The sequence below is a fragment of the Electrophorus electricus genome, chromosome 5 (assembly GCF_013358815.1).
Source record: "Electrophorus electricus isolate fEleEle1 chromosome 5, fEleEle1.pri, whole genome shotgun sequence".
NCBI lineage: Eukaryota > Metazoa > Chordata > Actinopteri > Gymnotiformes > Gymnotidae > Electrophorus > Electrophorus electricus.
In genome coordinates this window covers 29,993,946-30,054,893 of record NC_049539.1, presented here as the reverse complement: position 1 = coordinate 30,054,893, position 60,948 = coordinate 29,993,946, and the positions used below count along the sequence as shown (strand labels likewise).

The window sequence follows — 60,948 nt, the reverse complement described above, 5'->3', positions numbered from 1 at the left end:
AAGGAATAGATGTGTGAGGTCAATAATCAGGTGATTGTGAGAGGAGCAGGTGTGTTGTGCAGTCCTGAGCAGGAGTGGGCGTGTCCCTCCTGCTGGACGCCTGGCCTACCGTGAAAACAGGTGATAAACCGTGATAAACATGTTCAAAGTCACTTAAATCATCTTTCTTTCCCATTCTGATGCTCAGTTTCAACTTCAGCATGTCATGTCTACATGCCCAAAGGCATTGATTTGCTGTCATCTGATTGGCTAATTAGATATTTGCATTAATGAGCAGTTGATCAGGTGTGCCTAATATAGTGGCTGGTGAGTGTATATTGACAGAATCACTTATGTTCATCTAGGCAGCAAGTGCTTAATTGCATGTAGAAGAGTGTATAACACAAATTGCACTGATCATATAAAACGTGTATGATAATCAGTATTACTACACTTAACAGTAGGCAGATATTTGGTGTGTTTTTGTGGAAAGTACAGGCAGCTGTTGTACCTGCTGAGGTATTTGTTTGTTAAATGTGACATACTGACTTGATCATGATTCATGATGATGACACAGAAACACTGAAACACAAGGCATACCAAACTTAATGCTACGGTACTGACCAAACTTAAACAGTAGTCAGATCAGAACTGACCCAACAGTTTTATTGGCAAGTGGAGGCAGATGCATGTGTGGAGAAAAGCGAGATTTATTAGGTGCAAATCCAAATTCATGGTCGTTAGGGTCAGTAGTCCAGGGTCAGTTTACCAATATGAAGAGTACAAGGATACATGATAAATAAAGGTCTAGGATAAACAAAGGCTAGGAAACACAAACCAAAAGCACACGAAGGCAAACAGGGGAAGCAGCTATAACAAAGATGCTAGGAAGAACTTGGAGAAACATACATCCAGCCAGATACAGGTTTTCAGATAATCAGACATTCAATGAACAGCAGAGACACCTGGAACCAGACAGGGTTTAAATGTATGAACTAATTAACTCAAAACCAGACACAGGTGAAAGGAATAACAGCCATGGAAAACACTACCAAGGAATGGAACAACTAGGAAGTAAAGAAAAACAGACATGAGGGTAGCCATTCGTTACACAATGAATCACAATCAGATCAGAACTGATCACAGTGCCACATGGATACTGGCCTGGATAAAAAGCTTTAGACACAATATATTAATATATAAATGATATATCTGGTCCAGAAGGTTTTCACAGGGAATTAAAAGAACTGCTGATTTCACATCAGATATTAACAAGAAACAAGTCAAGACATAAGTCAAGACAAACTGTCCTGGCTCCCAAATGGTGTAACAAACTTCCACTGGCTGTCCAGACAGGAGAGTCCCTTGCAGTCTTCAAACGCAGACTGAAGACCCATCTGTTTGTGGAATATTTAAATGATTATTCATCTGGCACCTGTTGGATAACCAAACCTTTAGCATGTAGTTTGATATTGTTTGTTACTGTACTTATCATGTCTGATATAGAGCTTGTATGTGTTTTGTACATCTAAGCATCAGTAGTGATCCCTGTGCTTCTACAATATTCTAGTTCATTGGTATCTTGGACTCTAACCTTCTGTACTGGGTAGGATGTAGTCTATGAGTAAATGACAAAGCACTTTTGTAAATCACTCTGCATAAGAGCATCTGCTAAATGCTGTAAATGTTCATGGCATAAGACAGTTAGTTTAAACTAAAATACTGCATAAACCTCTTAGCAAATTCTCTTAACTATAGCATATACATACATAACCTTTGTCTCTCAGCGGCTCCCTAGAAAGGTGCACCAGCTGGTGGCACTGTTTTATTGGCAAGCTTCTCTCTCTCAGCCCATAACAGGTAGTGGATTCTCTCTTCAAGAAATAAAACAGTAGTGACACTATGGAAGCAACGCCACAGTAAAGAACATGAGAAAAGGTGTATGTGCCACCTAGTGGTTATAAATGTTAATAATACTACACATAAATATATAAACAAGCAAAAACTAACAGTAACTAATTGATAAGTGAAATGACAGTCTTGTAACCAAATGTTTCTAAATGTAAAACTTCACATCTTGTCTAATCAGAAATAGGCAGATAGTGTGGGGGAAAAGCCACAAAAGAGCCACGCTAAATTAGTAGTCTGTCTGAAATGTGTATAAGATTTAAGACTATTTGTTTGAATGCTAATGCACAGGTCATAGCCCACATACTTCTCTTATGGTAGATATGATGACCACAGAGGTGTGTGCATTAGGTTTCAATTTAAATTGAACATCACATACCGTGACTCAGCTCTCCACTGCACTGTAGCCTTATGGGTCCATTACCATAGAGATTAACAGCCAGTCATGATACATCATGAAAATATAAACAACCATAGAAGCATCACTAATATTTATCAGTTCTATGCATGCGAGAGCACAAGGTAAGTGTGCTAAAGACCAGCTTGGAAACATTATAGAAGTGCAGAGAAAAACTTCACATAGACAGCTACAAACAGAGGGGGTTAAATACAGAGACATTACAGAGAACTACTCACAGGTGAAAGGAGTAGACAGGGTATTGGGAATACACAGGAGCATTATGGGGAATGTAGTCTTTGGGAGGCAGGTTGAAGGCTTCAGATGTTAAAAGTCTAATTAGCATCAGCAATATTGCATCAGTAAACACACCTGAAGCTACTATTACTGCAGCCAACTATGACTAACATTAGTAAACATGAATGACCTGGTGAAAGGATCAAATGATGTGTTTACACACACAAACACAGATCATATATAATATCACATATTATATATACACACACACAGTGAAAAATATTTATATGTAAGAGAGAGAGAAGAGGAAAGAGAGAGAGAGAGGAAAAAGAGGGAGGGGGATGTTAACCGCATGTTTCAGATGTTTCAGTCTGTGCAGGTTTCCAAGGTTGACCCCGATACCGACTCCTGCCCTCTAATGCCTCGCGCTCCCCCGGTAGCAGCGGCCCCTGCAGTGCCCGTCCCACCAGTTCAACCACCGGCTGAAGAGGAACAAGGGGCTGTGGGAGGAGCTGCAGCATCAGAGCCGAGGCAAGAGCCGAGGCAACTCAGGCCGAGGCCAAAGCAAGACGCTCCGACGACGGTGGTGCAAGCCTATTCCAAAGTCTTGTTAATATATTATAGTATATAATATTAACATAGTATATGTTAATATATTATAGTATATAATATTAACATAGTATATATGTTAATATATTATAGTATATAATATTAACATAGTATATATGTTAATATATTATAGTATATAATATATATACATTGTTAATATATTTTTGTACATATATAGAATATATATTTTTCTGTGCACCCCTGTTTTCTTTTTCCTCAGTTTGGACAGAGCACTCTCAACCATTTCACTGCGAGTTATACTGTGTATGACTATGTATGTGACAAATAAACCAAACTTGAAACTTGACACTTGAAAGTCTCTCCCCCAGCCTGCACGCGGCAGCTCTCGATAGTCAGCCATGGGCGTGCAACCATGGCATTCCCAATACGAGTTAACACTGCCATCATGGCTGGCTGGCTGCAGACAAGGGCTGGAGAAGAATGTGGCAGAATACTGTGGCAGACTCACAGAAGTCCACACTACCCACTGCGGAATAGAAAGACCAAACAGGATGGCAGCGGGACCGACTGAGGTCTCAGCATGGGAAGCCCACCTCCGCAAAAGCTTCATGAACAGTCTGCGAGACGAAATCAGAAAAGAGGTATGCAGGCTATGCGTCAGGAAACGGCCCCCATGAACACTATTGAGCAGTACACCATCCACTCTGAAAAACAGCTGAGAACCGTATAAGACAAAAAAACGAACGAGGAAAGAGAATGAGGCACATCAAGCAGCCCTCACAATGTATCAAGCTGTTGCAGGACAAAGAGGCAGAGGCCATGGATGAGGACGAGGCCATGAAGAGGAAGAGGAAGAGGAAGAGGAAGAGGAAGAGGGGGCTATGAGCAGGACGACGGTGAAAGAGATGACCGATGCTACACGTGTGGAAAGAAAGGACACTCCTCAAGAGACTGTAAAACACAGAAGCAGAGGGGCTGTGACGAGGAAGCAGACTGACGGGCAGAGTCTGGGATGGGTCAACCGCAGCTAGAGATAAGAGCACACACACATCATGCACACCACACCCTCCCCGCACACACACACCACACTCTCTCTCCCTCATCCCTGAAGTATATCGATCCTCCTTACTCTTGCTTGCCACAACTGCCCCTAACAGTGCAGGGTATACGTATGTCATTCCTGGTGGACTCTGTAATTCAGGCTAGGGAATTATCTGGGAAAACATCGACTACTGTAGGGGCCACTGGACACACTACCCTAGAACATTACTCACACCCTCTCCCTTGCCAAACTGAAAGGGGTTGAAATTTCACCCATGCATTCTTAATGTCCACAGTGTGTCCAGTAAATCTGTTAGGATGAGATTTGATGCGCAAACTATACATCGTAATCGAGTCCAGACCAGAGGGCCTAAAGGTAATTGAGTCAACAGCACAAAAAATGTACTCTGATAAAATTGAACCACTGTACTCATACCAGTGACTGACTGCACAGGAACTGACTGTGCAGATGTCAGATATCCTCAAACAAAGTGAACAAAAAGGGGTAGAAGTAATGAAACTATAAAACCTGCACTGTACCGTGTTTGTGTCCATAGGGCCTGATCATGAGTATGAAAAGGAATGGTTGGGCAAGGAGCTCCCAGGAGAGGCCATTTGCCTCGATTATGTGTACTGGAGAAAGGGGAAGTGCGCAGCCTCAGTGATGCTAGCTGAAGGCCCGCCTACTCTCCAAAAGGAGCGTTTTTGCCGTGGCACTCTCACATTCTCAAGTGTCAATCACAAAACCGAGAGGCCTCGAATGGGAAAATTTGGGGCCCTGGGTAATCGTTAGTGTTTGTCAGTCTATATAAACCTCCGTCAGTGCGTACCTCACTGTTGGTCGTGGTTTGTTAGCATCTGAGTATAATGTTAATGTCCATGTTTGTGTAGCCCTTGTTAGTGTTTGTATAGCGTGTGTTTACATTACAATCTTAATCATTAACGTTTAGTGTGTATATATTCGCTGTTACAGTTATTTGTGAGTGCCACCATTGTCCTAAATGTTCTATGTCCTAAATGTTTCACAACGTCGAGAGAGTCTCTGCATCCTGCTCCACACCCTGCGGCACTCGGGCACTCGTTACACCATCCCTTTATGACCAGCGTGAACCCATCTACTGATGGATACTTCCAGCAGGATAAAGCACTTATCATGACCCACAAATCATCTCAAACTTGAAAATGACAAAGTATTCACTGAACTCAAATGTCCTCCACAGTCACCAGATCTCAATCCAATAGAGCACCTTTTGGATGTGATGTGACAGGAGATTCATATATATATATATATATATATATATATATATATATATATATATATATATATATATATATATATATATATATATATATATATATATGTTTATAATGAGTAACTGCAGTATATTGTAGTAAGAAATGTAGATATACTCAAAATTGTAGTAAAGTACACACAGTTTCCAGAGAAACAGGACGTTTCTGACAGAGGTCCTTCATCATCTGTGCAAACAAAGTGTTTCTGAATTAGTAGGAGGTGTAGGCAGTTTATATATGAAAAAGTATCTCTCTCTCTCTACATATATATATTTAGATACTTGAACATGTTTAGTAACATTGTGGTAACAACTTTATAATGCAACATTGTTCCTACATACACCTTTACAATGCACCATTAAGAGCTGTGTTCAGTGCACACAGGTCTTTTTCCTGGAACAGGTGTGTGGTCTTTACTCAGTAGTTTCATGCATAAGAGGGTCTCCTTCTATACAGGGACGTTTGCTCTTGAAGAAAAGATGCTTTAATCTGTTTCACACCAACAGAAACACAGAAAAACACAGAGAAAGCTACACTGGATAGACTTTTGAGGGATGTAGTAAAAGAAAGAACATGAGTGGTATTTGTAAGAGGAAACATTCCACTGTGTTTGAGGTTCAGTGTTGAGCACTTGGCTGGTAGACTGAAGGTCTATACCAAAGTCTGGTCTATGCTTCCTGTTTGTTCTCCTATACCTTGATGACACTTTTAAATGCTCTTGGTGTTCTCTTCTTCATGAGACAGTCACCTATGATGCTTTTCCATTATACATTTTCACAAATGCAGAGCACTTGTAAGGTGAGGAACTAAAGTTCTGAAAGAAAACTATTTACTGAGGGTGCATCTAAAATTGTGTGTTTTGAAAATGAATTAAAATATAGACTAACACCCTTCCAAAATTATACTGGTTTTAGAAACCAGCTGGTGTAAATGTCTAAAGCGACATGGGAGGAACTGTAGATTCACAGATCCAGCCTGCCTCGTACGAGCAACGCATGTCATTCCACATTTTCTGAGAGACAACTTCATTGACAGCACAGTCTTCATCTTTGTGAGCACCATTAGGTTCCCCTTTCCTCCAGTATCTGGAATTAACACACAACACACAGAATACAACACACAGATTCCAACACAGATTACAACACAGATTACAGCTCACAGATTTCAACACACTGCATTTAATTTGTTTTAACCACAAGATGGCACCAGTGCATAACAGCATCCTTGAGGTTGTTTTCAGTGAGTTAATCCACCCTGCATGCCATTGAAAAATGACCACAGGATGTTGGAAAATAAAGTGTATGGGTGTAGTCTACACTCACAAATGTGTGAAAAAGGCACGTTGTATTACTCACTCAGTGGTTAGTGGTGACCCATCCACCCACTTCCAGATCCCCTCTGTTTGTGCATCACTGAGACCAATCCAGGCATCTATGTTTACCTCCTTTATGAACTCCTGGAGGGAAGGAAAATATAATTAGAATAAGGAGATTTGTGCTGATAGTGTACACATATAATCTATATTACTCAGTCTATAGAATGTAGTTGAATAAGGAGATTTGTGCTGATAGTGTACACATATAATCTAGATTACTCAATCTATAGAATGTAGCTGAAATAGGAGATTTGTGCTGATAGTGTACACATATAATCTAGATTACTCAATATATAGAATGTAGTTGAATAAGGAGATTTGTGCTGATAATGTATACATATAATCTAGATTACTCAGTCTATAGAATGTAGTAGAATAAGGATATTTGTGCTGATAGTCTAAACATATAATCTAGATTACTCAGTCTATAGAATGTAGTTGAATAAGGAGATTTGTGCTGATAATGTATACATATAATCTAGATTACTCAGTCTATAGAATGTAGTTGAATAAGGATATTTGTGCTGATAGTCTAAACATATAATCTAGATTACTCAGTCTATAGAATGTAGTTGAATAAGGATATTTGTGCTGATAGTGTACACATATAATCTAGATTACTCAATATATAGAATGTAGTTGAATAAGGAGATTTGTGCTGATAGTGTACACATATAATCTAGATTACTCAATATATAGAATGTAGTTGAATAAGGAGATTTGTGCTGATAATGTATACATATAATCTAGATTACTCAGTCTATAGAATGTAGTTGAATAAGGAGATTTCTATCAGATCTGAGGGTCTTCTCTCCACTCCCCTCACCTGTTCCTCTCTGCTGTTTATGATCACCAGATCTGCTCCCATCTCTCTACAGTACTGCCAGCTCTCAGCCCAGTTCTTTCTCTCATTAGAAAAGTAGTAATAGCTGCTTCCAAATTTCCTCCAACCTTTAAAACACATCTCTTCAAAAAGAAAGACAGTGAAGAGTGGTGTGACTGTAAACTGTCTTTTAGCAAATAATGCATTTTCATCAGTAAGTGTATATTTTCCATTGTGGTAGTACTAATATTGTTCATCCTCACCCAGTTTTTGCTGAATTGCATCTCTTTCCATAGTGAGGTTATCATAACTGCTCTGTAATTGGTCTCTCTCTAAAGTCAAATTATTGTTAATGTCCAGTAACTGGTCTTTCTCCTTAGTCATGTTGTCATAGCTACTCTGTAACTGGTCTCTTTCCTTAGTCATGTTGTCATAGCTACTCTGTAACTGGTCTCTCTCCTTAGTCATGTTGTCATAGTCTCTCTGTAACTGGTCTCTGCCTGCATCGTGTTTTATCCACAGGCCGATGATAACAGCCAGCAGGAGAACACACAGCAGCCCCAAACACACTGCAGCTGGTTTTCCAGAGCACGCCTGCCTCCCCTCAGACGCAGCCTCACAGCCTGGGAGAGTTACAACAGCAACACAGTTAGACTTCCTCTACTGCTTTTCAGATTCTACTGCAATGGTACAGTACTATTCAAAAGTCTGGACACACCTACTCTTTGTTTATTTTTAATATTTTCTCCTTTAAAACAAAACAGGGAAGGTATCAAACAAATGAAATAACACATATGTGATTATGCTATGATAAATATTGTCTATTGTAGAGTTTGCATCATTTGAAGTAACTTTCCTATACTTTGATGACAGCTCTGCATGCTCTTGGTGTTCTCTTAACCAGCTTCATGAGACAGCAACCTACGATGCTTTTACATCAGTCTTCAAGATGTTCTCACATATGCAGAGCACTTGTACGGTGAGGATCTAATCTAATCTAATCTAATCATTTGAACTAATCATTTGAATCTAAAATTGTGTTTTAAAAATGATTTTGTATATATGCTAACACCTTTCCCAAATTCTATTGTTCTTGAAAACAAATTTAAGCATAATCCATTAGATTAAAATGCCTTTATTACTATTAAAAACACACATCTGTCAAGTGTGTCCAAACTTTTGACTGCTACTTTATGTGCGAGAAACCTCAAGTAATACTATCTATTTTCTTCTTAACCCATAACTTCTGTCTATTAGAAGCCTGAAATGTTGCTTTATTTTTTTAAAACATCATGTTCCAGCTGTCTGCTTTGCAGATGTATTTCAGTCTACATCTGACAAAATCTAAAACATTCCTTTAATGATGATTTAAGTGTTGTAGTAGTTCTTTGATGATTTAAGTGTTTTAATAGTTTTATTTACTTTTGGCTAAAGGATTTTGTTCTTTTGTTTGAGTGGAACATATGTACAGTCTGTTTCCACAAAGAGAGTTCTTAAGACAGGTGTGGACTACATTTTTTAACACTGTTCACTCTTAAAAACATTTTAAAAAATGATTTTTGTTTCTGCTGCAGCAAAACCAAACATTTCAACCATTCATTCCTTATTTATTTTAATTAAATCCAGTCATTTTTTAAAAGATGTACTTTATTTTACTGGGAATTAAAGAAATTAGGCAACTAAAAAATTTGTTAATTTTCTCTTTGGTTACAGAGGGATATAGATCCTAAATAATTCTCACTTTGTTCTGCCTTTGATTCTGTGGTTGATCTGAACATTTACCTCGTTTCTGTACTTCAGTGTCCAGGCAGAATCTCTCATGTACTCTTGGCAGGTTATTGTAGTTGTCTATGTTTGTATAGTTGCTCTCAAGGTTTTCATATTCGTTATCCTCCTCCATGGCACTGGTGGCTGTTAGATGTGGGTTCCAAGACTTCTGTGGGAAGATTCGTTATGATCATATCATGTGACAATGAATTAATTTTTTGTAATTTTTTTATGAAAATGAGGGAACAACATTGGTCTGTGTGCCTCAACCACATCTAGGACCTCTATATGTCCTCAACCATATCTATGTCCTCTATATGTCCACGACCATATCTATGTCCATTACCACATCTACCAGCACCTGGCCCGCCTGGTACTGGGTGGGCACTGGGAATTGTCATGCTCTGTTTGTGTTTACGTTTATACAGCGCCTGGAGGTTCATGTTCATTGGACGGACGCGTCGGGAGCCGCATCCCTTGGGAGGGGGTGCTGTCACGGAACGTTCGCCTCCTGCGAGTCACAGGGTTTGGCCTGCCACCTGAAGTGGGAGGATATTTGTTTGTATAGAAACCAGTGTCCTTGTCTACTGGGTGCTGGTCATTGTTGATGTAGCGTTGTCATTGTTAAAGGTAGTCATGTTCATTGCTCTGTTCAATGTTAACCATTAAGTGTTCACGTTTACTGCTTGTGTTATATGTGAGTGCCGCTATGTTTTATGTACTTAAATGTTCGGATATGTCAAAAGAGTCTGTGCGTCCTGCTCCACACCCTTCGGCAGTCAGGCCAGCACATTACATACAACTCTGTGATTTCTTTTTCTCCTCTCTCCTCGGACGAAATTCTTCAGCTACATCCCAGCAATCCAACTACATTCCCGCTGGATCCGATTCCTTCCACTCTGTTCCAGACAGTCGCAAGAGATCAGCTTCCTTTCATCTCTGTTACCATCAACAACTCCTTACCTTCTGGATATGTGCCAACTGCACTCAAAACCGCCAGGGCGGTACCAATCCTCAAGAAGGCCACACTTGACGGCTCCAACGTTACCAACTACAGATCGGTCTCACTTCTCTCTTTCCTCTCAAAAGCCCTCAAACAAGCAGTTTACAATCAATTGTCTCTTTTCCTCACCCAGAACCAGCTGCATGATCCCAATCAGTCTGGCTACACACGGGCACATTCTGCAGAAACAGCCCTCATAGCAGTGACGGAGAAACTTCATGCCGCTAAAGCTGCCAAACTGTCATCTGTTTTGATTCTTCTAGACCTTTCTGCAGCCTTTGACACAGCATTCTTCTCTCTATTCTCTCCAGGCTCGGTGTGACTGGCTCTGCATGGAGATGGTTTCAGTCCAATCTGGAGGGACAGTCCTATCAGGTGACATGTAGAGGATCCACTTCCAAACCATGTAGACTTTCCACTGGTGTTCCACAGGGCTCATTATTAGGCCCCCTTCTCTTCTTTTTGTATACTCGTTCTCTTAATGATGTAATAAATTCTCATGGTTTCTCCTACCACTGCTATGCCGATGACCTTCAATTATTTCTTTTTCCACCCTCTGACACGCAGGTCTCGAGACGTATCTCAGCATGCTTGACTGACATTGCGACATGGATGACAGCCCACCACTTGAAGCTCAACCCCAGTAAAACTGAGCTTCTATTCAGCCCTGGTACTCCCAACCTTTACCATGACCTCACAGTTTCCTTCGAGAACTCCCTGGTATCACCATCTGAAGCTGCCCATAGCCTGGGCATAACTGGACAACTAGTTCTAGTTCTCCACTCGTGTCAAATCTAACCCGGTCTTGCAAATTTCTCTTTTGTAACATACGAAGGATTTGGCCCTTTCTCTCACAGGAAGCTACCCAGGTGCTTGTGCAGTCTCTTGTTATCTCAAAGCTAGACTACTGCAACTCGCTACTTGCTTGTTTTCCTCTAAGAGCCATCAGACCTCTACAACTTGACAAGAATGCAGCAGCATGACTGCTCTTCAATCTTCTGAAATTCACACGTTACTCCACTGCTGCGCTCCCTTCATTGGCTCGCAATAGCTGCACGCATCAGATTTAAAACCTTGATGCTTGCCTACAAAGCCAAAAATGGACCAGGCCCTTCATAAATGAGGACAATGGTCAAAGCCTGATCCATACATCAAGTACTTCAAACCTCAAGTACCGCTTAGCTTGAAATACCTTGCTTCAGGACTCATGGACGACAAGCAGTGATATTATTTTCTGTCCTGGCTCCAAGATGGTGGAATGAACTCCCACTTGCTGTGAGGACAGCAGAGTCCCTTGCAGTCTTCAAACACAGACTGAAGACCCATCTATTTGCAGAATATTTAAAGGACAACTGACCCCGTTCCTATATTGACTGAGTAAATTAGGACTTATTGTAGGGTATTGTTTACTATGTTGTGTAACAAACTCTAGCACTTATTGTTTATTGCACTTATCATTATTTAAGATAGACCTATTGTATTTTGTACTTCTAGGCATCAGCATTGATTCCTGTACTTATACAGTATTCTAGTTAATTGGTATGTTGGACTCTAACCTACTGTACTGTTCTAGGATATATTCTGAGGAAAAGACAAAGCACTTTTGTAAGTCGCTCTGGATAAGAGTGTCTGATAAATGCCATAAATGTAAATGTAAATTTAAATGTAATTCTGTCAATATACACTCACCAGCCACTACATTAGGCACACCTGATCAACTGCTCATTAATGCAAATATCTAATTAGCCAATCAGATGACAGCAAATCAATACATTTGGGCATGTACACATGACATGAAGTTCAAACTGAGCATCAGAATGGGGAAGAAAAGTGATTTAAGTGTCTTTGAACATGGCATGTTTATTTGTGTTAGACAGGCTGGTCTGTGTATTTCAGAAACTGCTGATCTACTGGGATTTTCAACCATCTCCAGGCTTTACAGAGAATGGTCAGAAGAAGAGAAATTATCCAGTGAGCAACAGTTGAAACATAAAAGCATGGATCCTTCCTGCCCTATCAACAGTTCAGGCTGATAGTGGTGGTGTAATGGGGTGGGGGATATTTTCTTGGCACACTTTGGGCCCCTTAATACCAATTAAGCATCCTTTAAACACCACAGCCTACCTGAGTATTGCTGCTGACCATGTCCATCCCTTTATGACCACAGTGTACCGTCCACTCATGGATACTTCCAGTAGGATAAAGCACCGTGTCATAAAGTGCAAATCATCTCAGACTGCTTCTTGAACATTAGAGTGAGTTCCCTGTACTCAAATGTCCTCCTCAGATCTCAGTCCAACAGACACCATTAGGATGTAGTGAAACAGCAGACTCACATCATGGATGTCCAGCTGATACATTGGAATTGGAGGGTTTAGATGACCAAGGCCTCCATTTAATCCTCAGTTGCTTGAATTGCATTAGTCATAATTGTAAGCTACTTAAAAGTGGATAAAAGTGCTCATTGCCATAAATGTAAATGTTTTGTAGAGTGCAGTACTGAGGATTCTTTGGTTATTACACATAGTAAAATCTGTAAATGTTTTCTAGAGTGCAGTACTACGGACTGAGTGGTTATTACACATAGTAAAATGTGTAAATGTTTTGTAGGGTGCAGTCCTGAGGACTGTGTGGTTATAACACATAGTAAAATGTGTAAATGTTCAATTTCTTTTCCTTTTTGTTTCTTTCTTCTTTATTAGCCAAGTTTGCTACTTTTATCCACAACGAATCATGTGTGTTAATTCTGGCTTGGTTGCATTGTTATGATTGTTATTACAGTGATACTAGTAAACTCAATACTCCTCCTGGTCATTGGTAGAATCTTAGTGATTGTAGTGAATGTTTTTCTTATCTCTGCTTATTCAATTAACATCCCTTAGTTATTATGTCTATGAGTCAAGAGTGATATTATAATGTTTGGTAGACAAGAAATAATCATGTATTGAACTCACGACTTCCATGAGTGGAGACTAAATTATTAATAATTTATAAATCAATTAAAATTAATAAGTGTTCCCTGTTAATCAGGATGGTACCCCAATTAACCTTATCAACTGTAACTGACAATTTATTAAAAGTGTTAAAACCACTACAGTGTTATAGAAAATTTATTGTGGAGTATGCATTTTAATTAGCACCAGGTTGTGCTCTCATAGGTACAATGCCAGGAACTCCTCTATCCTGCGCTTGACAAGCTCCGGGGATGTAACGCTAACCCTAACCCTAAACAACGTTGAACACGCAGAACTGAGAAGTCAAACAATATAAAGGTAAAGTAGACGATGGGTTAGGGATTGTAGAAAAAAAGTCCAACGACTCTAAACAACAGTCAGACGCACAAACTAAATAGGGCAAAAAATTAAGAACCTAAAACACATACTGGAGAGCGCGCTGTCTGGAAATTAAACAGCAACTAGGCCTGTCTGCAGAATGTGCCCCAAGTATGTTTTCAGAAATTATGACATTAGTTACAGGAAAACTGACTCCAAGAATTATGCATACATGGTCCTAATTTAGTTTTTGGTTGATGCTACAGCAACTTTTTCATCAACTAGCAGCAATCAATGAAGGTCCTGTTTCAGGTGCAATTATTAATTCTGTGGGAGTAAGTGAGTGCCAGTTTTGTTTCCAAAAACAATCAGCTGCCTGTAATCTGTTTGAGTGATCCAGATATTGCCTTTTCTGCCTGACTATATTGCCTGACTATACACAACCTTTTCATCTATACACTCATGAACATTCAGGGACTGCCATCAATATGTGTACCAAGCAACACAATGGGCAGCTCAGGCCTGTGGTATACCTGTCCAAAACCTTAGATGCAGTAGTGCGAGGCTTAATTGCCTGACTATGAGCTGTGGCAGCAGCAGCTATTACGATCACGGATGCAGAAACAGTTGTTTTATCACATCCTTAACTTTCTAGACTTCACATCAGGTGTTAGTGATTCTCAATATATTATCAACACATCACATGATGGCACAAAGGCGAAGAGGCTACAAAAATATTTTGACATGCACAAGTAATTTAACTATTAAAGCCTCAGTCAACAACATAATACTTACATCAAATGCTATCCTTGCCTGAGTTCTTAGCTGAAACATATGACTGTTCAAGAGAAGTTGTGGAACAATCTGCAAACAGATTGGATCTTGACCTTTAGAATTATGGGACAAAGTGTTAATGGTTGATGGTTCCTGTTCTAAACCAGTGATGTTATTTCTTCATGGTTATACTGTTTGACATCTACCCAACAATTTTTTAGAAGCCCAGGCACTTCCCTAAAATTCACCACAAGCAGCTGAACTTGTCAGTTTAATTAGAGCATGTTCTCCGTACACAGATAACCCACTAACAATCTATACAGATAGTTGCTACACATTTGGTGTTGCACATGACGTTGGTTGAATTTGGTCACAAAGAGGCTTTCACACAGCTGATGATGAGCACAATTCCCATTACAAACTTATTTCTGATCTTTTGTGTGCGTGTAATCTGCCAACAAAATTGGTTATAGTAAAAATTAAGAGACACGAGTCCCCAGGGTCCAGTCAGGAGGCCACTAGGAATTTATTGGCTGATGAAGTAGACAAACTTGAACCAAAAGAGGGGACAGTGAGGCCATTGAGCGGTCCATCGGACTGTACTGACACCTTCCTCTCACATACTGTAGCCACTGACCCGTGCTGGTTTGATAATATTAACAGCAGACACTATTGATGATTAATTGTTAATATTAATATCGGATTAAATAAAGCAATGCAACAGAGAAGCAGCAGTGCAGCATGATATGCAAATGATTGAATGCAACAACAAAATTGTCTCCTTTTGAACATTTGATGGTGTGCCCGTTCTCAGCACCGTGGGTCAGAGGAAAACCAGGCCCAAAGATTGATGTCAACATGGACACGATTGTGACAGAGTACACAGTCACTCAGATCAACAAATCAACAAGCAGACAAGCTAATGTAGCTGCCTCTCTTCCACCTCCCACAGGTCAACCAACACACCTGCAGATGAGGTGCTAATCAAACATTTGCTCCCTAGGAAACCAGGTGAGGAGTTGTGTGGACCACCATGTCCTGTGACAGATGAAATGCCTTAATGGATACATGTTAGTCATGTAAAAGATGTATAGAACAGGCTCCTTTTAGAACAGGCTGTGAATTAGTGTGTGTTTGTGTGTGTGTATGATTGTGTTTGTGTGTGTGTGTGTTTGTGTGTGTGTGTATGTATGTTTTTGTGTGTGTATGTGTGTGTGTGTGTTTGTGTGTATGTTTTTGTGTGTGTGTGTTCCATTTTCTCTTGGTTCCACTTTTCTTTCTATCTCTCTTGTTCTTTTTATAGGCTTTGTTGAACCAGCCATTGCCGTATGCGTGGGGAGATGGTCACTTCCTGGTCATAGGTGGTGTTGACTGCTCATTGAGAGAACCGAATGACGACACAACCTTAATGGGGTATTTTACAACCTGCTACCCAAACAACTGATCATCACTGTCGATCCCTCGGACTTCGTGCTATGAACAAGTCGTCTGAGCATTTAGCATTTAGCTGACGTTTGTTACATCTGAGAAATGACAATTATATGGACAATGAAAGTTGTGTCATGAGCAATGCTGTATTCATTTAAAGTGTTGTTATGTCTGCCTGTGTGTCTGCCTTCTGTGTTCCACACACAGAAGACCAAAGATAATCTATAACACTATAGGCAATACGCTGAGTACCACACACACACCCACACACACCCACACACACCCACACTATGACTATTCATTGAACATATACAAATCTCTATACAGTTGCTACCCAAAAGAACCTGTGCACTTTGCCTGCACACACACACACACACACACACACACACACACACACACACACACACACACACACACACACACACACACACACACACAAATCCCACCCACTCCTGCTGGAACTCCAACATGCTTCTCCTGCTTCTGCTCTGTGCTGATGGGAACATGGTGGGTGGAGCAGGGTGGGGCCACCTAGGAGTTCCCACTGGCACAGAGATGCTGGGGGCTCTGTTGAGCCAGCAGGCCCTTAGAAAGTGGCAGAGAGGGGCACTGAGCAGCTGCAGCCAAGCAGCTCAACACCAGTGTACAGGGGCCCCTCTGCTGAGCACACGTAAAGGGATGGAGAAGGGGCCCCTTCACAGCCGCACACATACATACACAACTGCATATTTATATTTGTACATCCTCAGTGTGGATTAATTGAATTGGATCGATGTCGGACATTGCAGACCATGCCACTGTGGTAAATGGAGATATTTAACATTGGTCACAATTGCATTATGGATATTCTAATGAACATTTTGAAGGTTCATGAGATGGCACTGTAAACACACATCTTAAACCCAAGATTAAAAATTTTTAATCATCATCTTTTGGCCTAAAGTTACTGTCATCTTTTTCTGTGACCTCTTTAACTGTAGACGTAAGTTTAATTAACCTCACTGGTCTCCAAATCGCATCTTCTTTTACAGTTAAAGATCTTGGAGTGATTATTGATCCCAGTCTCTCATTCAAAGCTCATGTAAATAATATTTTTAGGACAGCCTTTCTCAGGAGCATTGCAAAGATTAGAAACACACTCTCCTCACATGATACAGAAAAGCTAGTTCATGCATTTATCACTTCAGGATTGGACTACTGTAATGCATTACTAGCTGGCTTGTATCATTAAGTGCCCAAACAAGTTCCAGCTAGTTCAAAATACAGCAGCAAGAGTGATTCAAAGAACTAGAAAATTTGATCACATCACTCCTATCTTATCTGTTACACTGGCTCCCAGCTAAAATTTGCATTGATTATAATATACTTCTAATGACCTAAAAAGCACTGAATTGTCTTGCCCCACAGTTCATGAACTCCTAGTGCATTACAACCAACCACATCTGCTTAGATCAAAAGGTGCAGGCTCTACTAGTACCAAGAATAAGAAAATATACTGCAGGGGGCAGAGCCTTTTCCTATAAAGCTCCGACACTATGGAATAACCATCTTGAAAATGTTCGAGACTCAGACACAGTCTCAGTGTAACAGCCTGAGTGCCACAGAGCGAGGAGTAGGACGCAAAGGCTCCGTGAATGTACACAAACATTTATTGGAAAAGAGGGAAGATAACGGTACTCACATATAACATAACCGATAAACACGAACATGGTGAAAACGAACATAACATTAACTTTGTGAATAACACTTAAACAACACAAACTTGAACAAAGGCAAACATGGACAATGACCAACAATACTGCACACACCAGTCTGGGTTTAAATACATAGACATAATGAGACTTAACCCGGTGCAGGTGTGTGCAGGCGTGGTTACAAACAAGATACACAAACAAGACCCTCCTACGCGGCGGACCAAACCACGTGACTCGTGGGAGGAGAGCTTTCCGTGACACTCAATAATTAAGACTAGGTTGAAATCAGTATAGTCAGGCATTTTATTTACTACTTACCATCTTAGGTAAAGGTGTATTTCTGAGGCTCCATGGCCATTGAGATTTATAGTAAACAGGAATGCTATGAAGCTGTCACATCACCTCTCTTTTGTCACTCAAGTTTATTGACTAATTGCTGATGTTCGAGAGTGCCCACATGTCTGTGTTTGTCCCAGTTAACCTTTTCAACTGTGATTGACAACTTACTAAAGTGTTAAAACCAAAACATAATCATGATATCTTCAGTGGGTGTGTTGATGTCAGTCCTCATCAGCGGAGAGCTACTACCTTCTGTGTCATGCGTTCTAGCCTGAACTTCATCTCCCAGCATTCGCCAGTTGCCAGCTCTGCTGTCAGCCCAGTGCCTCCAATCTTCACACTCGCACCATATTTGCATCCCCGGACTACTGATTGTTCTCACCTTTTGCTCATTACTTTCTTGTGTATTTATACTCATTTATTTCTAACTCATTTACTCACACCTGCAAGCATCTGTCTCTGTCCTGGTTCATGAAAGACTTCGCCACTGTGCAGACAGCAGATGTGGATGCCCTTTCCTCTGGTATCGCTGACCAAGTCAGGTTACTGAAACAACACCAACTAATGTTCAGGGGATTTACTTAGTCTGTCTCTGCTCTGAGCCAGTAACAACATGACCAGCAGAAACAGCTACAGTTGATGGTGGAAAATATGACAGCTGTCCATTACCCTGTTGTCTCTAAGCTCCCCACAACAGTTCAGGTACTTCAAACAGTTACTACTGTGACGGAGCAGACTGGAACTCTCTTCCAAGGAAGCTAATAGCTCATCACCTGTGCTATCTGTATGAGGTCTTCTCGGTCCTCTTTAATTTCTGAGCCGTCCCATTTCAGAGTATATTTTATTGTCTGTCATTTTTGACCCTAGTTTCTGATGTTTCACTATGTTTTTGGATTTGCCCTTTTAGATTTTGTCTGCTTATTTGCATTCTGGCTGTTAATAAATATGCATTTGGATCCTACACTCCGAGAATGTGTGTTCCAAACCCATTAACATACTAGACTTCCATATTTTTCATGATGGCCTCTGTCAGATACAGTTTTAATCAATGCAATTTTGACTATGCATTGAACATATACAGATCTCTATACAGTTGCTACCCAAAAGAACCTGTGCACTTTGCCTGCACACACACACACACACACACACACACCAACTTTATTTGTGGCACCTTAAGAGTATCAGCTGTAGTCCACTTAGCGCATCAATATATTAAATGCTATTTAACATCAGTTGTGGGTTACCTTTTGTAAGATTGTTCTAGACATAAATAATAATAATAATAATAATAATTGTCACGGTACGGCCCCTCCCTACAAACATCTCCCTGTGTGTGTGTGTGTGTGTGTGTGTGTGTGTTCATCTGTATGGCCACGCCCTCCCTGTGTTTCACACCTGCTCCTTATTGTGTATCATTAATTTGTATGTATATAAGTCCTGTGTCTACGTATAGGTGTGTTGATGTTTGAACCAGGTTAGTTTGCTAACCACGTTGTCGTCTTTGTGTTAAATAAAACGTTTGTTGTGTTAGACACGGCTCATCCCTGCATCCTGCTTTGCCTCCGCACATCACAATAATAATAAGTTCACTTTATATGGCACCTTTCACAGACACAAGATCACTTTACAATGAGAGCGGAAAAAAATGAATAAATAAGTAAATACATAAAATTGACACAAACTGACAACGCATTAATTAACAACTACGGATAAGAAAAGAGGTTTTGAAAAGTGTTCGGAAAAGAGGTGTGTGTTAAATTGGGATTTGAAGGAGTAGAGTGTGGAGCAGAGACGGAGAGATTGAGGTAAAGTGTTCCATAGTTTTGGGACCATGACACTAAAGGATCTGCCTCCTGCAGGCAACAGTCTAAACTTTGGGATGGAGAGGAGACCTGCATTAGAGGACTGAAGTGTATGGGTGGGGCAGAAATGGTGTAAGAGTTGAGCTAGGTAGGGAGGTGATAGACCGTGCAGAGCTTTATATGTAAGGAGGAGGATTTTGAACTGAATGTGTTCAGGGACAGGGAGCCATTGGTGTACTGCTGTAGACTAGGGGTGATGTGGACTGATTTCCTTATATGATGGAGGATTTTGTGGCTGAGATTTGGACATATTGAAGTGAGTGGATGTTTTTTTTTTAGGGATGCCAATGAGGAGAGAGTTACAGTAATCAAGACGGTGTCATGATATGTTCGTTAAAGTGGACATGCCCTCCCTGTGTCTCACACCTGCTCCTCATTGTGTGATTAGCATACATGTGTAAAAGTCTATAATTTATGCATTTGTGTTGTCGGTGTTTAACCCCATTAGCCTGCGTGCTAAGTGTTATATGTTATGTGTGCAAATAAACATATGTTCTTGTGTCTGCAACTCATCCCTGCATCCTGCTTGAACATCCCTCTTACAGAAACACCGGCCAACGAGGGATGCCTGGGAAAAGGAAGAAAAAGAAGGGTAAGAAGGGTAGTAAACACCCCCCCACTGCCCTCGCAAGGAAGCCCTACAGGTTCTTGGGCACACTCCCGACTCCCACAGTAGGAGAGAGTGGTCCAGGTGAGTGTGGTCCTTCTGCGGACGCTGGGGAGTCATGCGGAACTTCATCCTGCCACCAGGACTGGTACAATGATGAGCAGTACTCAGAGTCGGACTCTGTAGACTCCTGTTATCCTGTTATCCTGTTATCCTCGCTCATCCTCGCCTCGCTCCATAAGTCCACAACAGGGGAGTAACCCACTGGACGATTTGGGGGGGACTGGACTCTGCTGAGTCCTACAGAGATCAGCCAGACTACGAGAACCAGCACTCAGAATTGGACTCCGCTGGGTCCTGCAAGCCCTACATGGACTATTATGAGGGCTATGCTGAGTATGGAGAGAGAGAGGAATACAGCGACCTCCGATTATGCGGAGGATCCATCGATGGAGGTGGAGGAAGTCCTCTATGGGGATTCTCCCACAGACATTGATGCTCCGTCTGTCTCCGACACCTATGAGGCGGCCCAAGGCTCCGGTATTGCCTAGTTGCAAGTAAGCCAGCCAGCGCAAAACACCTAGAGGGAACCTCGTTCGAGGAGAGAACTCCCTTCGTTAGGGAACACAGCCCCAGATCTCTTGCACCCGTACTGAAGCCTCGTAGAGGCAGGAAAGAGGCGATACCAGTGCCAACTCCAGAGATGGGCAAGGTGGCTGGTGCACCCCCTGTGTTGGGACAGCAAAGGTTTCCACCCCCCAAATCGGCGAGGGGCAATTCCCCACAGGCAAGTTGGCCTGCAGCCCAGCCGACAACTGGGGAACAGCCCAGGGCTCTCGCCATCTTACCTGGACATGTTAACTTGTTAAATAATGTTACTATTGTTACTAATGTCACTGTGTCTGTTCCCGTCACATTGTTTGTACCAGATGTTTTGTCCCTTTGGTGTCTGTGTCTGTTAGCGTGTCCGTCTCTGTGTTTGTGTGTCTGTTAGTGTGTCCGTCTCTGTGTTTGTGTGTCTGTTAGTGTGTCTGTCTCTGTGTTTGTGTGTCTGTTAGTGTGTCCGTCCCTGTGTTTGTGTCTGTTGTCATCTTGGTGCCTCTCCTTCCCCCCTCTGTCTTGCTCGTGCTGGCCCATGTTGGGTCATTCAGTGCATTGGCCTCGCCATTTGGCGTTGCTCTCGGGGCCGTGGCTCGATAGGCCGGCGCACCGGGAGTCGCGCCACTGGGGAGGGGCTCTGTCAAGCCTAGCAATATTACAGAGGTGAAAAGGGGCCTTTTTGACCAGAGACGTGACATGGGGTTCAAAAGAGAGACGAGTCAAAGAGTATGCCAATTTTCATAACTGATTGAGGATGAGGAACTGATGAGGAACTGATCAAGATACGGATGAGGAACTGCTCAAGATACCGTCCATATTTAATTTAAGATTGGAGAATTTTGATATTTTGGACTTCAGGTCAATAAGTAGAAATTCTGTTTTATCAGAATTGAGTTTTTAGAAGTTTATGCTCATCCACTGCTTGAGATCTTGGATAAAGGAGAATAAAAGAGGAGGTGGTAGGGTAGTGTTGGCATCTGTGTTAATATAGATCTGTGTGTCATCTGCATAACAGTGGAAATGAAGACCTTGCCCGCAGATCATCTGACCAAGGGGTAGCATATAGATAAAGAACAGGAGAGGGCCAAGGACAGACCCCTGGGGAACACCTTGAGTGATGGTAGCAGTATGCAATTTGTGTTTACCTAAAACAACATAATGTGTTCTATTAGAAATATAGGACACGAACCCATGTTAGTAATGCCAATGGTTGAAAGGTAGGCAAAGTATGTTATGGATAATTGTGTCAAATTTTACATTTATCTGATGCTTTTATCCAAAGCAACTTACAATTACAACTGAGTACATCTTGAGCAATTGAGGGTTAAGGGTCTTGCTCAGGGACCCAACAGTGGCAACTGTTCCCTGACATGCCTGTGTATGTATTTGTGTTTATGTGTGTGTGTGTGTGTGTGTGTGTGTGTGTGCAGATGCTTCAAAGAAACATGCAGGATCTGCAAGTAAGAGGGTTTTTTTCTCTTCCTTTATCTCAGCTCACTCTTTAAACCACTTATTGCGTGCATATTTAGAACTTTTCTGAGAACCAGTCTCCAGACAGCCTCAGAATGGCTAAAAGCATCACCTCCGCCCCCGCTTGCCACAGAGCCGGCAGGCGACTACCCACAGAGTGTGTGTGTGTGAGTGCGTGTGTGCATGTGTGTGTGTGTGTATATATGTGTGTGCGTGTGTGCATGTGTGTGTCATTCTGACAGCGTAACCACATTGTCTTCCTGCTTCCTCATCTCTGAGCTGCTGCAGTGTAAGCGTCTGTTCAACCACCATTTATTTATCTTTTGGGAGTCCAAGAATAGTAAGGGCCTGTATGATATACACGACTGTGAGGCAAAATATATAGAGACAATATGTTAGTATAGGAGATATGGAATAGGGAATATGGAATATGTTAGTGTAGGAGGTAGGGTATAGGGGATATGTTGGTGTAGGAGGTAGGGTATAGGGGATATGTTGGTGTAGGAGGTAGGGTATAGGGGATATGTTGGTGTAGGAGGTAGGGTATAGGGGATATGTTGGTGTAGGAGGTAGGGTATAGGGGATATGTTAGTGTAGGAGGTAGGGTATAGGGGATATATTAGTTTAGGAGGTAGGGTATAGGGGATATGTTGGTGTAGGAGGTAGGGTATAGGGAGTATAGACAGTTAGACAGACAGTTAGACATATCACCATATTAAACAGACTTTCTCATCATCATTATCACCTGTTTGAATGATGTATTGTTTGTTTGTTTGTTTATCTCATGCCTTTACAGTGCTCTACTCGTTGCTGTAAGGGTGAGGAGTAAGGAGGTGAATGCATGTGCGGAGAAGAGCAAGACTTATTAGGGGGAAATCCAGATTCAGAGTCATCAGAGCAGTCCAGGGTCATTGAGCCAATAAGGAGATAATGGGGATATATTACAAACAAACACTCTAAGGCAAACAAGGGAAGCAGGCTATAACATAGGCTAGGAAACACGAAGGCTAGGACAACAAAGCAGGCTCACATAAATGCAAGCTTTGAAACACAGACACACTTTCATACATCCACCAAACACAAGGAACAGCACAAACACAGGGCATCAGACAGCGTTTCAATACATGAACTTAACAAGGTATGATGAGGGTCAGGTGTGAGCAATCAAAAGAGGGGCGAAGAAAACAAAACTACGGCATGGAACTGAAATACACAAGACAGGGAAAACATGGAACATGGAAGCTGGGAGGGACTAACCGTGACAGTTTCTGGGAACAGCATGGTAGAGTCTGACCTCTGCAATCTCTCTGCTTGATGTTTTTCTGCTCAGCAGGTAAATTTGTGTGTGGACATGCTTGTGTGTGCATGTGAACGTGTATATGTGTATATGTGTCTCTCCACATACTACTACTACTGTACTAGGATATATTCTGAGGAAATGACAAAGCACTTTTGTAAGTCACTCTAGATAAGAGTGTCTGCTAAATGCCATAAATGTCATAAATGTAAATTTAAATGTAATTCTGTCAATATACACTCACCAGCCACTATATTAGGCACACCTGATCAACTGCTCATTAATGCAAATATCTAATTAGCCAATCAGATGACAGCAAATCAATGCATTTGGGCATGTACACATGACATGACATTCAAACTGAGCATCAGAATGGGGGAAGAAAAGTGATTTAAGTGACTTTGAACATGACATATTTATTGGTGTTAGACGTGCTGGTCTGTGTATTTCAGAAACTGCTGATCTGCTGGAATTTTCAACCATCTCTAGGCTTTACAGAGAATGGTCAGAAGAAGAGAAATTATCCAGTGAGCAACAGTTGAAACATAAAAGCATGGATCCTTCCTGCCCTATCAACAGTTCAGGCTGGTAGTGGTGGTGTAATGGTGTGGGGGATATTTTCTTGACACACTTTGGGCCCCTTAATACCAATTAAGAATCTTTTATACACCACAGCCTACCTGAGTATTGCTGCTGACCATGTCCATCCCTTTATGACCACAGTGTACCGTCCACTCATGGATACTTCCAGTAGGATAAAGCACCGTGTCATAAAGCACAAATCATCCCAGACTGGTTTCTTGAACATTAGAGTGACTTCCCTGTACTCAAATGTCCTCCTCAGATGTCCAGCTAATACATTGGAATTGGAGGGTTTGGATGACCAAGGCCTCCATTTAACCCTCAGTTGCTTGAATTGTATTAGTCATAATTGTAAGCTGCTTAAAAGTGCCATAAATGTAAATGTTTTGTAGAGTGCAGTACTGAAGATTCTTTGTTAGTCATGTAAAAGATGTATAGAGCAGGCTCCTTTTAGAACAGGCTGTAAATTAGTGTGTGTGTGTGTGTGTGTGTGTGTGTGTATTTGTGTGTGTGTATGTGTGTGTGTGTGTGTGTGTGTGTGTGTGTATATTGTGTGTGTGTATGTTTGTTTGTGTGTGTGTGTGTGTGTTTGTTTGTGTGTGTCTGTGTATGTTTGTGTGTGTGTGTGTGTGTGTGTATGTTTGTGTGTGTGTGTGTGTGTGTGTGTGCCTTTTTCTCTTGGCTCCCCTTTTCTCTCTCTTGTTCTTTTTATAGGCTTTGTTGAACCAGCCATTGCCATATGTGTGGGGAGATGGTCACTTCCTGGTCATAGGTGGTGTTGTCTGCTCATTGAGAGAACCGACTGCTGACACAACCTTAATGGGCTATTTTACAACCTGCTACCCAAACAACTGATCGTCACTGTCGATCCCTCGGACTTCGTGCTATGAACAAGTCGTCTGAGCATTTATTATTTAGCTGACGTTTGTTACATCTGAGAAATGATAATTATATGGACAATGAAAGTTGTGTCATGAGCAATGCTGTATTCATTTAAAGTGTTGTTATGTGCGCCTGTGTGTCTGCCTTCTGTGTTCCAGGTTTTGCCTCTGCCTCTCTGTCCCCCATCCTGAATCACACCAGGTTTTCTGGTGAGCAGAGCACAGAGCACAGAAGAGACAAAGGGCTGAGGGCTCATTGGAGAAGTTTGGCAATCAGCTGCCTGTAATCTGTTTGAGTGATCCAGATATTGCCTTTTCTGCCTGACTATATTGCCTGACTATACACAACCTTTATTTCTATACACTCATGAACAGGTCCTCTATGGGGATTCTCCCGCAGACATTGATGCTCGGTCTGTCTCTGGCACCTATGAGGCGGCCCAAGGCTCCGGTATTGCCTAGTCGCAAGCAAGCCAGCCAGCGCAAAACACCTAGAGGGAACCTTGTTCGAGGAGAGAACTCCCTTCCCTGGGGAACACAGCCCTGGAACTCTTGAACCCGTACTGAAGCCTCGTGGAGGCAGGAAAGAGGCGATACCAGTGTCCACTCCAGAGATGGGCAAGGTGGCTGGTGCGCCCCCTGTGGTGGGACAGCAAAGTTTCCACCCCCCAAATCGGCGAGGGGCAATTCCCCACAGGCGGGTTAGCCTGCAGCCCAGCTGACAACTGGGGAACAGCCCGGGGCTCTCGCCATCTTACCTGGACTTGTTAACTTGTGAAATAATGTTACTATTATTACTAATGTCACTGTGTCTGTCCCCGTCACGTTGTTTGTACCAGATGTTTTGTCCCTTTGGTGTCTGTGTCTGTTAGTGTGTCCGTCTCTGTGTTTGTGTGTCTGTTAGTGTGTCCGTCTCTGTGTCTGTGTGTCTGTTGATGTTTTTGGTGCCGGTCCTTCCCCCCTCTGTCTTGCTCGTGCTGGCCCGTGTCGGGTCATTTGGTGCTTTGGCCTCTCCATTTGGCGTTGGTCTCGGGGCCATGGCTCGATAGGCAATATTACAGAGGTGAAAAGGGGCATTTTTGACCTGAGACGTGACGTGGGGTTTAAAAGAGAGAGGAGTCAAAGAGTATGCCAATTTTCATAACTGTGGATGAGGAACTGATCAAGATACCATCCATATTTAATTTAAGATTGGAAAATGTTGATATTTTGGACTTCAGGTCAATAAGTAGAAATTCTGTTTTATCAGAATTGAGTTTTTAGAAGTTTATGCTCATCCACTGCTTGAGATCTTGCATACAGGAGAGTAAAACAGGAAATGGTAGGGTAGTGTTGGCCTCGGTGTTAATATAGATCTGAGTGTCATCTGCATAACAGTGGCAATGAAGACCATGCCTGTGGACAATCTGACCAAGGGCCAGCATATAGATAATGAACAGGAGAAGGCCAAGGACAGATACCTGGGGAACACCTTGAGTGACGTTTTGTATTTTGTCTCCCCCAGTATTAACAGCGTCAGATCTTCCGTCTGAGATCCATTCTCCAGACAGCCTCGGAATGGCTAAAGGCATCACCTCCGCCCCTTGCCACAGAGCTGGCAGGCGACTACCCACAGAGTGTGTGCGCTGTGTGTGTGTGTGTGTGTGTGTGTGCGTGTGTGTGTGTGTGTGTGTGTGTGTGTGTGTGCGCGCATGTGTGTGTGTGCCATTCTGACAGCGTAACCACATTGTCCTCCTGCTTCCTCACGTTTGTCTCTGAGCTGCTGCAGTGTAAGCGCCTGTTCAATCACCATTTATTTCTCCTTTAGGGAGTCCAAGAACAGTAAGGGCCTGTATGATATACACGACTGTGAGCAAAAATATATAGAGACAATATGTTAGTGTAGGAGGTAGGGTATAGGGAATATATTAGTGTAGGAGGTAGGGTATAGGGAATATGTTGGTGTAGGAGGTAGGGTATAGGGAATATATTAGTTTAGGAAGTAGGGTATAGGGAATATATTAGTGTAGGAGGTAGGGTATAGGGAATATATTAGTGTAGGAGGTAGGGTATAGGGAATATGTTGGTGTAGGAGGTAGGGTATAGGGAATATATTAGTGTAGGAGGTAGGGTATAGGGAATATGTTAGTGTAGGAGGTAGGGTATAGGGAATATGTTAGTGTAGGAGGTAGGGTATAGGGAATATGTTAGTGTAGGAGGTAGGGTATAGGGAATATATTAGTGTAGGAGGTAGGGTATAGGGAATATATTAGTGTAGGAGGTAGGGTATAGGGAATATATTAGTTTAGGAAGTAGGGTATAGGGAATATGTTGGTGTTGGAGGTAGGGTATAGGGAATATATTAGTTATATTAGTGCTCTTGTTGTTTATTACCAGTGTCATATAAGAAAGGGAAGGTGGGTGTGTGCATGTGTGCATGTGTGTAACTGAGAGACTGACAGTTAGACAGAGATTGGGGGTGTGGAGAGTTTTTGTTTTTTTTCCTGAAAAATTAATTCTTAAATGTGTATGAATACAGGAATCAACAATGCAGGGAATAGATGCTCAAGACTGACTGCATTGTGTCTAGGGCTGCTGTGTGTTCTCCTACTGGCTGCAATCACAGTGCTGTGGATCAAGTTCACTGCAGAGAGAGACCAGTTACAGACTGGTTACAACAACCTAACTGCAGAGAGAGACCAACTACAGAGCAGGGTCAACAGCCTGACTGAAGAGAGAGACAAGCTACAGAAACAAAGAGTGGGACTCCAAAGAATGTTTTCTCAACCTGTTAAGTGAACATTTCCAGGCTGTTACAGTTCTGTGTAAAAGTCTTAAGCACCCATGAAAATGGTATCTGAAGCTTCTTATATGGGTAATAAGTGTTGATTTACTTAAAACATGTTACAATGTCACCGAGCGATTTTTTGCTTTGTTCTGTAATTCAGCAGTTATATTGAGAGTGAGGCTCTGTGCTGCTCTTCCTGTATGTGTACATATATAGACAGCAGGAGGGTCATTGTGATTGTCATTATCATGCTGAAAGATTTTACATGTCGCTTGGGCTCCACTGGAGGTGCAACAGGCTTGAAGTATTAAAAGCAAATGAAAAATCTTTCTTGCCACATTTTATCCTAATAATAATTTTATTACAAAGATATTTTTTGCATTAATGATATAGTAATGTTTGCCTGTGTACTACAGTGGTTATATGCAAAATAAACATGATTTTAAGATAATAAACAAGATTCTAAAGATTTTTGCTCAGTGCTGTATATCATTTGTGAACATCACCAATGTGTTTCTTTCTTAAAGTAATGTTCTGAGAAATAGTTTACCAACTCATTGATTATATTTCTCCGGAAATACCGTTAAGAGGCCATTAAACAAGGCTGGAGATACTTTAGGTCCAGTGTTTACTACATCTCTACTGAAGAGAAGTCCTGGAAAGAGAGCAGAAAAAAACAGGACCAAATTTAAGCCTCCTCTGAGTCCTTCTCACTCCCCTTATACACTTTCTCTCTCTACAGTATGTAGTTATAATTGATGTGCAACTGGTTTCTCTCTTTATAGTCAGGTTGTTAGTAGCTGCTCTGTAACTGGTCTCTCTCTGCAGTGAACGTGACCTACCAAACTGTGATTGCAGCCAGCAGGAGAACACACAGCAGCCAGTCTGGAGTATAGACTCCCTGCAGGTCTCCTCCTAGAGAATCAAAAGTAATCATGTGCTTTTATCTAGTTGTATCTCCACGTTCATAGTGTAACGGTGAGCGGTTAGGAGGCGGGCACACGTGCGGAGAAGAGCAAGCTTTTTTATGCACAACGGATGGGGGCCAATCTTCTCTGTGGCCAGTCCGGAGGCACCCGATCTCATTTGCTCCGTCCCTGGCGTTCCTGGACCCACAGTTCACCCAGAACCTAGAATCTGCCCAAATTCCTGTCTCAGGTCACCTCTGTGACCTCTCTGGCAAGGAGGCAGGACTATGGCGATAGAGAGTCAGATGTTGTTTCATATGCTAAGTAGCCATGTGCAATTGAGCATGCATGTCAAGTAGGCATGTGTTTCTTGCTGTTAAACAAGAATCAGTATATACGCTACCTCCGTGTGTGTAATTATATTTTTAATCATGATTAAGATTGCATGCAAAAATTCAGCAGATGAATGTCTGATTTTTATTGCCTTCATATTGTTTATCATCATTTTAAAAAATATAACCCATTATTATATATAATGTTAAATGTGGATAATCATTTAAGAATAAGATTAATAATAATAATTTTGACTTAATTGAATGTTAATTGAATTAAGTTAATTTAACCGATTTATACACGGGAAACTGACCTGTTTGAATAGCACTCGTTTATTGTTCATCAAATAAATAATATCAATCAAAATAACAAGTGCATCTTTTGTAAGCATATTTTGTCTAATTACCAACAAGTCACAAACACGCTCATTCACTTTATTAAAGAACAAAGTGGTTTAGATCAGTGCCCATTCACTTTGTGTAATAGAATGCAGAATAAACTGCTGGTCATTCAATTTGTGAAATGCAAAGTGTTTTAAATCTGCTCATTCACAAAGTGAAGTACAAAGCAAAATAAATCAGTGTGCACCATGTGCATCATATGGTGAGAAGTACAAACAGAATAAATCAGTGCTCATTCACTTTGTGAAGTATGATATAGTATTAAACAGTAATCATTCACTTTTAAAACTACAAATGATTATGAAACAGTGCTCATTCACAACACACAGAACAGATCACTGACCCTGTCCAGCATCTCCTCCTCATCTCCTCCTTCCACTGTTCCATGATCTTCCCCACTGCTGTGCAGAAGTTCACCACACGGAAATGGCTGGAGACGCTTGCATACAGCCACAAGGAGCAACTTCAGACACCAGACAAGAGTCAGTCAAAGGCACTCCATGACTCAGTCATCCACACACCCTGCACGCTTGCATGCCTCTCCCCACACAAGCAATAAAAGCCGGAAGATGGAGCGCTGGTGCCAGAGCAGGCAGAGGCGGTCACCACGGTTGCGGAGTGCGTGTGCGGCTGTCTGCTCTTCTTCGTGTCTCTGCACTGGATGTACTTTTGCAGTGTCTCCATCTTGCTCTCAGGCCTCACCTTCTGCCACCGGATCCACTGCACATAGCATAATTCACATTCCACCGCTGCTGTGTTTGTTTTACATGAATTCAGTACCTACCTCCTCTTGAAGTGATTTCATATGTATTTGCATTTGTGCCACACGTCTGCCTGACACAAGCTGTCCACCTAATACTGTCATTCACTCTGATCCTGACTCTGACCTTAAACACGAAACTTTAACCCTGCATGAGCAAAAGAACAATGCTTCATGTGGCACACTCATTCAGATGTAAGCAATCCAAAAGGAGACAACAGTAATAGCCTAAAGTTAATGCTCATGTTAATTAATCTGCACTGGAGGCTGGCTGCAAATATGGAAAAACAGACGTCTGTCTTAGAAGAGCAATGATAATCACCTCAGAAATGAGGGACGTGCCAAAAGCAGTTTTCCTGCACATGCTGCCTCAAGCAGAACGCATGTCAACAGTTTGGACTTACTCATCCATGCAGTCTGTGCTTCACATGTGGGCTTGCTATCCAAATGCATCATTTTTTCTTTCTGTTTTCCATTTTCATGTGATGAGATGATTGCATATGAGGTAATGTAAGGCTACAACATTTGTAATTTACAGGACAACCTCGGCCAATTTAATGTTTGCTGTCTAACACTGAAGCTTGAATATCTCTACAGTTAACCAGGTCTTCCTTGTACTTGGTCTGCTTCGCTTACTGTACAGCATTGGCTTTCAAATTGTTCTTCCAGTATATCATAATAAATTTCACATTAATGTTGTTGGGTTTTTTTTTGTGTGTGTGGTTTCTTCTTCAGTGTCCAGGCTGTCCTGTTTTAAGCAGTGTGCTTATTTCAGCTACATTGAATGAGATCATTCCAAATGACCTCTATAAGGCTTCATATAATAAGTGCTGTTAGCCTCACAGATGTACTATATCTGTAGCCTTTAACAGCAGGCTACGCTTCACACCAAGTCTCTTCTGCCCTCAGGTGGTTAGCGGAGGAGATCACTAACCTGTAGGAGTACCTGGAGAAAGAGGACATCAAAAAGAAGCTTCTGATCCGAACCAATGAGGAGCCGCTCTGTAAATAAAATATAAATATCTGTAAATATCTGTAAAATAGGTAAATAAACAGAAGATGTGGTTGTATAGTGTAGTCATTTGATTATAAATAATCTCATAATAATCTTATCTACAAATTCTTAGACATTTACATAGTAACATTCACTCATACACTCAAATTCCATATCATACATAGAAAACGTCCACCTCATCTATTTTATAGGTTTTTCCTGATCAATAAAACAACAACTACAATAAAAAAGAGAGAACAGCACCCTCTAGCGATGAACCTCAATTATTTCAAGCTAACTGTAAAACATGGCTAGGTTAAGTCGGCGTTATCTTGCAGCTAGAACAAAAAATGCTCAGATTAACTTGTGTCTCATGGCACGCAGCTGAGTTAAAAATTAAACACAACGAAATCAAATTAAACACAACGAAAAGCGAATGTAAGTAGTAGGCTATTTATGTGAAAATGTTTTATATGTATGTACAAGTAGTGTTTCCCTGATTTCTCCCTAAATGGCCCCTCATAGTTCAGCAGTAATGAGGCTAGTTAGATTTTGCTCAGAATTAAGTACACTTTGGGATGTTATACGTATCACAGTCTCCGGTGAGCCGTGCATGGTTAATCAATCCAGGTTGAGGTAGAGTCACTGAATTAATGACACATCTGTTTGCATTGCCAGTTGTTGCTATGGCAGCAATGAAATGAAGAAATTCAAAGAAAAACAACTCATCTGCACTAATTGCGCAAAAAGACCTGCATCTCGCCAAGTCCAGGTCTCTACACATCAATCCAAACTTTCACTTTTATTGTAAATCTGCCATCATTATGTGTTGCATCGGCCCACAAAAAAACCCATCCAGAGGAGTAGGTGCCATGCACAAGATCAAACACACATACACACACATACAGTGTGAAGTTTAACTGATGTAGCAATTTTGTGCAAGTGCCTCTATGACAAATGACTGCAGCATGCAGTGCCTGAACATCCCTCTCCATTTTCTGCATGCTGTGTGATGCAATGAGTGCTGATTTTTATGAAAACATATTTGCAGCACACTGTCTGTGTAAAGTACTTGAATGTACATAACAGATATGTGCACATGGGTATGCAGCTCAACTGGTACAGTGCTGGCTCATCTGCCTTGCACTGTCCACACCTGCAGCAGAGCTCCCGAGCACAGTGATAGATGAGGGCCAGAGTTACAGACAGCCCCGCAGGCCCGACAGGGACTCATCACTGGGATCAAACTCAGCTCACTCTCCTTCCCTGTACACACCTGCAGTGGCCAGACAAGTTTTGCTCAACACTCAGCACACACAGCACCCAAGCTCAGTATGAGGAAATGCTTGACTGTGAAGGACAACACCTTCTTAATCAGCCCATAATGTACCATGAATAAAACTCTACATCTAAGGGAGGAGAATTTTAAAAAGAAAAAGAAAAAAGACAAAGATCATATACAGCAAAATTGTAGTGTTACCATCTGAACATGATGCACATATAACAAGTTTAAAAGCAGTTTGTGAGAATTTCAGATCACTTCTTCTCATGTCAAACACCTTTGTGTTTGTTCTTTCCAGCAGGATGGATGTCATGTTTTCTGTTGGAGGCTGCTCACATGTGACTCCTCTGTAAATCCAGAAAGAATGAGATTTAAAAATAATAATGTGAGGTCTTTCACTTCTTTTGTGCCAATCACCTTGGTGTAGGTTCCACTAGGCTTTGCTATTATTGTTTATATCTATGAAATATTTGTTATATAGTAGTACATATACGCATTAACTGGGGGAAAACAGTAGACTTTGGTAAATGTAGCTTTAAAATTGTGTCATGTAGCTTATGGCAGACATAAATCAAGAATTCATGTATATGCAAACCATTCATGAAAATATTTAACCATATGGAGAACATGAGTTGACACTGGAAAACACAGTAGGCATCAATCCGCAAATTAGTTCTGCATTATGTAAAATAGGATAAAGCATGCGTTTCTGTTGGACTTCAATTCCAAGAAGTCATCGCTAGGGAAATGCATTTGTGTTTAAGTATGAGCGCTTAACTGAAAACGTGGCAAAAGAAGAGCTTTTCTAAAGAACATACATAAAGCCCAAGAGAGAAAATGTTTTATTTCTATTTTCATTTTAGCAAAGGTGGAACTTGATTCACACTCCACACCCACTACAGTTGCAGGGAAGACCCGTCGCGCTGCAAATACATAAAGCATATTCATCAAAATGTCAACACTTGTGATACATTTCACAAACATGCCGCAAATACAAAAAGCACATTCTTCAAAATGACAACACAACCCGGTGCAAAATCAGAATGCACGTGCAACTTCAGAAATGCTTCAAATCCAACACAACAGAAGTGCTGTTTCCAGAGGACACGGTGTGGGGTGGACTTCAATGAGACCAGCGGGAAGCAGCAACAACCAAGTGAAAAGTATGTTTTTAGGTTACTATGGTTTTATCATGGCTGGCTATTCGTGCTATACATTCTTACGCATTTATTTATGCTAGGCTGTACATATAGCATCCTTATAAATGCTTATATAAATCCCATTTAACACAATTCAGCAGGCCTGTTACTGAGGTCCACAGTTTACCATAGATATATACAGATCTACTCCAACAGTGCAAAAATAATAATAGAAAGGTAATAACATAATTTAGGTATTTAAAGAAAACATTAGAATTCATGAAACAGAATGTCCCCACAATCTGCACATCCGAAAGGCACCACCTGTTCATTGCAGCATGTTTGGTCAACGTACACAGAGCATTATATTTCCATTTTCATCTGTTTTCAAATCACAATGTTTTGTCCTTTCTGTTGCTTCAGATTGGAACAAACACCAAAGTTTTGCAGCTCTTGTGGGTGTAATGTACAGCTTTTAGAAGGGGCCAAATCTGCACTGTCTATATCTACAAATGAAGACTGTGGATCATCTCATGGCACAGGTGAAGGTTTAATAAGTTAATACATGTCCCATTGTCAAAAGTACTGTTTTGTGCAGCATAACTGAGTGATCTCGTGACCAGCCTCTCACAGGTCATTTTCTATGCAGGATATTTCAAGAAATGAAATTTATATACATTCAGTAAAATATGTAGAGTAATTCATATATATTGAGTCAAATATGTAGAGAAATTCAAATATAATGAGTCAAATATGTAGAGAAATTCATATATATTGAGTCAAAAATGTAGAGATTGATTTTAACATGTAATGTCTTTGTTTGTGAGTTGTGTTTAAATGTGCCAGTAATTAGAAACTTCTTTTCAGAACTTGAAATCGCACCCTGAAACTGTCTGCAGGTGTTTGTTCTTGATACAGAACAAAAGTGTTACTGTTAGTGAAGTAAATCTTCTCTGAACATGTAAGGACGACTTTGACTCTTTATTAGAGATTACCACGACAGGTGGAATCATCCAGCTGCTTTACTGTCCTCCTACAAAACAGAAACCTGCTTAAAACTCTAATATCCAGCTCAACCGGAAGTTGTCCTACAATGTACGTTGGTCTAAAATGCGAGAGCTTTCTACAACTAACTTGAAGGGGATGGACCCTGTTCTGCCAAAAATGCATGCCACTTTTGTAAGTGTGTTGTTTTTTAAATTGTTATACTACGGCTTGTCTCCTGTTTATTCTGACTCGCAGTTGTCATGATTCCACATGGTTACAAGATTCAAAATATTACAGCTAGAGTAATATTGAATATAGTTAAAACATGCTCATGAATGAGTTTAACACACGCCTATTAATTTCAACGCAAGGAGAGAAATTACTCCACTCATAGAGCTCAGTTGTTAACACAACAACTTGTGTCATTGTGTTAGAGTGGCAGTTATGGGTTTTGGTATTTTCTTGAGCGTCATGTTGATGAGCACCTCAGTTGTAAAAAAGGCTGATCTGTAATGAATATCAATTTGAATAATTGCAGTATCTATGGACATAAACGGTGGTGAAACTGATGGATTCTTTCTCGCCAACTTTGTAGAAAAGTGGTGTATTCCATGAGACCTACTCCTATAGATGGGGATAAATTCTCCATACCAAAACCTCTGTGCATTAGCATGATGGGAATTTAGAGAACGGTGGAATGAGTACCCAAATCCTTTACTGCTGAAACAGCAGAAATTATGTAATTTTATACAGAGAAAAAAAGCGCAGCGTTAAACTGCTGTTGAGTGAGTCTTAATTTAAATATAGTAGGCTGAGGAAGTGTAATGAGGAGCGGTAAGGAGGTGGATGCAATTGCTGAAAAGAGCGAGATTTATTAGGGGCAAATCCAGAGTAGTCACTGTCACTGTCCAGGGTGAAATTACTAACATGGCGAGTTTGAGAATTCATGATAAACTAAACATTTACATTTACGGCATTTAGCAGACGCTCTTATCCAGAGCGACTTGCAAAAGTGCTTTGTCATTTACTCATAGAATATATCCTAGTACAGTACAGTAGATTAGAATCAAACAAACCAATGAACTAGAATACTGTAGAATACAGGGATGAATGCTGATACCTAGAAGTGCAAAATACATAAGGTCTATCTTAAACAATGATAACTGCTATAAACAATAAGTGCAGAGTTTGCATATAATTGCATATAATTGCATATTGCATATTGCATATAATTCTGCGTTCAGAATCTGCAGTCATGAGGAGACACACTAGTTTTTTGGGGGGGGTTATCTCTCCTAGTCCGGCCAGGCAATGAATGAAGACCAGTCCCAAACTCATCCTAGTTGTTCTTCAAACAAAATGGGGGTAACATTGTGAAACCTAATCCAGGGGAGAGTCCAAGGGTTTGGATGGATAGAATTAGTCTATTAGAATGTAATGCTTCATAGGTAGATAACCTAGTTGCTTGGACCAAGGGGTCGAGATCTTATTTTGGCCAAACCTATCCACCAGAGGGGACTTTTGAGGAAACTCATGCGAGGCTGGCCACAACCTGTATAAGGGATGGTCAGGGAAACGCAAACTGGGATTATGAGTACATGGATGTGTTTAATAAATTAGACTAAAATTAAAATTGAATAGGATAATTATGCTAAAGAAAAGTTAAAAAGGAAAATAAAAAGGTACAGAAAAATGTATCTGTCAGATCTGCCATTTGGCTACCCCCCAGTATGTAATGACAATATTTCAAGTGTTAAGGGCTCTCACTCTTGGTCTCCACTGTGATGTAAACTGCTGGAAGTAAGACTGACCGGGGTGTGAGGGTCCACCCTGCCCTCTTCCTTTTTCTAGCTGTGTAGAGCTCTTTGAGGGTGAGCATCTGACAGCCAATGCTTTTCTCTGCCCCTTGTACTGTTCACTGCAGGTTGTGCTTTGTGTGAGAAGATGCAGAGCCAAACCAGACGGAGATGGAGGATGTGATGATGGACTCTATTATAGCAGCGTAAAGCTGGACCAGTAGTGCCTAAGGCATCCCAAATTTTGGGGGTTGATGCAAGAATACAGCCACTGCTGGGCCTTTTTCACCACGGTAGTGCTGTGTCTGTCCCATTAGAGATCTTGCTGAATGGTAGTGCCCATAAATGTGTGGGACTCTGCTCTGCTGACTGTTGAACTATGTATTTCCAGATGGGGCAGTGGAGTGGGTTTATGAAGTCTATGGTCATCTCAAGTTTTTGGGTGTTTAGCTTCAGGTTATTAACTCCAAATCATGACACCAGCCATGTTGCTTCCTTCCAGCACACGGACTCATCCTTATTTTGCATGAGGCCAACCAGAGTAGTGTCATCTGCCAGCTTCATAAGTTTAATTGTGTTTATACGTTTATCAGAGGTACACTCACTGGTGTAAAGAGAGAAAAACAGGGGAGAGAGAGACATGCTTGTCCAGAGTGACTTTCAGAGTGTTTTATTGTCCCCATAAAAGAAGTCCTTATGTGTGTATGTAGACCTATGTGTAAGGATCCCATTGACTGCCTTGAAGTGGCTAAGGATTATTTAAGCACTTCTAGAAGGGGTGGAGTTTCAGTCTGCACTTAAACAGCAAGCAACTCTCAAAATGTTAAATCTTAAAAATAATTGAACAATCTAGTAAGAGGTGTTGCAAAAATATCCATAATACAACAGCAATAGAATCATTTAGGAGAAAAATGAAACAAAACTATATCAGAGAACAAACCTTGGGTGGATTGTGATAATGTACCTCAAGTGTGTAATTCATACATTGAGTACAACTACAGTTCTGCTTGAAACCATGCTTCAAGTCTCATGGATGACAAGCATCAAGATTATTCTCTACCCTGGCTCCCAGATGGTGGAACAAACTTCTGCTGGCTGTCTGGATATCAGAGTGCCTTGCAGTCTTCAAAACACTGACCCTGCTCCTATGTTAACTAACTGAAACTGTAGTACTTATTGTAGGGTATTGTTTACTGCACTGATGTTGACTGGTCCTATGTTGACTAACTGAAACTCTAGACCTTATTGTTTATTGCATTTATTGTTGTCTGTAGAGCTTATATATGTTTGGAATTCTAGTCATCAGCTTATATGTGTTTTGTACTTCTAGGTATCAGCATTGATCCCTGTATTTCAACAGCCTTCTAGTTCATTGGTATATTGGACTCTATCCTACTGTACTGTACGAGGATACATTGTATGACTAAATCACAAAGCACTTTTGTAAGTCGCTCTGGATAAGAGTATGTAAATAAAGTAAATTCATTTAACCATTAGAACTTAGGCAAAGTAATGATATTGTGTACAAATATGAACAACTAGTATGTCATATGAGCTTGCAGTGGCTTGACATTGTCAAAGAGTGTAAACAAAGATGCTCTTAACATGATTTTAACAGAATTATTTTTTCAAAGAATGTACACCATCTGAGCTCAGCTTCTGCTGCTGACAGCCAGCAGGGGGCCTCAGAGAGGCAGGCACTCCCAGCCCTGGGAACTCCACTACCCACGATCCTTTAAGATAATCAGCACTGACTGTGCTCATCTGCTGGGCTCTGTATTTAATCCCACATGGACAATAGCCCAGTGAGTCAATTTTTAAAAAGTGAATATTATGAATCAAAGCAGGGTGGCTGATAGGTTGGGCCACTGTAATTAACCCTGAAAGAAGGATATATGCTGAGCAAGTTAAAATAGAATCATTCAATACAAACTGAACTTCAACATGTAGAACTGTGGTCACTCCGGAAGACTATGAGTTCAGTTCTTCATAGTTGTAGTACAGTTCATTTATTTCATTTGCTTTACTTTACCAGGAAGTCCCACTGAGATAAAAAAATATATATATATATTTTATAAGAGAGACCTGGCAAGGATAGCAGCCATCCCGACACACAACATTTCAAAATACAACATAATATATAGAACCATTGATTACACTAAAAGGCCTCTCAAGAAAAATAACCACGTCTCATTTATCACTTTATTTATAGTGCATTTAAAATTTTCAGTGGATATGTTTCTAGTTTTAAATCTTTCTGCAGTTTATGTTTAGGGTGGAAAATAAAAAATACAGATTTCCCCAGATCTGTAAAACACAGTGTACAATCAAAAGCAGCCACCTAGAAGAGTATAGCTGATAACTACCCAAGCTAAAACAAAGAAATGTACGACGGTACACTGGAAGTTTGGCCGGAATCACAGAGGAGGCAGCGTGCATATATCTCACCATACTTAATCACAGGCAGGAAAGTGGCTTCCACAAGGTTTCTTAGCATTTAAAGTGAAAAAGATTTATTGATAAAATGAAAACCAGTCTTCACATTATCTATCTATCTAACATAATGGTTATGATAGATAGATAGATAGATAGATAGATAGATAGATAGATAGATAGATAGATAGATAGATAGATAGATAGATAGATAGATAGATAGATAGATAGATAGATAAATAGATAGATAGATAGATAGATAGATAGATAGATAGATAGATAGATAGATAGATAGATAGATAGATAAGATGGATAAATGAAGTGTTAGAGAGTGGGCCATTTTGTTAGAAAAAAAAGTGAATGACGCGTTCATTTCTTTGTTAGAATTACGTGAACAAATATTTATCTGTCTGGGTTTATGGCAAGATTGTTTACTTCTTTCCAATGCAGCTCGATGCATCAGAACTCTCGTAACGTTATTAAAAAAAAACAACAGAAAAAAACAAAGTGTTTTGGTTCGTAGTGTTATAGGATCCCACTGTACTCATAAATCAACGTCAATGAGTCAGTTATGTCATTCATTTTACCACAAACGTTGATTTTGGTAAAGTTATACTAATATAATCTTTAGTTTTGAACATATATTTTTTCTCATTTTTCATCCACTAAGGGAAAATGACAAAGACTCTGAATTGACACTGAATTGTTTGGTTGAGAACAACTGATGTTGTTCTTTTTCTACCGGTCGTTGTTATCAATTACACATTCTAAAAGGAGAGAAAAGCAATACTTTTAACCTTGTGAATATGTCTATCACTTTGATTGTCAGATTATAGACGAGGTATAGAAAAAAGCGACGAGAATAAAGGTTTCATATTTTGAAAGAATGCTGAATATATGCGAACAAATGTGTATTATTTCTTCGCTGAATGTTTATTCATTTATTCTTCAATTTTCCCCTTTGTAATTCACGTCTTAGTTAACAGTATGTTCACAAATATCTGTTTGTTTCATCCTGAATACGCTTTACACGAGTGAAACCTACTCGTGTTGGTTCGTCGGTATGGCCCGCAAATGTAAAATAATCAGAGCTAAATAATTTAGATGAAAATAATATTCACGTTTTAGTTAACTTCTACAGGAGAGGTAAGTGTGAAAGGTACTTTCATATGCCTATCCGTTACGGGTTAATATAAACACAAACATTTATTCTCTCATTTAGAATGCAAAAAGGATGGAAATTAATATATATGTAGTCTTCAAAAAGACACGTTAAATATGTGGAAAACTCATGTGATAGCGTAAAATAAATAGAATATTCCTCCTTGTGACCAAAATTAAGTAGCCTAAACACATCTAAATGGAATTATTTACAACACAGGTGTAGAATTCTTTTAAAATAGCCTTTTAATATTCATTCTGTGGCCTACTTCAAATTAAACTGTTTTAAACCAGTGTACTTTGCTATGTACCTTCACTTCAGATTTTTTATGTGAAAGTTTTGTAGCCATATATTACTATTATTATTATTATTATTATTATTATTATTATTATTATTATTATTATTATTATTATTATGCAGCTAAAAGGAGCCTTTTTAAAACACTTGTATGAGTTATGCAGCTATATCCTAAATGAAAAGTCCAACAAGGAACTGCTAGGAGTTACTGTTGTCTAAAGATAAAATGAGGTACATGTAGTGGTGCTAGAAGATCTAATTTGCCAGTTGTGTTCTGTCTTGTACACTGCAAATTATGCCTGTACTTCTAATGCTCATGGCCTCATCTTATATATTTGTACATAATAGAATACTACCACCTACTGTACAAATGTCACATAGTTATCAGCAGGTTTATGAAACACAGCAAAGCAGTGTTCTGTTATTTTAAATGTTTTACATGAGTTTACATACTTTATACTTTACATTTGCCTGACTTTTTGTTTCAGTGGAGACTGCACACACACACACACACACACACACACACACTCCTTATTTCACATCTTCCTGAATGATTCTGTTTTCCAGATGTGAGAGCCACTGCAGACCTGGAGACATTAGAAGTTACAGAAGGAGAAACGATCACTCTAAACTCTCACATAGCCGGAGTAAAGAGTGATGATGTAATAATGTGGATATTTGGTACTAGAAACACTCGCATAGCACAGATAGTTAACAGGAAACCTTCCACTGATTATGATGAGATATTCAGAAACAGACTGCAGCTGGACACACAGACTGGATCTCTGACCGTCCAAAACATCAGCATCACACACTCTGGAGTTTATAAACTACAAATTATAAGTAATGATATCTCAACCAAACAATGCAGTGTCACTGTTTATGGCGAGTCTTTGTCATTTTCCCTTAGTGGATGAAAAATGTAAAAAATATATGTTCAAAACTAAAGATTATATTAGTATAACTTTACCAAAATCAACGTTTGTGGTAAAATGAATGACATTCACATAACCTATTAAACACAAATACCTGAAAATAATATCCTAATCATTAGAGTCTAGTAAAAATGTTAACTTTTTTCTTTAAGGTCTTTAACTGTCCATCTTTTATGTTTGTCTTTGGTAAACACTTTCACTTCTGCATAAATGGGGACGTTGGTAAAGCCAGTAGAGTACAGTGTTAGTAACACCGAGGTCATGACTTAATTTCCCAGCACGTGTGTGTTATACTGATGAATATGGATGCATGTATGCATATATGCATGTATGAATATGCATAAATTAATTCCAAACAGCTGACTGGTAAACTGCATAAAGTCAAAATACTGGTTAAACTCTGACCCCTTTTCCCCACTGGTGAAGGGAGACTCAATCACACAAGTGCACAGTCTAATGAACAATATCTGCTGTGATTGAAAGAGGGAGTGAGTTATGAGTCACAGTCAGGAGCTGTACTGTCACCTAGGTCAGCTACGTCAGTCATGTTCACCTAGGTCATCTAGGTCAGACAGGTTCATCTAGGTCAGTTGGGTCAGATAGGTTCAGGTAGGTCAGCTGGGTTAGACAGATTCAGGTAGATCAGCTATGTCAGACAGGGTCAGGTGGGTCAGACAGATTCAGGTACGTCAGGTGGGTCAGACAGGTTCAGGTAGATCAGTTGAGTTAGACAGGTTCACGTAGGTCAGCTGGGTCACACAGGTTCACGTAGGTCAGGTGGGTCAGACAGGTTCAGGTAGGTCAGGTGGGTCAGACAGGTTCAGGTAGGTCAGGTGGGTCAGACAGGTTCTCACTGAGAACAGTGTTCAGGAAACACAGTATGATTTTCTGTCATTGTAATATTAGTGATATTATTGACATGATGACCATCAAATTAATGTAACACTTTTCATAGTCTCTGGACAAAAAATATTCTGTGTCACTATTACAAATCCATAAATATTAGGACAGTGATGTCATAACTTATTTCTGCTGTATACTTAAGTGCTTCTCATTAAAGACAAAACTCAAAAGTACATCATATGTATTTATAGGTTTTTATTTGCATGTGTATGGTTTGAATGATGTTAGCTGAATTGTTCCTTGGTAATGTTCTTCTCTCTACTGTTGTTTCTTTTTCAGCCACGCTGCCTGTGCCTAACATCACACGTGCATCACATTCAGAAAAGAAAGAGCTCCATATCCCTGACATGTCCAGTGTTGTGTTCTGTGGACAGTGTGAATAAGGTGACTCTCTCTTGGTACAAAGGCAACCATGTGATCTCCACTGTCAGTGATTCTAAAACCAGCTCACTTTTTCTGCCTCTAGAAGTTGAATATCAAACACCTACAGCTGCTCAACATAACTGGCACAGCTCAACATAACCATCATCTGTCAGCCTGTGTCAGGTATGTAGGCTAAAGCAGAACACATATATACTTATACTCTAATATCTCATAGAAATCTAAATTTAAATTAATTGTATTAAATGTTCTGAGTTTTGGTCCCAACTATGGTATTTTGTACTGGAGGTGTTTAGACAGCATCAATAGGTAATGTAGTATTACTGACATTACTGGAGTGTGTATTTTTTATTTTAGTTACAGGTTTGTTAAATGTAAGGGTTAAATACTTATCTAATAAACAAGAGTTTAATTCCCCATCTGGGCAAATGCACCATACTATACCCATAAGAGTCCTTGGGCAAGACTCCTAACACTACATTTGCCTGCCTCTGGAACATGATTGAAGTTGTAAGTCACTCTGAATAAAAGCATCTGCCAAATATGAAAATATATCCAAAGTGTTAGTTTCACTTTTTTTTTAACGTCAACATATTTCAAATTTACTTTACTGTATCTTAGATTTTATGTATCTTAGTCCAAATTCCCCACTGTATCATTCTCCACATTGTAACATTGTAATATTCTCCACTACTGTGCTAGATGGCTACAGCTCTAAAATGTCAACATATTTCTTGGTTCTCGTTAACCAAGCCATTATCATGGATCATGGTTCATTATTTTGATCATTATCATAAATCAACAATACAAATTCTATAGATTTAGTTTTAGATTTAAATTTCAATAATTGAGTAATTAAAACTGTAATAAACCTTCCTGTTTCCATATTCTACTACTAAAAAGGTCATCAGTGTCACCATCTGTCATTTAAACTCATGACAGGGACTTTTATCCGTCCTCCCTCATCGACTGACCATCTTATGCTGCTTCCCTAAACCAGTTTTGGGTTTTCTGTGGCATAATTTAAATGTCAGTGAAGAGTAATTATCGCTTGTCTTTACAGGACATCGGCTGATTCTTTTGTCTGTGATACCTGTAGTTGCACTACTACTGGTTGTAATTCTGGTCCTGTTCTGGAAATTCAGAAAAGCAAAAAATAGTAAGTATTTTTTAAATAGTCTTTATTTCTGCAGTGTTGTACATAATAGTTGATGGAAACCATGATGGTCAAAAGAAGTAAAGCTCTACAATAAAGGCTGATACTAATTGCAATGCTCTAGCAACTCTATAAAAACTAAATTATTACAAGCTATTATATTTAGCAAGCAGTATTTGCAAATGTATGGTTGTTCTTATACAATATATATGTATTCTTATATAGTTCAAATGCATAAGGAAGCATTACATTATGCTGATACAATATTTTGTGCCCAAAGTGCACAAACTGTGGTAAGGTGTACTGTGTATGAGCTGTAACCTGTGTAACAGTGTTACAGCATATACGCTGTTACCTGTGTTAGTGTTACTGTGTATGCACTGTTACCTTTGTTACAGTGTTACAGTGTATGCACTGTTACCTGTTGTTAGTGTTACTGTGTATGTGCTATTACCTCTGTTAGTCTTACAGTGTATGCACTGTTACCTGTGTTACAGTGTTACAGTGTATGCACTGTTACTTGTCCGCCTGCCTGTAATCTCGTGTGCTGCCTGGGTACAATGCTTATGTCTCTGCATTCGTAATAGTACATTCTTATCAGAGTTGCTGTACAGGCTTTATGTATCACTGGTTTAGGATGTAGGTACATAGACACAATGACTTTAACATGGCTAAGTTAAATGTCTTGTTGTAACAGTGTCACATTTTTCTCAGAAGCTACATCATCTTTTGTGTTCATATTGTTCTTCAGACCAGTTGAATTTGTACAATAATTCTTATGATGCCTCTGATTCTTAGCATCTGAATCAGGTCTCTGTGAGGAGAAATTTCTCCTGAAGATGATAAAATGATGCTCTGTAAAACGGGATTATGCTAAAAATAAAATACATAAGAAAAAAAATAACAGGAATGCAATATCACAGATTTGCACCATGTACCTTAAGAGCTGTTAACAGCACCCTTAAAATTCCATAATTAGGATGCTAGATTATTAGGATTGAGGGTATAAAGATATGATACATTAATTTAGATAATTTAGATTAATTTAGATTAAGCAGATGTGCAGCACATTAGATCTAAGGCCTCTTATTGGCAGTGAACTGCTGCTCCAGTGCATGTTTATAAAGTGATTCAGAGGGTGATGGGAGTAGCCATGGCAGCTAAGACAAGTTGAGGCTCAGTAACATCATGACATCAGGGGTAGGTGAACCTTGGCAGAAAGAGAGAATACATTATTAGACATGTCCAGGTACAAGGGTGTATAAATTAGGGAAATTTGGGAAAAGGCTCTGCCCCATGTGGTAGATTTTCTTATTCTTGGTACTAGTAATGAGCCTGCACCTTTTGATTTAAGCAGACGTGGTGGGTCGTAATGCACTAGGAGTTCTATAAGGTCATGTGGCGCAAGACCATTCAGTGTTTTATAGGTTATTAGAAGTAATATATTATCAATATGAAATTTTACTGGGAGTCAATGTGAATTTGCTAAGATAGGAGTGGTCAAATTTTCTAGTTCTAATAAAAACTCTGCATTTTGCATTTTGAACTAGCTGGAGCTTGTTTAGGCACTTAATGGTACAGCCCAATAGTAAGGCATTAATTTAGTCTAATCTCGAATTGATAAATGCATGGACTAGCTTTTCTGCATCATGTGAGGAGAGCGTGTTCCGCATCTCTGAAATGTTCCTGAGGTGGAGAAAGGCAGTCCTAGAAATATTATTTACATGAGCTTCGTACAAGAGACTGGGATCCATAATAACTCCAAGATCTTTAACTGTTAGAGAAGATGTGATTGGGAGATCATTGAGGTTCATTGAGTAATTAGAGAGTGAGGACCTGGCTGTCTCTGGGCCTAACAGAAGCACTTCTGTTTTGTCAGGATTAAGTGAGAGGAAGTTTCTCCACATCTACTGTCTGACATCTTTTATCCATTCCTCAATAACACTAAGATGATATATTTCCTCTGTTTTGGCTGTAACTAGGTGGACACTAGCACAGTGTTTACATATAATGTCAGATAGATGTGGCATATACAAAGGAAAAAGCAGAAGCCCTAGAACAGATCCTTGTGGGACACCATCGCTAATATTGTTGTATGCAGAAAAGTCTCTGTATGTTGACAAACATAGCAATGGGCTAGATTAGATTCCATCGCGTCTGTCTACTAAAATGTGATCTATGGTGCAATATAAGCAATATAAGAAAAGAGACATAACCCTGTTTAGAGGCCAACAACAGATTATTAGGGTTAGGGTTAGGGTTAGGTTTAACCTTGTTTAGAGGCCAACAACAGATTATTAGGGTTAGGGTTAGGGTTAGGTTTAACCCTGTTTAGAGGCCAACAACAGATTATTAGGGTTAGGGTTAGGGTTAGGTTTAACCCTGTTTAGAGGCTACCAACAGATTATTAGGTTTAGGGTTAGGGTTAGGGTTAGGTTTAGGTTTAACCCTTTCTAGAGGCCAACAACAGATTATTAGGGTAAGGGTTAGGGTTAGGTTTAACCCTGTTTAGAGGCCAACAACAGATTATTAGGGTTAGGGTTAGGGTTAGGTTTAACCCTGTTTAGAGGCCAACAACAGGTTATTAGGGTTAGGGTTAGGGTTAGGTTTAACCCTCTTTAGAGGCCAACAACAGATTATTAGGGTTAGGGTTAGGGTTAGGTTTAACCCTGTTTAGAGGCTACCAACAGATTATTATTCTTTATTCTGTGCTGTCTCTGTCCTATGATGAGGCCTAAACTCTGACTGAAATACTTCCTGTATCTGGTTCTGATTCAGGTGTGAGTTTAGCTGCTGAGCTACAGCTTTCTCTAGGATCTTGGAAATAAATGGAAGGTTTAAGGCGGCCTGTTATTATATTTAGTGAAGGTTCAATTGCTTCAGGTAGGTTTTCCTTAAGCGAATCTAGTAAGTAAGTAGACGATTTTGAGCATGAGATCAGAGATGTAAATTCTGGCTCTTGGATAGGTGTTCCGATCTCTAAGTAGTTTCCCCATGTCACGTTAATACTCTTAATATTATCCCTAATGTGCTTAATTTTCTCATTAAAGAAATTCATGAACTCATTAATACTGTGTGATGATGTAATCTGAACATTGGTGTCAGTTTTATTCCTAGTTAGACATGCAATTGTAATAAATAGAAGTCTAGGATTATTTTTGTTATTTTCTATTAGGGTCGAGAGCTAAGCTGTTTGAGCGGTAATAAGTGCCTTTCTATACTTCAGAAGGCTCTCCTTCCATGCAAACTGGAAGACTACAAGCTTCGTGTGGCGCCATTTACACTCCATTTTCAACTGTTTTGTTTTAAATTGCGAATGTGATCATTATACTGAGGTACTCATTTTTTTTGTCACTAATCCTTTTTATTTTTAAGTAGCACAACCTCATTGAGTGTGCAGCAGAATACTGATGACAACATCATTACTACTACGTTACTACTAGGTTTCAGTTTTATTCCTAGTTAGATGTGCAAATATACTGAATAAAAATCTAGGATTATACACTCTATTGCCCAAAGTATTCGCTTAGTTCCAGTGAAAGGAACTTTTAATGCTTCAGCATACCAAGAGATTTTGGACAATTTCATGCTCCCAACTTTGTGGGAACAGTTTGGGGCTGGCCCCTTCTTGTTTCAACATGACTGCGCACCAGTGCACAAAGCAAGGTCCATAAAGACATGGATGAGCAGGTTTGGTATGGAAGAACTTGACTGGCCTGCACAGAGTCCTGACGTCAACCTGACAAAACAGCTTTGGGATTAGAGCGGAGACCACGCGCTAGGTCTTCTCATCCAACATTAGTGTCTGATCTCATGGAATGATCAAAAATTCCCATAAACACATTCCTAAACCTTGCACAAAACCTTCCCAGAAGAGTTGAAGCTGTTATAGCTGCAAAGGGTGGGTTGACATAGATTAAGATTCATATGTGTGTTCAGATGCATTCATATGCGTGTGAAGGCAGATGAGCGAATACTTTTGGCAATATAGTATATTTGCTATTTTCTATTAAGGCCCAGAGAGAAGCTGTTTGAGTGGCTTTTCTATTCACAGATACACACACAGATTGTCCACTTAATGTGAACACTTGCACAGCAATCATGTGGGAGGACTAGAATGCATAAAATCATGTAGACATGGGTCAAGAGTTTGAGCTAATATTCAAAAAACAAAAATGGGGAAGGAAAGTAACCTGACTGACTTTCATGAGTGGTTTGAGTATTTCTGAAACTAAGCCTCATCTGCTATTTTCACATGCAACATTCTCTAGAGTTTTAATCCAGTCAGTTCTGTAGGCAAAAGAGTCATGTTGAACAGAGAGGTCTGAGGCATTTGGCCGATTAATTCAAACTGACAAGAAATACATACTCCACCAACTACTGTTTTTCTACTAAGCAGAAAATTCGAAAAGAACAATGCATCAAACTGGGTTAGATGTGCTACAACAGCAGAACCACATCAGGTTCCACTGCTGTCAGACAGGAACAGGAATCTGAGATTATTATGGTCACAGACTCAGCAAAAATGAACAGAAAAAGTGGGAAAACAGGTCTGAGGAATTTTACTTTCAGCTGTGACACACAAATGGCATGGTCAGAATTTGTTGTAAACAACATGAATCTACTGACCCAACCTGCCTTGTGTGAACAGTTCAATGGACCCACTAATCAGAATCAGAATCACTTTATTACACATAGTATGTTACCCATACAAGGAATTTGTCTTGGTGGGTGCACACATGTATGTAACACTGGACAGACCTGTCGAGCACACAGACTGTTAACAGGTATTTAACTAAGCGAAAATGAAATAAAAATACAATAGAGTGAAGAACAAAGAGTAGGAGTTATAGGGTTAGAACCATGGAGGGGATCGAACATCATTAGAGCATCGTTTGAATGTCTGTGTGAGTCTGTGTGAGTAATGTTGCTGACCATGGTCAGCATCCCTTTATAGCCACAAATTACCATCTGAAATGGAACATCCAACATGATAAGGCACCAGGTCACAAAACTCAAACTGGTTCACTGACCACGACAATCAGTTTAGTGTAGTTCAGTAGCCTGTTTAGCTGATAACAAAAGAGGGTCCGACCCAGTATTAGTAACAACTCTCCTCCAGAGCTTTGCGTTTTGCTTTCATGTTACAAAGAAGCTGCAAGACAATACCTGAGAGTGCTCTCTGTGTTTGGGCTTATTGTTGAATGTTTTCTCAGTCTGCTTTGTGTTTGATCTGTAAATAAAATGCTCCTTTCTGCTCTTATTGTTGGTTGTTTCTCTGGTTTGTGTTTGAGCTGTAAATAAAATGCTTCTTTCTGCTCTTTTATTCTGCTTCCATGTCACAGCACCGTGATAAATCATGTCACAGTGTCATAGCAATAAAATTTGGACCCCAGAGGACAAAGTAAATAAACAAAGTAAATCTTACAGCTCTGTAAAATGGTGCCCAAGATGTGCACATGTATTTGTAGATGCACATGTGTATGTTGCAGTGATGGCCCAGAAGGTTGTCAGCTCAAGCCTCACTACTGTGAACGTGTCACGGTTGGTCCGCTGAGCAAGGCCCTTAACCCTCAAATTGTGTTCAGTCATAATTGTAAGTCACTTTGGATAGAACTGTCAGACAAATGCTGAAAATATATATAATGGGGTTTTTTTTGGGGGTTTTTTTACAGATACCTGAAGAAGCACAGGACATAGTGTATTCAGCAGTCAATAATAGTGATCATAAAGTACTGCATAGGTGTAAACATTCATTTTTAGCAAGATATGAGGTTCAGGTTAATTTTATAAGTATTAAAAATATATACAATGGAATGGAAAAAGTGGTTTGCTCAGAATCAGCACTTGTGTAGCTTAAAAAAGTGGTAAAACTGTACAGAAAGTATTTTTGAATGCATTTTATTGAAGGGAAAAAAACAGTCATTTTTGGCAACATAGTGACATACTGTATTTGTCACGATCAGTCCCTCCCAGCTTCTGTGTTCTGTGTTTTTCCTGTCTTGTGTTTTTTTAGTTCCATTCCAGTTTAATTTTCACATTTTCACACACACACACACACACACACACACACACACACACACACACAAACACATATATATATATATATATATATATATATATATATATATATATATATATATACTACACACACACACACACACACACACACACACACACACACACACACACACACACACACACAGAGATGTGCTGGATTTAGTTAGCAGTTTAAAATAAATGCATGACTCCCTAATAAATCTGAATATAAATTTAAAGTGAAGGATTATATTGAGTTTACTGCTATTTAATATAATGTATCTATTCAGGTTTATCTTGGAATTTCCACTTTATACTTAATTTCATCACTTCTCATCTACTTGTATTTGCACACATCACTCTTAGCCATATTCATCAGTGTCAAATATCCTACATTTCAACTACTGTCAGTGTCACATGCATTATAGACATTTTCCACCATCACAGTCCCTGTATTGCTAACTGAATCATCACTTGAACACAAGTCTGCTCCGTTCTTATATACTTTAATGGGCTTCAGTAGATTTAGTTTTTACATTCTGCTTCTCAAAAAGAGTTTTGGATCCATTTGTAGGACTTGGCTAGTTTGTGGATCACATATTATTTTTCTGTATTCATAACTGGAGCAGACATGCTTCTGTTTTCTGTGTTCATACCTGGAGCAGACTTTTTCTGTGTTTATAGTTGGAGCAAGTATGTTTCTGCATTGTGTTTATAAAAGTGCACAGACCAATGGGCAGTCAGAGTGCTTACCGCTACCAAACATACTGCACACATCAGACCTGTTATTCCAGCTGCACTGGTAACCTGTCATCTCCCAGATATATCAGACACCTTCTAACCTTCAAAGCTCTTCATGGTTTAAGATCTTCATTGTCTCTCTGAGCTCAGTCATTTATACTGCCCTTCTTGAACCTTAGATCCTCTTCCATTCTTCTTGTCGTGCAGGCCAAAAATAACACTTTTTGCCTTTTAATTGTGGAAAAAAAACACACTAAATAATTTTCTTTTTGCATGAAATGATCCTAACTTTACAAAAAGTAAAACATTTCTTTATTAAATATTTTCATGAAAACTGTCCACATTTGGGGTACATAGATTGTCTTTTTGACCTGGCATTTGACCCTGCATGAATTCACAGGTTTCACTGCCCAAAGGGTCACAGATGTGATTTTTTTCTGATGTTCAGAAGAAACAAGAGAACAGTGATTTGTAAGAAGAGGAGGTATCTAAAGAAGAAGATGGGAAAGAACAACCTCGCACATCGTGTATCATCTTCAGATGAGGAGGAAATTTCCTGAGATTAAACAGATATTTTTGTCCAAGAACAGCAAAATAACATGATCCTTGTCACCATATGACAGTCAAGGCAGCATGCCAAACAATATCATAAGGACAACCCCAGCACCCACACCAGATGCATTTGCTCATGTCCAGGACATCATCTCACAATTTTGGAGGGTTTCTGTAAATATACAACTGGAAAAAGATGGATGAGGCTGACCTGAGGGTCAGCTGTTAATAGGGCTGTTAATCATAGTGATTGTTTATGGGTCCAGAGGTGAGGTAACGTCTAGTCTCTAGCATGCAGTGAGTTGAAGGGCAATTTTTCATGCCACAATGCCATTGAAAGTCTTGCACACTTTTGCAAGAATGCAATGATTTGATTACCATGAGTCAAGACTTGTGAAATGTTTGAGAAAAACCAACCATAAGACAGGTCTCTGACAAGTGGGTAGAGTGTTGGCCAAACCTCCACAACCCTGGACCTGAAGAACAGTGGAGCTAAATTTTTTTATTTTAATATCTGTAACGTAAGGGACATTCACAATTAATTATGCATTGCATTTTGTATCTATTATTTTATTCTTATGTATTGTTGTTTAAAACCATGTTGGTGGGTGCAATGGTTCACAAAATGGAGAAGACTAGAATTTTGTAGTTGAATTGCTCATTGTACAGTATATAAGAATACAGTATATCAGTATGTTGCCAAAAACGTTCATGACTGTTTTTTTCCTTTCAATAAAATGCATTCAAAAATACTTTCTGTACAATTCTACTACTTTTTTAAGATACACAAGTGCTGATTCTGAGCAAACTCCAACTTTTCCATTCCAATGTTTGTATTTTTAATACTTTTAAATGGCAAAATTAACCTGAACCTCATCTCTTGTTAAAAATGAATGTTTACACCTATGCAGTACTTTATTAATTTTTTTATTAATAATAATAACAACAATCTTCAACTTTATTAAAGAAAACAATTATGACAAAACATGGCTTGATAGACCAAAACAAGAAATATGTTGACATTTTAGAGCTGTAGCCATCTAGCACAGTAGTGGACAATGTTACAATGTTACAATGTGGAGAATTTGGACTAAGATGCATAAAATCTAAGATACAGAAAATAAAATCTGAAATATATCAAAACTTTTAAAGTGAAACTAACAGCTTTGATACATTTTTATATTTGGCAGATGCTTTAATTCAGAGTGACTTACAACTTCAATCATGTTCCAGAGGCAGGAAAATGTAGTGTTAGAAGTCTTGCTCAAGAACTCTTATGGGTATAGCATGGTGCATTTGCTCAGACAGGCCCAAACTCAAGAGATGCAACATTGTTACCCATTACATTGGGTAACTGTTTAATTCTTAAGTTTCACAAAACTAACCTGTAACTGTTGCTTGAAAGAGAAACGTCACTGATGTTTTCATAGTGTTTACCTAACACACTCCAGTGATATCAATAATATTACATTACCTACTGATGCTGTAGGTAAACACATCCAGTACAAAATATCATAGTTGGTGACCAAAGCTCATACCATTTAATACAATTCATTATTCATGTCTAACTAGATTCATTTATATTTCTATGAGACATCAGATTATAAGTATATATGTGTTCTGCTTTAGCCGACATACCTGACACATGCTTACAGATGCTGATTATGTTGAGCTGTGCTGTCTCATTACTGACAAGGTTGGCTGCTACACAGCTGTAGGTGTTTTTATCATGATATTCAACTTCCAGAGGCAGAAAAAGTGAGCTGGTTTTAGAATCACTGATAGTGGAGATCACATGGTTGCCTTTGTACCAGGAGAGAGTCACCTATTCACACTGTCCACAGAACACAACAATGGACAAGTCAGGGATACGGAGCTCTTTGTTTCTGAATGTGATGCACGTGTGATGTTAGGCACAGGCAGCATAGCTGAAAAAGAAACAACAGTAGAGAGAAGAACATTACCAAGGAATGAGTCAGCTAACATCATTCAAACCATACACATGCAAATAAAAACTTATAAATACATATGATATACTTTTGAGTTTTGTCTTTAATGAGAAGCACTTGAGTATACAGGAGAAATAAGTTATGGGATCATTGTCCTAATATTTATGGATTTTTAATAGTGACACAGAACATTTTTTTCCAGAGACTCTGAAAAGGGTTTATGTCTCCAGAACACTCTTCTCAGCGAGAACCTGTCTGACCCACCTGACCTACCTGAACCTGTCTGACCTAGGAGAACATATCTGACCTAGCTGATCTAGGTGAACCTGTCTGACCTTGCTGACCTAGGTGACTTGACCTCTGTGTTATTAACACTGTACTCTACTTGTTTTACCAGCTTCCCCATTTATGCAGAAGTGAAAGTGTTTACCAAAGGCAAACATAAAAGATGGACAGTTAAAGACCTTGCTGGAAAGGAAAAAAGTTAACATTTTTCTAGACTATAATGATTAGGAGATTATTTTCAGGTATTTGTGTTTAATAGGTTATGTGAATGTCATTCATTTTACCACAACCATGTTGATTTTGGTAAAGTTATACTAATATAATCTTTAGTTTTGAACATTTTTTTTTTTTCATCCATTACGGGAAAATGACAAAGACTCACCATAAACAGTGACACTGAATTGCTTGGTTGAGACATCATTACTTGTAATTTGTAGTTTATAAACTCCAGAGTGTGTGATGCTGATGTTGTGGATGGTCTGTGTGTCCAGCTGCAGTCTGTTTCTGAATATCTCATCATAATGAGTGGAAGGTTTCCTGTTAACTATCTGTGCTATGCAAGTGTTTCTAGTACCAAATGTCCACAGTATTCCATCATCAGTCTTTACTCCAGTTATGTGAGTTTAGAGTGATCGTTTCTCCTTCTGTAACTTCTACTGTCTCCAGGTCTGCAGTGGCTCTCACATCTGGAAAACAGAATTATTCAGGAAGATGTGAAATATGGAGTGTGTGTGTGTGTGTGTGTGTGCAGTCTCCACTGAAACAAAAAGTCAGGCAAATGTAAAGTATAAAGTATGTAAACTCATGTAAAACATTTAAAATAACAGAACACTGCTTTGCTGTGTTTCATAAACCTGCTGATAACTATGTGACATTTGTACAGTAGGTGGTAGTATTCTATTATGTACATATATACAAGATGAGGCCATGAGCATCAGAAGTACAGGCATAATTTGCAGTGTACAACACAGAACACAACTGGCACATTAGATCTTCTAGCACCACTACATGTACCTCATTTTATCTTTAGAAAACAGTAACTCCTGGCAGTTCCTTGTTGGCTCTCATTTAGGATACAGCTGCATAGCTCATAGTGTTTTAAAAAGGTTCCTTTTAGCTGCATAATAATAATAATAATAATAATAATAATAATAATAATAATAATAATAATAATAATAATAATATATGGCTACAAAACTTGTGTTGTAAATAATTTCGTTTAGATGTGTTTAGGCTACTTAATTTTGGTCACAAGGAGGAATATTCTATTTACTTTACGCTATCACATGAGTTTTCCACATATTTAACGTGTCTTTTTGAAGACTACATATATATTAATTTCCATCCTTTTTGCATTCTAAATGAGAGAATAAATGTTTGTGTTTATATTAACCAGTAACGGATAGGCATATGAAAGTACCTTACACACTTACCTCTCCTGTAGAAGTTAACTAAAATGTTAAGATTAATTTCATCTAAATTATTTAGCTCAGATTATTTTAGCGACGAACCAACACGAGTAGGTTTCACTCGTGTAAAGAGTATTCAGGAGGAAACAAACAGATATTTGTGAACATACCGTTAACTAAGACGTGAATTAACAAAGAGGAAAATTGAAGAATAAACGAATAAACATTCAGCGAAGAAATAATCCACATTTGTTCACATATATTCAGCGTTCTTTCAAAATATGAAACCTTTATTCTCGTCGCTTTTTTCTATACCTCGTCTATAATCTGACAATCAAAGTGATAGACATATTCACAAGGTTAAAAGTATTGCTTTTCTCGCCTTTTTGAATGTGTAATAGATAACATCGACCGGTAGAAAGAGAACAACATCAGTCCGCGCTAAAAGAATGAGAAACACATCTGAGGCTTATCGTTTAACTGACTCAGTGACGTTGATTTATGAGTACAGTGGGATCCTATAACACTACGAACCAAAACACTTTGTTTTTTTCTGTTGTTTTTTTAAAATAAAGTTACGAAAGTTCTGATGCATCGAGCTGCATTGGAAAGAAGTAAACAATCTTGCCATAAACCCAGACAGATAAATATTTGTTCACGTAATTCTAACAAAGAAATGAACGCCTCATTCACTTTTTTTCTAACAAAATGGCCCACTCTCTAACACTTCATTTATCCATCTTATCTATCTATCTATCTATCTATCTATCTATCTATCTATCTATCTATCTATCTATCTATCTATCTATCTATCTATCTATCTATCTATCTATCTATCTATCTATCTATCTATCTATCTATCATAACCATTATGTTAGATAGATAGATAATGTGAAGACTGGTTTTCATTTTATCAATAAATCTTTTTCACTTTAAATGCTAAGAAACCTTGTGGAAGCCACTTTCCTGCCTGTGATTAAGTATGGTGAGATATATGCACGCTGCCTCCTCTGTGATTCCGGCCAAACTTCCAGTGTACCGTCGTACATTTCTCTGTTTTAGCTTGGGTAGTTATCAGCTATACTCTTCTAGGTGGCTGCTTTTGATTGTACACTGTGTTTGACAGATCTGGGGAAATCTGTATTTTTTATTTTCCACCCTAAACATAAACTGCAGAAAGATTTAAAACTAGAAGCATATCCACTGAAAATTTTAAATGCACTATAAATAAAGTGATAAATGAGACGTGGTTATTTTTCTTGAGAGGCCTTTTAGTGTAATCAATGGTTCTATATATTATGTTGTATTTTGAAATGTTGTGTGTCGGGATGGCTGCTATCCTTGCCAGGTCTCTCTTATAAAATGTTTTTTTTTTTTTTTTTATCTCAATGGGACTTCCTGGTAAAGTAAAGCAAATGAAATAAATGAATTGTACTACAACTATGAAGAACTGAACTCATAGTCTTCCAGAGTGACCACAGTTCTACATGTTGAAGTTCAGTTTGTATTGAATTATTTCTACTTTAACTTGCTCAGCATATATCCTTCTTTCAGGGTTAATTACAGTGGCCCAACCTATCAGCCACCCTGCTTTGATTCATAATATTAACTTTTTAAGTTGACTCACTGGGCTATTGTCCATGTGGGATTAAATACAGAGCCAAGCAGATGAGCACAGTCAGTGCTAATTATCTTAAAGGATCCTGGGTAGTGGAGTTCCCAGGGCTGGGAGTGCCTGCTCTCCTAACGCCACGCTGAGGCCCCCTGCTGCCTGTCAGCAGCACAGGGTGAGCTCAGATGGTGTACATTCTTTGAAAAAATCACTGATAAAATCAATTTAAGAGCATCTTTGTTTACACTATTTGACAATGTAAAGCCAGTGCAAGCTCATATCACATACTAGTTGTTCAGATTTGTACCCAATACCATTACTTTGCTTAAGTTCTAATGGTTAAATAAATGTACTTTATTTACATTTATAGCATTTAGCAGACACGGTTATTCAGAGCGACTTACAAAGGTCCTTTGTCATTTAGTCATTGAACATATCCTAGTACAGTACAACAGGATAGAGTCTAATATACCAAGAAACTAGAATACTGTTGAAATACAGGGATCAATGCTGATATGTAGAAGTATAAAACACATGTAAGCTGATGACTAAAATTGCAAAACATATATAAGCTCTACAGACAACAATCAATGCAATAAAAAATAAGGTCTAGAGTTTCAGTTAGTCAACATAGGACCAGTCAACATTAGTGAGGTAAACAATACCCTACAATAAGTACTAGAGTTTCAGTTAGTCAACATAGGACCAGTCAACATCAGTGCAGTAAACAATACCCTACAATAAGTACTAGAGTTTCAATTAGTTAACGTAGGAGCAGGGTCAGTGCTTTGAAGACTGCAAGGCACTCTGATATCCAAACAGCCAGCAGAAGTTTGTTCCACCATCTGGGAGCCAGGATGGAGAATAGTCATGATGCTTGTCATCCATGAGACTTGAAGCATGGTTTCAAGCAGAACTGTAGTTGTACTCAATGTATGAATTACACACTTGAGGTACATTATCACAATCCACCCAAGGTTTGCTCTCTGATATGTTTTGTTTCATTTTTCTCCTAAATGATTCTATTGCTGTTGTACTATGGATATTTTTGCAACACCTCTTACTAGATTGTTCAATTATTTTTAAGATTTAACATTTTGAGAGTTGCTTGCTGTTTAAGTGCAGACTGAAACTCCACCCCTTTTAGAAGTGCTTAAAAGATCCTTAGCCACTTCAAGGCAGTCAATGGGATCCTTACACATAGGTCTACATACACACATAAGGACTTCTTTTAAGGGGACAATAAAACACTCTGAAAGTCACTCTGGACAAGCATGTCTCTCTCTCCCTTGTTTTTCTCTCTTTACACCAGTGAGTGTACCTCTGATAAACGTATAAACACAATTAAACTTATGAAGCTGGCAGATGACACTACTCTGGTTGGCCTCATGCAAAATAAGGATGAGTCCGTGTGCTGGAAGGAAGCAACATGGCTGGTGTCATGATTTGGAGTTAATAACCTGAAGCTAAACACACAAAAACTGGAGATGACCATAGACTTCATAAACCCACTCCACTGCCTCCTCTGGAAATACACAGTTCAACAGTCAGCAGAGCAGAGTCCCACACATTTATGGGCACCACCATTCAGCAAGATCTCTAATGGGACAGAGACAGCACTACCGTGGTGAAAAAGGCCCAGCAGTGGCTGTATTCTTGCATCAACCCCCAAAATTTGGGATGCCTTAGGCACTACTGGTCCAGCTTTACACTGCTATAATAGAGTCCATCATCACATCCTCCATCTCTGTCTGGTTTGGCTCTATATCTTCTCACACAAAGCACAAGCTGCAGTGAACAGTACAAGGGGCAGACAAAAGCATTGGTTATCAGATGCTCACCCTCAAAGACCTTTACACAGCTAGAAAAAGGAAGAGGGCAGGGTGGACCCTCACACCCCGGTCAGTCTTACTTCCAGCAGTTTACATCACAGTGGAGACCAAGAGTGAGAGCCCTTAACACTTGAAATATTGTCATTATATGCTGGTGGTGGAGCCAAATGGTAGATCTGACAGACACATTTTTCTGTACCTTTTTATTTTCCTTTTTAACTTTTCTTTAGCATAATTATCCTATTCAATTTTAATTTTAGTCTAATTTATTAAACACATCCATGTACTCATAATCCCAATTTGGGTCTCCCTGAGCATCCCTTATACAGGTTGTGGCCTGCCTCATGTGAGCTTCCTCAAAAGAGCCCTCCTGTAGATAGGTTTGGCCAAAATAAGAGCTGGACCCCTTGGTCCAACCAACTAGGTCATCTACCCATGGACCAGTACATTCTACTGGACCAATTCTGTCCATCCAAGCCTTTGACTCTTCCCTGGAGGTTTCACAATTTTATCCCCATTTTGTTTGAAGAAGAACCAGGATGGGTTTGGGACTGGTCTTCATTGCCTGGCCCGATTAGGACAAGTAACCCAAAAAACAAGTGTGTCTCTTTAAGAAATGCAATTGTCACAATTGCCCCTCCCTGGCATCATGGTTCCCATGATCTGGATTGGGCAATATGTTTTGTTTTCTTCCTGGTTGTTTCCTCATGCTTCCTTGTTTTGGTTTTGACTCCCTTCTTTGTGTCTTGATTAGTCATCCATAATTTGTTAGCCTGATTAGTCATAATATTTAAGCCCTGTGTTTGATTACCCTAGTTTGTTGGTTATTATAGTTCATTCAGTATGTTTGGTTTGTGTTGTTCTGTGCCCTAGCCTTCGTTATCTTTCTTAGCCTGGTTCATTACATTGTGTGCCTCTCCCTTGTTAGTGTTTATGTCATGGACTGCTCCTCCCCCATTAGTCACGTGGTATGGCCCGCCACGTGCAGAGGGATCCACATACACTGTTTGTTTTGTAAGCACGCTCCTCTCGGGATTGCACAAATGTGCACAGGGTTTAGTATTAATGTCTTGTCTATTTAAAGCCCTGTCTGTGTGTGCTCTCATTGTTGGTCATTGTTTGTTAGCGTATGTTTCTATTCAGGTTTGTGTCTATCTAGCCCATGTTAATCATTAATGTTAAGTGTGTTTATGTTCACCATTAAAGTTAAGTGTGAGTGCCACCAATGTCCTCTTTGTTTAATGTCATTAAATGTTGCACAAATTCAAGGGAGTCTGTGTGTCTTGTTCCACGCCCTGCGGCACTCGGGCATCATTACAGAATGGCCAACCACCACAGGATGCCAGCTCCCTCGACTAAGGATGGACTTCCTAGCGGGAGGTGCATAGGCACCCCCCCACACTGCCGCTCGGATCCCAGGATATTGGGGAGAGGACTGCGACTGGTGTCTGTGTCCACTCCGGAGGTGGAGGGGAACACCCCCAGGAATTTCTTGGGGGGGGCCTAAGGCTATCGAGCCTGGGCCAAGGAGGAACGATGTGCCCCACAAAAACCAGAAAGAGGGATGTTGGGTGGAGGCAGCGAGATCTCTGGAGGGCAGAGCTGTAGCCCAAGTCCCTTCCCTTCAGCGGACTCGCCAGTGAAACTGGATGGGTCTGCCCATAGCCTTGGAGGCAAACCACCTCTGCGGCACTCCTAGAGCAACTGAGAAAAGGAGGACCATTCGGGGGAGGAGCACGGCCGGAACCGGGGTGGACGTGCACCCCCACATGTCTGTTGAGGCCAAGGGCATGTTTACGCTACCTGCAGGTGCATGATGTTGTGGGAAGCATACCGGATGGACCTGAGAGGGCCAGGAAGTCTCCCTTTCCCCCTTGTTTGGGGAGGTCTCCCAGATGGGAGGTTCCTGGCTCACCTTGTGTTGGGTGGGCGCCAGGCAGTGCCATGCCATGTGTGTTTGCACGGCTACCTGGAGTTCCCTATCCTAGAAGGGGAAGCGTCGAGAGTTTCCCCTTCCCCTAGGGAGGGGTCGTCTAGGGGAGCACTCCCCCCCCCCCACACACACTTCACATGGAGTGCACAGGAATACCCCAAGAAAGGCAGTGATGCTTTCCTTCCATGGAAGTCTCCCTGGTTGGCGGTTCCTGGTCCACCTAGTGGGTGGGCACCCATCAGAGCAGTGCAGTGTTTGTGTGAGTATGTATGTACAGCAGTCTGGGATTCACAGTCCCAAAGGTGGACACTTCGGGAGCCGTGCCCCTTGGGAGGGGGTTCTGTCATGGACTGTTCCTCCCCCATTAGTCATGTGGTATGGCCTGCCGCATGCAGGGGGATCCACATACACCGTTTGTTTTGTAAGCATGCCCCCCTCGGGATTGTACACACGTGCACAGGGTTTAGTATTAATGTCTTGTCTACTTAAACCCCTGTCCGTGTGTGCTCCCATTGTTGGTCTTTGTTAAATACACAAAATACACAAGACAGGGAAACACGGAACATGGAAGCTGGGAGGAACTAACCATGACAGTACCCTCTCCAAAATGCACAACACCAGGGCGCACACAAACAGGAACCACCAAAACCAAAAAAAAAAAAAAAAAAAAAAGGACGAGGATGAGACAGAAACATGAACAGAATGGACAAGACAAGGAGCAGGCACTGGAACAGAAGACCCAACAGAAGCAGACACAGAAACG

At 39.9% G+C, this 60,948-nt stretch overlaps 2 pseudogenes; both read right to left on the bottom strand.

The window, feature by feature from the left end:
• Positions 1-6,359: 6,359 nt before the first annotated feature.
• LOC118241324 lies at positions 6,360-9,475 on the bottom strand (annotated as a pseudogene).
• Positions 9,476-51,149: 41,674 nt separating this feature from the next.
• On the bottom strand, positions 51,150-60,198 carry LOC118241323 (annotated as a pseudogene).
• Positions 60,199-60,948: the final 750 nt, after the last annotated feature.